This window comes from Apodemus sylvaticus, chromosome 20, assembly GCF_947179515.1.
Source record: "Apodemus sylvaticus chromosome 20, mApoSyl1.1, whole genome shotgun sequence".
In the NCBI taxonomy this organism is placed as follows: Eukaryota; Metazoa; Chordata; class Mammalia; order Rodentia; family Muridae; genus Apodemus; species Apodemus sylvaticus.
In genome coordinates this window covers 42,608,896-42,680,984 of record NC_067491.1, presented here as the reverse complement: position 1 = coordinate 42,680,984, position 72,089 = coordinate 42,608,896, and the positions used below count along the sequence as shown (strand labels likewise).

Genomic DNA, 72,089 nt, shown 5'->3' with positions numbered 1-72,089 from the left:
TGGATCTGAGCAGAAATACCTCTCGCCACATAATAATCAAAACCCCAAATGCACTAAACAAAGAAAGAATATTAAAGGCAGTAAGAGAAAAAGGCCAAGTACCATATAAAGGAAGACCTATCAGAATCACACCAGATTTCTCACCAGAGACTATGAAAGCTAGAAGATCCTGGGCAGATCTCATGCAGACTCTAACAGAACACAAATGTCAGCCAAGACTACTATACCCAGCAAAACTCTCAATCACAATAGATGGAGAAACCAAGACATTCCATGACAAAACCAAATTTACACAATATCTTTCCACAAACCCAGCTCTGCAAAGAATAATAGGAGGAAAACTCCAATACTAGGAGGGAAACTACACCCTGGAAAAAGCAAGATAACAACCTTCCTTCATCAAACCCAAAAGAAGATTACCACTCAAATATAAAAATAACATCAAAAATGACAGAAAGTAATAATCACTATTCCTTAATATCTCTTAACATCAATGGACTCAATTCCCCAATAAAAAGACATAGACTAACAGACTGGATAAGGAAACAGGACCCTACATTTTGCTGCATACAGGAAACACACCTAAATGTCAACGACAAAAACTACCTTAGAGTAAAAGGCTGGAAGACAATTTTACAAGCAAATGGTCTCAAGAAACAAGCTGGATTAGCCATTCTAATATCAGATAAAATTGACTTTCAACCTAAAGTTATCAAAAGAGACACTGAGGGACACTTCTTGCTGGTCAAAGGAAAAATCCACCAAGAAGAACTTTCAATTCTGAACATCTATGAACCAAATGCAAGGGCACCCTCATTCGTAAAAGAAACTTTACTAAAGCTCAAGTCACACATTTCAGCTAACACAATAATTGTGGGGGACTTCAACACTCCACTCTCCTCAATGGACCGATCAGGAAAATAGAAACTAAACAGGGACACAGTAAAACTAATTGAAGCTTTGGAACAATTGGATTTGACTGATATTTATAGAACATTTCACCCTAAAGCAAAAGAATATACCTTTTTCTCAGCACCTCATGGTACCTTCTCCAAAATCAACCATATGATTGGTCACAAGACAGACCTCAGCAAATACAAGAAGATCGAACTAATCCCATGCCTCCTATCAGATCACTATGGTGTAAGAGTGGTTTTCAATAGCAACAAAAACAACAGAAAGCCCACATACACATGGAGGCTGAACAATACTCTACTCAATGACATCTTGGCCAAAGAAGAAATAAGGAAAGAAATCAGAGACTTTTTAGAATTTAATGAAAATGAAGGCACAATATACCCAAATCTTTGGGACACAATGAAAGCAGTGCTAAGAGGAAAACTCATAGCCCTGAGTGCCTCCAAAAAGAAAATGGAGAGAGCATACACTAGCAGCTTAACGAAACACCTGAAAGCCCTGGAACAAAAAGAAGCCAATTCACCCAGGAGGAGAAGAAGACAGGAAATCATCAAACTCAGGGCTGAAATCAATAAAGTGGAAACAAAGAGAACCATACAAAGAATCAACAAGTCCAGGAGCTGGTTCTTTGAGAAAATCAACAAGATAGATAAACCCTTAGCCAGACTGACCAAAGGGAACAGAGAAAGTATCCAAATTAACAAAATTAGAAATGAAAAGGGAGATATTACAACAGAAACTGAGGAAATCCAAAAAATCATCAGATCCTACTACAAAAGCCTATACTCAACACAACTGGAGAATCTGGAGGAAATGGACAATTTCCTAGACAGATACCAAGTACCAAAATTAAATCAGGACCAAATAGATCATCTAAACAGTCCCATAACCCCTAAAGAAATAGAAGGGGTCATAGAAAGTCTTCCAACCAAAAAAAAAGCACAGGACCAGATGGTTTCAGTGCAGAATTCTATCAGACATTCAAAGAAGACCTAACACCAATACTCTTCTAACTATTCCACAAAATAGAAACAGAAGGAACACTACCCAATTCCTTCTACGAAGCCACAATTATGCTGATATCAAAACCACACAAAGATCCAACAAAGAAAGAAAACTTCAGACCAATTTCCCTTCTGAACATCGATGCAAAAATACTCAATAAAATTCTTGCCAACCGAATCCAAAAACACATCAAAAACGATCATCCACCATGATCAAATAGGCTTTATCCCAGGGATGCAGGGTTGGTTCAATATACGGAAATCCATCAATGCAATCTACTACATAAACAAACTCAAAGAAAAAAACCACATGGTCATCTCATTGGATGCTGAAAAAGCATTTGACAAAATTCAGCATCCTTTCATGCTTAAAGTCTTGGAGAGATCAGGAATTCAAGGCCCATACCTAAACATAGTAAAAGCAATATACAGCAAACCGGTAGCCAGCATCAAACTAAATGGAGAGAAACTTGAAGCAATCCCACTAAAATCAGGGACTAGACAGGGCTGCCCCTTTCTCCTTATCTTTTCAATATTGTACTTGAGGTACTAGCTCGAGCAATTCGACAACATAAGGAGGTCAAAGGGATACAAATTGGAAAGGAAGAAGTCAAACTATCATTATTTGCAGATGACATGATAGTCTACCTAAGTGACCCAAAAAACTCCACTAGAGAACTCCTATAGCTGATAAACAACTTCAGCAAAGTGGCAGGTTATAAAATCAACTCAAGCAAATCAGTGGCCTTCCTATACTCAAAGGATAAGCAGGCTGAGAAAGAAATTAGGGAAATGACCCCCTTCACAATAGCCACAAACAGTATAAAGCATCTTGGGGTGACTCTTACCAAACATGTGAAAGATCTGTATGACAAGAACTTCAAGTCTATGAAGAAGGAAATGGAAGAAGACCTCAAAAAAATCGAAAAACCTCCCATGCTCATGGATCGGCACGATTAATATAGTTAAAATGGCCATTTTGAGAAAAGCAATATACAGATTCAATGCAATACCCATCAAAATCCCAACTCAATTCTTCACAGAGTTAGAAAGAGCAATTATCAAATTCATCTGGAATAACAAAAAACCCAGGATAGCTAAAACTATTCTCAGCAACAAAAGAAATTCTGGGGGAATCAGTATCCCTAACCTCAAGCAATACTATAGAGCAATAGTGTTAAAAACTGCATGGTATTGGTACAGTGACAGGCAGGAGGATCAATGGAACAGGATTGAAGATCCAGAAATGAACCCACACACCTATGGCCACTTGATCCTCGACAAAGAGGCTGAAAACATCCAATGGAAAAAAGATAGCCTTTTCAACAAATGGTGCTGGTTCAACTGGAGGTCAGCATGCAGAAGAATGGGAATTGATCCATTGTTGTCTCCTTGTACTAAGCTCAAATCCAAATGGATCAAGGACCTCCACATAAAGCCAGACACTCTGAAACTAATAGAAAAGAAACTGGGGAAGAGCCTTGAGGACATCGGTACTGGGGAAAGAACACCAATAGCTTATGCTCTAAGATCAAGAATTGACAAATGGGACCTCATAAAATTATAAAGTTTCTGTAAGGCAAAGGACACCATCAAAAGGGCAAATCGGCAACCAACAAATTGGAAAAAGATCTTCACCAATCCTACATCAGATAGAGGGCTAATATCCAATATATATAAAGAACTCGAGAAGTTAGACTCTAGAAAACTAAATAACCCTATTAAAAAATGGAGTAACGAGTTAAACAAAGAATTTTCACCTGAAGAACTTCGGATGGCAGAGAAGCATCTTAAAAAATGCTCAACTTCATTAGTCATTAGGGAAATGCAAATCAAAACAACCCTGAGATTTCACCTTACATCAGTCAGAATGGCTAAGATTAAAAATTCAGGAGACAGCAGGTGTTGGAGAGGGTGTGGAGAAAGAGGAGTACTCCTCCACTGCTGGTGGGGTTGCAGATTGGTACAACCACTCTGGAAATCAGTCTGGCGGTTCCTATGAAAACTAGGCACTTCACTTCCAGAAGATCCTGCTATACCACTCCTGGGCATATACCCAAAAGATTCCCCAGCATGTAATAAAGATACATGTTCCACTATGTTCATAGCAGCCCTATTTATAATTGCCAGAAGCTGGAAAGAACCCAGATATCCCTCAACAGAAGAGTGGATACAAAAAATGTGGTATATATACACAATGGAGTACTATGCAGCCATTAGAAACAATGAATTCATGAAATTCTTAGGCAAATGGATGGAGCTGGAGAACATCATACTAAGTGAGGTAACCCAGACTCAAAAGATGAATCATGGTATGCACTCACTAATAAGTGGGTGTTAACCTAGAAAACTGGAATACCCAAAACATAATCCACACATCAAATGAGGTACAAGAAGAATGGAGGAGTGGCCCCTTGTTCTGGAAAGACTCAGTGAAGCAGTGTAGGGCAAAACTAGAACAGGGAAGTGGGAAGGGTTGGGTGGGAAAACAGGGGGAGGAAAGGGGGCTGATGGGACTTTTGGGGAGTGGGGGTCCAGAAAAGGGGAAATCATTTGAAATGTAAATAAAAATATATCAATTAAAAATATGTATTTAAAAAAACTATTAATACATATATAAAATGTCAAATATGCACACCTCCTTTTATTATTTCTTTTTTTTCTTTTTTATTTTATTCGATAAATTTTTTATTTACATTGCAAATGATTTCCCCTTTTCTAGACTAAGCTGTACTTTTTGCCTTTTAAAAGTTCTGTAATGAAAAAGACTCTTGCAGTTGGAGGATCTGCTGGCTCACAGCTAAGTGGTACGGGGTTTTCCTTTCATCCTGGTCATAAACAATGGCGCCTCAGTGGATGAGCGACAATGTTACAGAATATAATTCTTCTTAGAAAATGCTTTCAGCCCTAGTCGATAATGGCACATCCAAGGGAACAGTAGAAAGAACCTTTAAAAACCAGTCCTTTCCACATTTCTTTAAGTGGGTTTTTGAAAAGGGCATAGAAGGATCAAAATGGACCCATCAGTGCCCATCTGGTGGCCAACAACCAACCCAGCAGTAAGGAGCTTAGGGGGCAGGAGGCCATAAATTAAAATCCAAGTATTTAGCCAAAAATACTTCCCTATCCTTTCAGCAACCCTTAGGCAACCTAAGTGAGGCCACAGCAAGTTTTTCAGCCTTGTTTGTCACTGCCATAGAGAACTCATGTCCTAACCTTAAAGTCTTCTTTCTTATAGTCCTAGGAACGTAGATTTCAACCTTCCTAATGCTGTGACCCTTTAATACAGGTCCTGATGTTGTGGTGACCCCTCCCAGCCATAAAATTATTTTCATCACTGCTTCCTAACAGTGGTTGTGCTGCTGTTATGAATCCTAATGTAAATATCTGATATGCAGCATATTTTTATTGTTATAAATGGGCCCAAAGGGTCACAACCCATAGTTTGAGAACCATTGTCCTAGGGAGCTGACAGAGCAGAGAACATGTGTGAGGCTCATAAGGAGAATGGATGTCCAGAGCAAACTGAATTTGACCACAGTGCTTGGGAGGGAGAGGCCTTTGTTTGAACACCAGTGTGCCCATTTAAAATACTCCCGCTATCTGATTTCACTCACAGTTGTCCAAAAGTCAACATTTAAGAACGTGAAATGTTGTCTGTACCACGTATTCATTGACTTTAGACTGTAATTAATATGCAGGGAAAGGGGTGAGTTTCTTTTGAATCCTTTCAGTGATCAAGGTACCAATACTCTTCCACAATCGAATATCTGGGTTAGTCTTACAATCTGAAAACTCACATGGTGACTCCATCTTTCTCCCTGTCACCTACCTGTATCATATCCAAGCTTCCCTTAGCTCCCAATGCCTTTCCCTACAGTTAGTGCTGGGACAGAACATGGTTCTCTTATCTGTCACCATTGGAGACTCTCTTCACTGAAATTGGGAATGTGCCACCACAGCCTGTTCCCTGATCTTTAGGTATACATGGTCCTGTGAATTTTACCTCAGCAACTGCTAAGATAAAATTGTCTAGTCCATCTTCTTCTCATACTGCATACTTCAGGAAAATGAAGGGAGATATTTAAGCATGTGGTTGTATGTGATTAGATTAATTCCCATGAAATCTCTCAATGATATACATTTGAAATTTGGAAGATTTTAGTAGACAAGATGGCTATCCCTTTGAAGATACTTGCCCCCACCAAAATGATGGAAAAAGAAAAGAAAACTAATTATTAACACTGGGCCTTCATAACGGTATGTGGTTCTCTTATTCTTAAGCCTTACATTTCTATGCATAAAATCCAGATAGAGATGAGAGAAGAGAATGAGAATGAGTAAATAGATATGACAATACTGATTGATTGATTGATTGATTGATTGATTGATTGATACTATCAAGACAGTTTTAAGTTGACCAACCAAAGAAAGTCTAGGACCGGTAAAAGTCACATGGTAAAAGTACTTTTAATTTAATGGAGTCAGTGGGGATTAGGATGAGCAAGGCATGCAGATTAGGGAAAAGGTAGAAACTGTACTGAAGAAATGTCCTTTCCTTTCACTTTTGAGGTGTGGCAGAGACAACATGAGTGCCTGTGATTTTTCTAAGCCCATGGATTTTGTGTATGGCTGTACACATTGTGGACGTCACAAAGTCACCCTGTTAAGGGAAATAGTAGAGTTTAATTTAACTGGAATACAGAACTGCTGTTGTCTGTCTGGAAAGAAAAATATCTTCTTTGCCTGAAGGAATGTGTCTGCCTGAAGAGAGGACATATTTCCAATTAGCACAACGGCTCCCAAATTCTCCATTAACGCATCCGCAAAGAAGTAGAAAATCTAAGACTTCTTCTTCGTCAATGGAACATTGGAAACACAGCAAAATGGCCGCCTCTCTTCCCTGCCCTTTAAAAATCTGAAACTCAGCTGCCAGGCTGAGTGACTAGGAAGCCTAGGCAACTTGAAACCTTTCCATCCAGGGTAGTCTGTCTGCCAGTCCCAGCTGGAGGCCTGGCCAACAGCCAGCAGGCAAAGATGGCACTCAGCTGCGGAGCTCCAACCTTCTTGACTCTCCACCACAGGCCTTGGAGGATACAGAGACATAATACCTAAGTACTTTCAAGCACTGTGGCTGCCTCCTGCCAGCTTGCTTAGGCATGGCTGATTGAGGGGGCACTAGCTATCAGCTATCAGGAACACTCTCCACCCAGGCGTTTCTCAGTTCCCTTCCAGGTTCTACACAGGCTTCCAGTCACCTCACTTGGGCTGTGCCAGGCTTTGACCACCAGCTTGCATCCCTAAGCATCCTTGTGCATGCGCTGTCATTATTCCGACTTCTTGGAGCCAGCTGCCCTTACTCCCTGATGCACTCCCAGCTCACATTTCTTAACTTGGCTCATCTTTCCTGACTGCCTCATTCCTCCCCATTCCTGCTGTCTCTTGGCTCTGGATATTTGCCTATGCAGATGCTTCTGCCTGGATGTTTCCTCCCTTTCCACCTTAACTTCCACAATTACCTTCTTCCCTTCTAATCCAGCATCCTAATTTCAATGCTACCAAGTAATTCTGAGGTCACTTAAGTCTTTTATTCTTAACAGCTTATAACACTGGAAAGAGCTACGTTATCATCCCCCAGTGGCTTCTGAGAGAGAATCTAGATACATCTCCCCACAATAGCAGAAATGGAGGAAGCCATTCCAGAATCTTCTCCCTTAATATAATCACATAGTGGTCTTAGATTCCCATTCCCACAGAGGAAGACCAAGTTGGCCCTATTCCAGAAGAGCAAGGTCCAACAGGATTGACTTTGGAATTCTTTATCCTAGAACCTGAGATTTTCCAAAAAATGGAAAATAGGCCACAAGTCCCTTCTTCGGTCTGCAGGAGACGCTGCTGAGTGGGCTACAGTAGTCAACTCTTTGGCTTTTTTGGCTGCAGTGGGCTTCAGCAATGACTAAGCTTTGAGTAAAACTTCAGTGGTTTAGCAGGAATTGCTTAAGAGCTGTGTGGCAAGGAACCCATTCCTTCTTCAGTAACGGTTGACTTCTTCTGCATAGAATCCCATCATGAAACAATCAGAACAATGATCGTACAAAAAAGAAAAAGAAAAAGGAATAACCTCTGCGAAAATACTAAATTTGATTTAGAAAGAAAAAAGAAGTGGTACACAAGATGAAAATAAATATTGGTCGTAAATATAATCTTTCAGGTATTATGTAAAGGATTGGGCTTAATCTTTCAAATAACACCGACTGGGCAAAAATGATAGAGCATGAATGTCAAAGAGACGCTCGGGAATAACTGGGAAATTGATAAGACAGTCTGGGGTTTCTGAAACACTTCTAAACAATCCTAGACTCATTCTCCAACACAGTACAGTCTGCTGGCATTGTGTGGGGAGATAAATCTTTGCTTCAGACTCAGCTTTGACATTTGTAAGCAAAAGTAAACAGATTCTTTCCCCAATGTCAAAAGCACCGGCATGTCAACAAGTATTTTAGCAAAGAAAAAAATTAGTTCTCTGAACTGAGTCATGTCCCTCTGTCTCATGCTTCTCTACCTGCCTGTCTCTTCCTCTACCCTGGCATCTCCACTTTTTCACCAACTTTCAGTTCTTTTCTTCTTACATGTCGCCTTTCAACCAAATAACCTATTTGTTAAACTTGTTGGACCTTGATAGAAATTCAAATGACAATTTGGGGCTTGAGAGAGAGTTGTAATCCAAGGCCGACTCTATCCATCCATGTTTCCAGACTGACTGTCTACTGGGACAGAAAGACAAAAAAGGTAGGTTTCTGAAGATGAACAGAGAGGAAGGATGTTCTGGAAACCAAGATCAAAAATGGAAAAGAACAAAATCAAGCTTTTCTTTCAGCCCTAGATTCATGGGGAGAAGGAGTAAGATATATACCTGTGCAACCAGAATTCAAATTGCAAGTGGCCTCAGATGACAGGCAAAGGGTCTAGCCTCTACTCCCCTCCCACAGCAAGCCAAGGCTTTCTCTGATGGCAATTTTCAGATTTGTCTTCCTCTCATTAGCGCCAACTTTCCTCTAGTCACCAAAGAAAATGCTGTATTCTTTATTGTCTTGTAGGTCATGAAAGTGAGTAAGAAAATCAATCATTAAATCGCATAACAAATAACAAATGTTTGTGACTCTAGATGGAAATAACATTCAGTTCTGGTTATCTAAAAATATAGTTCAAAGATTATCTTTTAGATAAAAAAAAAAAATGACCTAAATATAACTCCACTATAGATTTCTCGAAATAAGTCATTTGAGACAGAAAGTCTTTATCTTGGATATCTTCAAGAATCTCAGATAAATACTTATGTTAAGTAAAGCCTGTCTGAAAGTCATTGATTTGTCATTTCTTAATTTTCTGTTAAAAACCCTTTAAACTCATAGGAACACCCAAAAATCCAGCCTTGGTGGAATTCTGTCCAGCAGGATATGCAGAAAGGAAGCTGTGGTGGTTTAAATAAGAACGGCCTCCATAGGCTTGTAGATTTGAATGTTTGATCACCTGGGAGTAGCACTATTGGGGGTGTGTCCTTGTTAGAGTAGGTGTGGCCCTGTTAGAGGAAGTGTGTCGCTGGAGGTGGGCTTTGAAGTTTCAAATGCTCAGGCCAAGCCCAGTGTCTCTCTCTTTCTGCTACCTGAGGATCCTGAGGTAGAATTCTCAGCTCCCTCTCCAACACATCTGCCTGCATGCTGCCACACTTCCCACTACGGTGACAATGGATTAAAGTTCTAAACTGGAAGCCAGTCCCAATGAAATGCTTTCTTTTGTAAGAGTTGTGGTTGTGGTGCCTCTTCACAGCAGTGGAACATTGGCTAAGACAGAAGCCCTCATTCTGTGAAGTCATGGTTTTCCCTTCTTTCTTAGGAAAGAAAGTTGAGAATCAAAGACAATGGGATAAGTTTCAAAAACAGTTAATCAAGTGGTATGGGGGAGGGGTGAAAAGATGGACTGGCAGGTAAGAGTATTTGCTGTTCTTCAAGAGGTCCTCAGTTTGATTCCCAGCAGCCACAATAAGTGGTTCAGAGCTACCTGTGACTTCAGATCCAGGAGATCTGATACCCTTTTCTGGCCGCCCGAGATACAGAGATTCATGTGGCACAGATATAGAGAAAGGCACCGACACCTATACACATAAATTTAAAAAATAATTTAAGACTTTTAAAAATAGCAATTTGAGAACTAAAAAGTTGTGTGAGACAGAAAAAAGAGTGTTTTTTTAAAGTTGAAACCACAATAAAAGAGTTAATGTGGCACCGAAGGTGGTAAAGAACAGCCATTGGCTAAGCTGACAGGAAGTTAAATGGGGATGTGGAGGAGCAAAAGCAGAGCTTCAACTGGGATGTCAGCTCAGAAAGCAAGAGAGATGAGCATGCTCAATGTATGAAATGTTAACATATATGAAGAGTCTGCAAATGAATGGGTGGTTGGTCAGCTGGGAAGCAGAGACCATAGGAAAGAGGGCGTAGCTATGGGTCTACCAGGAAGATGAAAACCTCAAAATGCAACTTCAGCCTAATGGAAGTCCCTCTCCTCCAAAGGTCTGGCCTCTTGGGTACCTTATGATAATGTGTCCAAGTGAAAACCATGACATCATGGGAAGCACAAAACAAAGCCACATGGAAATGCTTCAGCCATTGCTAGGTAGCTATGGTCAAGTTACCGTCTTTTTCCTTGAATTTTTTTTTTTAAAGTTAAACTTGTAGTATCATTATAGATGAGGCTCCCTCATCACAGGACTGCTCTGACAACAGTTTCAGATGTACTGTTCTGAATGGAACACACAGCAAAGTCTTAGTAAATTCAGTCATGTGTCACCATTCCTGCTGCTGTTTAATTCAGAGGAACTGACTACCAACATAGTCCTGGGGATGAAGTGAAATTGGGGATGAAGTGAAGTGCACACATACACACACACACATACACACACATACACACACATACACACACACACACACACACACACACACACAACTCAGAAAAGCTGAAGAACAAGCCGTTTTAAAATCAAAAGAACTACACATTTGACCCAAAGGGCACCAGCCCATCCATGGGCATGAGTTGTCAGATAGTAAATGTTGCTACCTAGGTCTTATGCATCCTGGTCAGAAGTCTCTAACTAATGTGTGTTCTTGGTCAGCTGATGAACCTAACTGACTCTGCCATGGTAACTCTTTGACCCCGAATCGTAACTTCAACTTGTTTGTAACAGCAGCCTCCGTTTATTTTAGATGATGAAATCCAATGGGGAGGTGCTACAGAAATGGCTCAGTCCATAAACTTGCTTGTTGTCCGAGCATGAGGAACTGTTTGCTCTCCATCATCCACATGAAGAGGTAGGTGTCTGTAATCTCAGCACTGGGGAAACAGAAGCAGGCAGATTCCTGAAGGTAAGGCAGCCTAGCCAAATCCATACATTTCAGGGTCAATGAGAAACCTTGTCTTAAAAGATAAGAACAGGGCTGGAGAGACGGCTTAGAGGTTGAGAGCACATACTGGTCTTCTAGAGGTCTTGAGTTCAATTCCCAGGAACCACATGGTGACTCACAACCATCTATAATGAGGTCTGGTGCCCTCTTCTGGTGAGCAAACAGATATGCAGGCAGAACACTATACATTATATATATATACATATATATACGTACATATATACACACATATATATACATACATATATACACATATATGCATATATATGTATACACACACATATATATACATACACACACACACATATATATGAACATATATATATATGAACGAAAGATAAGAGCAATGGAGAAAGATAACTGACAACATCTTCTGGCTTCCACACTCATATAGGTATATGAGTTCCTATATGTACACATGTGCATACACACATATACCACATACATACACACAAAACTCCAGTAAGGTGATTTTGCTCCAGGTGTGTTTATACCCACCATAAAGATAATAAAATAAATTTATCTTAAACAGTCAATATTTCTGTATTAAGTTTAGAAAAAAAGCAATATTTATGTGTCTAGCAAAGATAGGGAAGTATTTAAGATTTAAGAGCGTGTGGCCTCTCAGTGAATATGACAGATTAGCTTTTAGATTCCCATTTAAAGGTTTAATTGAGTAATGGATTTTTAGACCATCACCTGTAAGTAGAAAGATACAAAGAATCTAATCAAGCTTAAAGGTATTGGAATGGTTCAGAGAACATGTGATTTGTTATTTATTAGATTTACTGGCATTGTTAAAGTTTGGCTGGTACTTTGGGCATGTGAAAAACTTAAAAAGAAAACTGAATGTATTAAATTTATACATGGAATTTAAATACTTAAGGAGATTTTATTAACTGAGCTGTAAAGGGACCTGCCCGAGAGTTAAATGTATTCAAGGTAAATGATTCAAACATTATTCAAAGACTCCCTTGAAAGCAATTGTTAAAATTTACTAGATTCATAAATCAAATAATAAAATGTGTAAGGTGAACTTACAGGTTTGTAAAATGCTGGCTTTTTAAAATGTATTTTTAATAGAATGAATATTAAATTAAAACTTTAAATAACAGCATGGACTTTTCCTGGGCATGAAGAACAGCTCTCCGATTTAAAAAAAAAAATCACAATTGACATAGAGATTGCATAATTGCAGAAGTGCCTAAAAATGAAATCCATACAAGTGAGATGAGAAACAAGCTTGAAAATTACTTTCCTAAGCCAGACCCCCCTCATTACTTAAATATGTAAGCAAAAAGGCTTATTGTGTTCTAGTCAAAATTACACACTAAAATGACATGCTAGCAGAATGAATTGAATTACAAAGAAAACAACACATTAGACTCCAGGTAGGACAATGTGATTCACAAGGGAATAAAGTTAGTCTTCTTGTTCTAAAGGCAATGGGTGCTGAGAAGCTATGGGACTTAAGGGGAAATGTTTCTATCTTAAGCATTTCATACTCCATAGTTGCTTATTTATCTATGAAGGCACAATAAGGACTCTCTTGTCCTCCTCCTAGCATGCTTGAAGATCTGACTTCCATTTTCCTAGCACCACAAAACAGAAGAGTGTCTTCAGGATCACAATGAACCTAAAAATTAATGTGAAGATGCATAGCCTTGAGTGAGCATAAGATGGACACAGGAAGGGGTTTTCATAAAAAACAAAGGAAAGAAAGAAAATAAATGAAATGAAATTAAATGAAATTAAATGAAACAACAACGAATAAGAAACCCTAGTCACATCAAAGAGCATTTTCCAAGTGAAATAATTAAGTTTGATCTCTTTCCTCCCACCTCTCCAGTCAATGTAGCAGTTCTTGGATCAGGCAGCCTAGGAAAGAGGGGTTAGTACCCACATGAGCAAACTCTTAAGTAGCTTTCTAGTTGCCAAAGAGGAACCCAGAAGGAGAAAGGGAATAGAGTGTGTTCTCCTCAGACACTTCCCCTAAGAAAGAACAGCAGAACAAGGCTGAACCTGAAGAAAGCCTGAGCTGTTCTTTCTTGAATTAGGTTGGACTAAGGACAAATGGGTTCTACCTACCAACTAATGGAATACTCTATTGAACTCAAAATGATCATTAACACGAAAAATATCTGGTTCCAGAACCTATTTACCTAGGCCTAGGGTAGGGCTGTGAGGGGCTGTTTTGCAGGAGATTAAACAGTGGATGTAAGAATAAGTTCCATATTGATCCAAATGGGGTGTCTTCAATCTATGTATTCATCAAGGATCTTACCAAATAACAAGGAAAACAGAACAGTCCACTAGCATGTGTTTATTCACTCAACAAATATTTATTGACTTCCAACTGAGTAGTAATTTTAAAAGGCAAGACTTTTATGTTTTGGAACTTATAATCTATGGGGGGGGGTGATTCAAATAAGTAAACCATGACATGCTTCAATGATAGAGGATGTGTGTGGAGATAGCAGAAGATGCACTGTACAGCTCAGACACCAGCATTTGGAAAGGACTCCTTTGGAAAGTCTATGTCCATACAAAAACAAGTCAGAGTAAAATGGAAATTTTAAAGTACCCAGGTAGTGATGGGAAGCAGAGGGTGTGGATTAAACCAGGCTAGCATAATGTATGAGGACCCAAAATAGAGAAAAGCAGAGAGGGCTAGGTAACAAAGAAACCCATGAGTCATGCTGAAAACTCTGAACTTTAACCTCAAACCAACAGAAAAAACCTGAATAGTCGTCAGCTGCAGAATACAATCTAATTTCTTTTTGCAAAATGATTTTTGAAATAAAGCCAGGGTTGTGGGGAACTATACACCCAGGGGAAACAGAAGAATGTTGTGCTAGAAGACAGCTATAAACATTCAGGAGTTGATGACCATGCCTGACTTACATGTCTGATGGTTGACATAGAAAATTTATCAGATTTGAGAGGTATATAGGAAATAAATTGACAGGTCTTGAGAATTGATTCTGTAATTTATTTCTTACTGTATAACTAATCACCACCACCTTTACCCAAGCACACTGATCTCTCCGTTTCTCTGAAACAGGAACCTAGGCATGATGTAGCTGTGTCCACTGACTCATGAATATACGTGAGACTACAGTCAAAGAATTGGCCACAGTCTCCATTAAAGCCCCAGCTGGAGGAAGACCTGTTTTATATTTCACAAGATTCTTGACAAGATGCAGTTCCTTGCTATCTGGGCTTCTCCAACACTGCAGCATTACAACAAAACCAACTAAAGACAACTTTTTTTTTTTTATATCAACTAAACACAACTTGTCACTCAAGTGGTGAGTCAATGCCATCGATTGGTTCTTAGAAAAATTGTTTATCAGACTGTGCTGAAATGGAAGGGACTCTGGAGGGGCGTGGAAAGCAGAAGTGGGGTCTATTGGCAGCCATCTTGGAGTCTGTCTATCTGTCTATGTTGGGATGAGTAAGATGGGATGGCGACGCACTGGGAATGTGGGAGTAATGATTAACTACTACCAAAGATAATGAGATGAGCTTTGGATCTATTGTGTTCAGGAATGCTGAAGCACATTCATGTAGAATTCAAGACCGCATGTAAACACATGCTGGTATACAAGGTGGTGATGTGTAAATGGGCCATTAAAGCTTTGGCTATAGACACTGTGAGCAGGGAGGGTAGGTAAGTAAAGCCTGAAGGCATATGGGATGGAGCCACATTTATGGCAAAACTTCAAGGAAAGACCTAGTGAATGTGAATCTCCAGAGATGAACTCTGCTCATCTGTATTTTTTTGAAGCAACACTGGTGATTATGATACGCAGGAAAGCTTGAAACCTGCTGAATTGCATGAACACAAAAAAGATTAAATACTCTACACCTAAGCTGCCAGGATGGTTATACCCAGAAGGTAGGCCTATGAATGATTTTTATTTTCTCCTTTGATTTTGTTTATATTTTCAACCTTAGCCATATCTTATTCACTGGGAAGGAAATCAACTTTCTATTTAAAAATAATAATAATGTTTCTAGCACAAATATGGTTAACATAAAGAGTACAATAAAATTAATTTATTGACAGAGTAAAAAGCATATAAAACTTAAAATACATCCATTTTTGTCTCTATTGAGATTTCCATATCCTTGGTAACATACAAAACTAATAGCACCATCCTGAACTGAGGGACTGTCTTATACTGTGAGTTGAAATGTAAATTCGAATACTTTTCTGGAAAGCAACTTGACAAAGGGTGTCATTATCCACAAAACTATTTATACTCTTGGATTGAATTCTACTTCCAGGAACTTAGCCAAAGCAAATAATCAAAGATATTAATATAACAATTCTCCAGGAGGGATACATAGAGTATTAATGGCAGTAAAAAAAAATTAAAAAGAGATGTTAGATAATTAGAGATGATTAAACAAATGGTTCATAGACACATCACCATAATACTGATCCACCTCAGAATATACACAAATACGCCATAGTTCCTGTGTTATTTACTCTAATGATGTATCCATCCATGTGATAATAGTTTATACTATATTATATGCCATCACTTATCCCAGCAACAGAAACTCTAACCGATACAGTGAAGTCTAGGCTCCCCAATTTCTTCCTCTCGTTATCTCTCCTTGATTCTGAGGTGAATGGAGAAGAAAGTTAAGGAAGAAGAGGACCAGGAATTACATACAGCCCTCAGCCACTCAGTGCTCTTCCTGCCTCCCCATCTCTAACTGTGCCTCTTACCAGTTGTCACCATCTCAGAAAGGCTCCCTGAAGCAGCCCATGCTGAAAGTCACAGCTCTTTCCTAGGCTCAGAGGTCTTGGTATCTGATGGGGACACTGCATGTGGGATCCTGGTGTCCAATATGGTGGCTTCCTCCAGCAGGCTCTGGCTGGCCTGCAGACGTCCTCCCTCCAAGTGATTTCCCTCACAGTTCCTTGTACTTCTTTCCAGGAAACCAATCCACTCCAATGCTGATGGATGGCTTGTTCTACCTCCCCTGTCACTCATCTGACATCAGTAGAGGTTGGTCTTCTCAGAGTACAAACCTCTAAAATCAAAACCTGTTTCTCTCCAAGGCACTGGGAATTATACTTCTGCTTCACTTCTTTTTATGATTGTTTTTCTTTTGTTCCTTTTGTAATTAACAAGTGCAAATTATGTCTACTTATGGTATACAGTTTGATGCTATAAAATACATATCCATTCTAGATGGATTAATCTAGAATGGATAATGGTTAAATCAAGCTAGTTAACAAGTACTAACTTACAAGCTTTCTAGCTTCATTTTTTTTCCCCTGGGTTTTTGAGACAGGCTTCAATGCACAGCCCAGGATGATGTAGAACTTGAAGTCCTCCTGACTCACATTCCAAGCAATGTGACTGAAAGCATCTACCACAAAACACATTTTCTTACCTTGTCATATTTAATCCAGATTTCGAACAGTTTTCCATCTATGTGACAAATAGCATTCACATGTGTGTACATAAGCCTTAAGTAATAAAATGATCAGAAACAGCTTTTTTGAGATGTATAACAACCCTAACCTCTACAAAACTCCATTAATAATAAATAACTATGAGAAAAAAGTGTATCCTCTATTAACAAATAGTATTTTTTTTTTTTTGCCTTACAATTATATACTTTACAAACATCGCCAGGACCATTAACACAAATGAGAGGTTGGTCCATGTTTTTTCATTGTAGAGTAGATGAATAAAAATAAAAATATTATGGGGCATGTGGTGGTGTGTCCCTTCCCCCCCCCACAGCATTTAGCTGTGACCCTCCTGGCTGGCAACCCCCACTCTTCCCCAGGCGTTATCTCCGGCCTATTCAAGCTGCGGCATTCCTGGCCTTCAACCTCTACCCTTCCCCTGGCGTTATCTCCCCGGCCCTAGTACCTTTGAGAACAATACAGCGGATTTCACCTTAACTACCAAGGCCTCAGCGCAGCTCCACCGGGAGACCAGCAGAAAATTGCATGACTGAAAACAGACAACCCGCCGAGAAGAAGATCCTACGAACTCTCGGCCATTTGGGGGACAGGGTGGTTTTTCCAAAGATTATAAATATTGGCTAATTGATAGTAAAGTCGGTCTCTATGGGCAACTGTCCTCTTGACTCATTTCTCTTTCGCCCCCTTCCCGTTAACCTCAGAATTCTCTTCCAGGTATTCCGGTTCGTATGTGGCCGCTGGCGGCAGCAGTGGTGTGAATAAAAAATGGCCCCATAGGTTCATAGGCTGTGGAATTATTATGGGATGGGGTCTTGTTGGAGTAGGCGTGGCCTTGTTAGAGTGGGTGTGGCCTTGTTGGAGGAAGTGTGTCTCAGTTTTTTCCTGCTGCCTGTGGATCCAAATATAGAACTCCCAGCTCCTTCTCCAGCACCACCTGCATGCTGTCATGACTTTAGACATGGATATAATGGACTAAGCCTCTGAACTGTAAGCCAGCCCCAATCAAATAAAAGTTATTTCCTTTATAAAAGTTGCTACGCTTGTGGGGTCTCTTCACAGTGATTGAAACCCTAATGAAGATATGACATAATACAATCTGAGTTAGTTGTGATAAAAAACGATATGATGGGATATAATTCTCCTAGAAAAGAATGAGAGACCCAAAACAGTAATAAAAAAGCTTCGCCAGACATGTAGCACTAAAATAAGTAAAAGTGGTAATAGTTTAAGAACATATCCCTGGCTTTAAATTAGTTGCTTTGTTAAAACAAACTAGTGTGTGCCCTAGCTTTCTAGAGTTGTAGTGCTGTATTTTATTAATTGGGAGTGCTGATTGCATGATTTTAGGAGCTTCTTGCGCTTTAGAGCTTTGTGGGAAGAAGGAATTCACTGACTTGGGAGAGAAAATACTGGAGGTGTCTAAAGGTGTGGTAAGGGCAGAGCTATAAAATGGTTGGCTCAGGAATTATTAAGTAATCACCCCTTGACCAATCATCAGAAGCTAGGGTTTGTGTGTGTTTTCTAAAACCACCAATGTCTAAGGACTCACAGCATTACAAAGAGGAAAGGCAAGGAAACAACTAAACCACAAAGGCCATGTACGTGCTCAACTGTGCAGAACTGCAGATGGTAACCTATATGATGGTAACATCTCCTTCCTGAAAATTGTTCAGCATGTCATAAATGGGTGGCCACTTTTCCAGTTATGAAAGACTGGAATCCTCTTGAGAAAGCAAAATAGCAAGGGCTTTAAGAATCCCTTGAGATTCTGGAGAGTCTGCACAGCCAAAGTATGGGGACATTCTGAGTACAGATTCTAAGGGCTTTGGCCTGTTCTGCTGAATTCAGCCATGTTTATAAGAGATACTGACAGCTTCTTTAATTTGTCAAGTTCTCCAACCACATCATCAAAATCTGGAGTTTCACGTGAATCTCTCATCTGAATATCTGAGCAAGGTAAACAGAACTTTAGTTACTATCTGTCTTAGTGCCTTAGACCCCCTTCATTCCTTCAAAACCAGTACCACCTGGGTGACTCTTAAACATTACCACAGCACAAGGTTGGCTGTTTCTGGAACACAGCCTCTGTGCTCTCAGAAAAACACTTCCCAGAAGATTTCACCTCAGTAATACTGGTTTCTTCTTAATTGTCACTAATTTCTTAGCTCCAGATAACCAGAATCAATTGTCCCAGTAACACAAAGGTTTGCTTTAGTGGTTCTGGTATCTTGTAAATCACAGCTGATTCTTCAGCCCCTGCTAACCAAAACCACGGAATCTTCACAATCAAAACATAGCCCTGATAAGAGTCTTTAATCATCCCTCTGAAATTTCACAAACCAGGCCTCTATCTTCTGCACTGTTCTTAATATTATCTTCCAAGCTCCTATCCAACATCCAACAGAGTTGTTAACAGCCAAATGACTCTTCTAGCAAAAAGTTCCAAAGTCCTTCCACAGACCTCCCCAAAACATGATCAGGTTGTCACAGAAATATCCTACTATGCTGGTACCAACTTGTCTTAGTCAGGGTTTCTATTCCTAGACAAACATTATGACCAAGAAGCAATTTGGGGAGGAAACGGGTTTATTCAGCTTACAGGTCCAAATTGCTGTTTATCATAAAAGGAGGTCAGGACTGGAACTCAAGCAGGTCAGGAAGAAGGAGCTGATGCAGAGACCATGGAGGGATGTTTCTTACTGGCTTGCCTCCCCTGGCTTGCTCAGCCTGCTCTCTTATAAAACCCAAGAACACCAGCCCAGAGATGGTACCACCCACAAGGGGCTCTTCCCCCTTGATCACTAATTGAGAAAATGCCCCACAGTTGGATCTCATGGAGGCATTTCCCCAACTGAAGCTCCTTTTCCTGTGATAACACCAGCCTGTGTCAAGTTGACACACAAAACCAACCAGTACAGTATCCATGTCAAGGTTGGGAATTTAGCTCAATGGTAGAGTGTTTGTCTGGCAAGCATGAAACCGTGGGTTCTACCCTCAGCTCTGAGGGGTTGATTAAATCTAAATGCTCCTGCCCCAGCTCGTATGCCATTGCTGCTTCCATAAAACAACTTTGTAGAACTAAGATGCTCTGTGAGAAGTACCAACAGAAGGGCAACTTTGGCCCTCTACAGACATCTATGCTTATTGACGTTCACCTATGTGCATAAGAGTCACCAGAAATCATCATGATATGGAAAAGTGGGCTTTACATTGATGTACCTCAGCTTGCTCCACAGAAACTTGTGGAGTTTCTAAGCATACAAACAGATGGGCCAAGCACACTTGAATTTCATATGAGTGACAACATTTTAGGAGGAGCATGAACTGAGGAATGCATGTGACATACTTTGCTAAAAACAAAACAAAAAAATAATAATTGTCTAAAAGTCAAGTCCAGAAACTGACACTGCCTTTGGAAATCAAGATTTATACTGTCATTTTGGTATTGCTGTTTTCCCTTTTTTTGTCTGGAGTCTTGTAATTCAAGCAGCTTCTAAGAACTGAATTTCACCAAGTATTTTATCTAAAACAGCCCCCATTACCCGTCACCCCAATCTGTGAGTGATCTCATGTTATGTGGTCATGAAACTCACAGAAGACTCCAAGGAAGGGGAAAAGGAATAGATAGTGATTATTACAATTATTTTCTCTTTCAAATCATCCCATTCCCCCCCCCCACATCTATCTATCTCCAGAATAAAATATTAGCCCCTTTACAATGATTCTTTGCATTAAGTGTATTTAAAGATTCATGATATTACTACTTCCTAAAGTATCTGATAGACAATCCTGGAAATACCAAAAATGTCCTTGCCAGGATTCATGAGGGGCAATGCAGACAAACACAGCCGCCACTGTCACCCCTGTTTATATATCACAGAATGAGTGCAACCTTGCTATAGGACTGTTGCCAGGGAAGAGAAAGCTGTACATCACCCCTCAGCATCCAGAATTTATCTTTCAACCTACCCTTGCAATGTCAGGTCTGGGAGGTCCTTGTATTAAACACAAATCATAAAATATTTGAAGAATGGCCATGAAAAACCATAATTCTTCCCTTAACCCAATGCCTCTGTTGTCATTTTTATTTGAGGATTTTTTTACTAGTTTTTGTTGGTGGCAGAATACACGGGAGGGTAAGAGGGTTACCTTTAGTGAAGAAAATATAATTTAAAAAGGGAAAGACAAAAGAATCTTACCTTCACAAGTACTTTTAAAACAATCTATTACCTCGCATTTGTTAAGTAACCACAAAGCAAGTTGCTAGGATTCCATCATAGAAGACAGTGGGATGTGTGTGTATGTGTGTGTGTGTGTGTGTGTGTGTGTGTGTTTATGAACATACTGTGTACCTGTTTGCCCAGTGTGCAGAGCCCAAAAGGCCAGGAAAGAACCTCAAGTGGTATTCCTTAGGAACCATCTACTTCTTTAAGGCTGGGTCTCTTATGAACCTGGAACTTAGCTATTGGGCCAGCTGGGTGACAATGAGCTCCAGAGACTAGCCTGCCCTCCCTCCTTAGCTCTGTATTACAAGCTTTCACCATCACACATATTTTGGTTTTGGACTCAAATCCAGATCCTCACTTTACCAACTGAGCCATCTTCCCACCCTCATAGAGAAGCAGGCATTTCTTCCCGCCTTCCTGTAGCTGTGGTGACACATTCCCTGTTTCAGGCTAATCGAACAGTTATTAGGAGAAACATTTCCTTTCTGGGAAAAAAAACTCACCCAACAATTGCAGGAGGAAAGTCAGATCCAGGAAATCACCTTTTGCCAACCCTTAAGTGAAATAATGGCTGAGGACAGCAATCGACAAAGAATCGTGAGCTCCGGAACCAACGGTGAGGCTGACTACTTTTGTACATGTGTTGGAAATTTTTCATTAAAATGTTGAAAAAAAAAACCAGGTATTCAGAATGTTCTTGAACCCTTCACTTCTACCATCATTAGAAATCCTTCAAAGATCTATTCATTATTAGTCCCTTGAACAGCCTGAGTGCAATCACCATCCAAAGCATCGCTGTCTGTCTTTGATGACTGAGGTCATCATTTCTGGCTTATTATAATAAACTTCAAACATGAGGTTTCCATAGTTACTGATTTCAACCATGTAGAGGAGATTGAACCGACTCTACACTTATAGCCCAGAATATTCCCTCATTGATCACAAATGGTCTTCAGGATCTTTAATGTGCTAAGTGTCGCCACCATCTGTTTTCTTGATATTTGATCATTTTCTGACAACATTCTACAAAATATTCAGAATCATAATGAGTGGGGTGAGAAGTAGGACTTCGGAGGAATCCTGGCTAATTGGATTTGGATTGAGGAGGCTGACCTTTCCAGCAAACAAAAGAACATATGGCAGACAGTGTGCGCAGACTCCTGTATGAGGTGTTCACTACGTTTTGTTCCAGATCCCAAACCTTTGACTGAAATAGGATTTGCTGTATACCCAGGCAGGAAGAACCTAGGACTTCATGAAGAAGAAGTAAAATAAGAACAACTTGATCTTACACACACATACACACACACAGAGAGAGAGAGAGAGAGAGAGAGAGAGAGAGAGAGAGAGAGAGAACGACAGACAGACAACACACACACATACAGAGACAGACATATACACACACAGAGACAGACAGACAGATACACATACACAGACAGATAAACACACACACACACACACACACACACACAGGCAAGTGGGTAGCTTCCAAAATAAATAGCCTGTTCTGTCTTGTGTAATAATTACAGGGGAGCTGGATGGACCATTTCTTTGCATGTCCACCATTCTGGTCTTCAGTAGGGTGACTCTATGCTCATAGTGTCCTTCAGCACTAATTTTTACATGTTCCTCATCAAGCATTTTTGGAGAAGGTGTGATGAATATGTGTGCATGTATTCATGTGTATGCATACACATGTGTACATAGAGGCCAGAAGTTGGCATAATATCTTCCTCTATTATTCTCTACCTTCATATTTTCTATGCTTTCTTTGTCTTTCTTTCCCATCTTTCTTCATCTCTTTCTTTTCTTTCTTCCTCTCTTTTCTTTCTTCCTCTTTCTTTCTCTCTCCCCTTCCTTCCTTCCTTCTTTCCTTCCTTCTTTCTTTCCTTCCTTTCTTTCTTTCTTCCTTCCTTCCATTCTTTCTCTCTTCAAGAAATTTTTTTTCACAGAACATGGAGCTCACCAATTTGGCAAACCATCTGGTGGCAAGCTCCAGGGATCCCGGCTCTGCGACCCTCAGCCCTGGGGGTCACAAGTGTCCACCGTGGCTCTCAGATTCTCACACAGGTGCTGAGGATCCACACTCAGATCCTCATGCTTGCACAGTAAGCACTTTCCTAATGGAGCCAACTCCCTTCCACCATCGATCTTATTGCTGGAGAGTCTTTTCTTCCTTCCAATAGCCTCTGGAATGGACTGTCAAGCTGTATGTGTATTAACCATGGTGGCGCAGGACCTGTACTTTCTCTGAGTGCCTGTGGATCCATTCTTCATTTCCTGTCTGCCTGTTACAAAGGGAAGAGAAGAAGAAGGAATTTTTGTTGTTGTTGTTGTTGTTGTTTGGCTTTGGGTATTTTTTTCTGGTATTTTTTTTTGTTTTGTTTGTTTGGTTGGTTGGTTGGTTGGTTTGGTTTGGTTTGGTTTGGTTCGATTGGAGTCACTTGATAAAAACTGACCTCTGACCTTAATCTAATCTAGTGTCATTGGCCCTGAAAGATGCAAACTCCATCCCTAAACAATACCCTATGTCCAACAGACCCCATAACAGCCTTCCTGAAGTTGATTTTCTCTTCCAGCTTTGCTTATGAACCAAAGCAGATGAGGGAGAATCCTGAGAAAACAAAGGAAATATTTCAAAACTCAAACTCATAGAGTTTTCTAGAGAAGAATCTATGTCCCTGTGATTCTGGACCATTTTTTTTTTATAAGAATGAACTAAGGGTCCTTTATCTTTCTCTATTAGCCCTTCCCTCTCTCCTGTCTGACCAAATACACACATAAAATCCTGGAAGATAGAGATCACTAAACACCTGCTATTACAGAAGCATAACAGACCTAAGTCCCAAGTTAAAGGGCTGAAGAAATGTCTCCATCTGAGGAGAACATGACCTGGGCTGGATATCCAGCTCAGTGGTAGAATGCCTAGCACTCATGAGGCCCTGAGCTAGACTTCAAGCCCTGCCAAGAAAGGAAACAGAAGAGACAGACCATGGTAAGTTCTAAATCATGTAAGAGCCTAAAGTGCTAATAGAAAAGACTTGAGAGGGAGGAAAGTAATACTGACAAAACAATGAGGTTCCATGTCTTGCCCCTCCATTGGAGTGTAGGAACCCTGCTGCACAGGTAAAACTCCAAGATGCTAGACTGCATTTACCTGCACCACTGTTGAGTGCTGGGCTCAAGGAAAGCACCAATACACAGATGGGGGGTGTGAGAAAACAGAGCCTAAGATGTGGGAGGTCAAAATTAAGGTTCTCTGACTCCTGGGTACCCAGTCACTGCAGGAAACCAAGCAGAGAAGTTGGAAACAGAGGTTTGGGGGTCCACAGGCTTGCAATGAACCCAGGCTGGGGCTGGGGTTCTCAGACTCCTAGACATCTAGATACTACTGTTGGAAGTCAATGAGGAACAGGAAATGAAGAAGGCCTATAGGAAGGAGGCCCATGGCCCCAGGGAGAGGGAACTCTGGCCTAATTCTTGGGCTATTGTCTGTGAGTGTAGAGGGGCCTTCTGGGGAGCTGTAAGCAGCGGCTTTGTAGACTACAGCTTTCTCCATGCTCCCCATGGTGGTTCTTGATAAAAGAGACAGTCCTTGGTTCCAGACTGTTTATTGATCTTTCATCCTGGAAAAATGTGTGCATACCACCTCCTCGGGTTGGACCCAAGATTAAACACCTTTTACAAGAAGGAAGGTCTGGGAAGGGAAGCTCATTGGCTAAACCCTCAGGGCCTCTGGGTATCTCATTAGCATGGAGAATTCTGTTCTGATCAATGTGACCACAGGTCACGTTCCTATGTAGGGAGGTGGTCTCGTGACAGGAGCCTGGTCAGAAGCAGGTGAAGTTCCTACTGTCCCCTCTGGGTTCCAGAGCTTCCAACATGCTCAACCTTACCAAATTTCCTGGCACAATCTATTTCCCCACAAAATAAGGAGGTCAGACTCCATAAGAAAATCAAAGAGCCAGGGAATGATGGAATGTTTTCAGAACTGGAGGCTTTGGGTCAGTGGGGCAAGTAGACCTAGCCTGGACCCACACATCCAGAGAAAGCCATTTCCTGCAAGGATGCATGGCTTAGACTATAGGATATTGTGTGCTCTATCTTCTTCCCAATAATGAAAAGGAAGGTTAAAACTAGAAAACTGTACAAAGGGATTAAAGGGCAGAGACAAGATAAAATAACTTGTGTTTGTAATAGGAAACAGATCTAGAGAGGAGGCTGTGGCACAAAACAGATAAATATGTGCTATTACTGGTGTGACATGAGCAGGATTTCATGTTTGAAACATTAGTGGGGTAGGTGGGATTAAGATCGCTGTATCTGTGGGAGCTCCCCAACTCGGCCCCTAAGCTGTGGGAGCTTGCAGAGCTGTGTGAGAGAGGTGATGGGTAGGGAAGCACACACAAAAGCTGGCTCATAAAGATCAAGTTTTGATCTTCCTGCCTTTCCTGACTCCTTAGAGGGAAGAATTCTAAAGTTATCCAATAATATGATCAGATTAAATGTAGATCTAGCATTTCTTTGACAAAGAGTCATGGTCATCTACAGTTCAACTCATCAGCAGAGCAGGAGTCAAAAGGAAATGACTCATGGAACAGTGAAAGGAAAAGAACCAAAGAGTTCATTTTGAACTTGGACTACCAGTGGCCTAGCCCATAATCAATACTATCAACTGATCTAAACACACATTCTGCCTTGACTATCAACTGATCTAAACACACATCTGTCCAGGTATGCAATGAACAAGTATGCCCAATGTTTACTTAATATCAAGATACCTATCAAGTGGCAGGAACAGAAGCAGCCAGGCATGATGTCTGATCATGAGTAACTCTGCCTAGCAGAACTAAGTGAGACAGACAAACTAAAACAAAACAAAGCCATCACCGTGCAGTGTAAGCTCAATGTCTATAGATGCCCAGATATTGTGAGAACATTTTCACTTTACTGGTAAACAGAGAGGAAGTCATTCCAGGCAGAGGGAACAGCACATTACTGAGGTGATTAGGTCCAAATGCTTCCTGTGGTTGGAATCTAAGAGACACGGGAGAAATAAGGGGATCAGACAAGCCAGGTGCTCTAGTTTCATTTATTTTGCCATGATAAAATAGTGTGACAAAAGGCAACTTAAGATGACAGGGTGATTCTCTTAGCAAATAATTTGATGTTGCAGTCTATAGCGAGGAAGTTAAGGCAGCAGGAACTTAGCATAGCTGTATTGACATCATAGCCACTGTCAAGAGCACAGAGAAACAAATGCACACATGCTTATGTGCCTGACTGTTCAAACTCAGTTCAATGTCTCCACTCACAAAGTTCAGGATACCTTTTAGTCAGTGATATCACCCACAGTGGGTTGGATCTTCCCATACAAATTAATTTAAGATAATCCTTGACAGGCATGTCCATAGACCAACCAGATGTACATAATTCTTCATTGAGCCTCTCGTCTATGGGTGACTCTAGATTGGATCAAGTAGACAAACTAACCATCATAGCAAGGTTTCCAAACCTCAGCTCCATCGAAATTTTGGACTATACAGTTCTTTGTTGTGGAGCTGTCCTATGTGTTATTGGGGTTGGTAGGGTAGAAGCATCACCATCCTCTATCAATTAAGTGCAGGTAACATCATCCAGTTCTACACATTCACTCACATTCCATAGAGATAATAAAAAGAAAAAAAAATATCTGTAGGGTTTTTCAAATGGCCCCTAAGAGGTAAAACTGATCATGGAGAAGTGGGAAGAGGTCACTAGGTAAATGGCTCTGTACCTAGCTTAGGTCTTAACATCCAAACAAAGAAAACCACGGAAGGCTATCTTTTAGACATGCCATTTTGTTTTTAATGGAAGGTTTTGGAGATGTACAAACTGAGTCAATGGGTTCAGCTAAAAAGAGGCTACTGCAGTGATCTGGGCGCTGAAGTGGCATAGCCTGGACTAGAATAGAATCAAGACTAGAGCAGTCAGGAGGGGAGAGATGGCCAAGCCATACCATGGGCTCTTCTCTGCCCTCTTCCTCAGAATAACAACCAGAGAGCAAACACACTAAAGCCTAAAATGATTATAACTGTCAAGTAGATTTACAGCGTGGTGATAGAAAAGTAAATATTTCATGAAGCTTTCCCAAGGAAACAGTACTGCTTTTTCAAAAAAAAATCATTTCGCATTAAAATTAATACATTCATTTATTTAACAACAACACTATTAACTTCCAGGGATACAAACAAAACAGGAGAAACTGTGTGTAAACATATGTAGAATTACATGCACAAAAAGGAACCAGGGAGCCTGCTGGGTTACTGGCCTGTGAAATTGAAAGATCTCTCTCTCTCTCTCTCTCTCTCTCTCTCTCTCTCTCTCTCTCTCTCTCTCTCTCTCTCTCTCTTTCTCTCTCTCTCCTTTCCCCTCCTCCCCCTCCTCTTCTTTCTCTCCCTCTCCATCTCCCCCTCTCCCTGTTAGTTCAGAACCTTATCCACACCAAGAAGTAAACAAAATAACATACACCAAGAAGTAACGCTACCTATTAGGAGGTAATCTTCCCTCTTGTACACATCTAAGCATATTCTCTTCCAAACAATGTAGCTCCTTTGTCTAAGGGTCTCAGTGTCAAGACTTTCCAAAAGCCAATTAATCCTGTCTCCTCTGAGGATGGCATTGAGAAAGAAAATTAAACTGCTGTTACTGAGCAGACTGTCAAACTATGACACTCACTGTGTTATCCCCCCATCCTGTGAGTGTGACACTCGGGCATGTCACTCTGTGTTCCCTTTACCCTGTGTAACATTCAGGCGTGTCACTTTATGTATCTCCATCCTGTGAGTGTGACACTCAGGTATGTCACTCTGTGTCCCTCCATCCTGTGAGTGTGACACTCAGGTGTGTCACTCTGTGTCCCTCCATCCTGTGAGTGTGACACTCAGGTGTGTCACTGTGTTGCCCCCATCCTGTGAGTGTGACACTCAGGTGTGTCACTCTGTGTTCCTTTTACCCTGTGTAATATTCAGGCGTGCCACTGCGTGCTCCCTCCATCCTGTGAGTGTGACACCCAGGTGTGTCACTCTGTGTCCCTCTATTCTGTGAGTGTGACACTCAGGTGTGTCACTGAGTGGTACCTCTAGCCCCACTGAGGTCTGTGGGAGCAGCAATGCCAGCACCGTCTTCCCCACACTGGCCATTCCGACTGCACCTAGTAGTCCTTCTGACACTTTTTCCAGAACTTTCATTATACAGTGCCTATGTTTCATGTTCACCTCCCTCTGTCTCTCATCTCTGCATGAACAAAACACAAAACCATATATTCACAGAGACTAATGACAAATTGAAATTCGAAGGTACCCACAAACAGTAGGTAACAGGACTGAATAGCACTCTTAGGAGAAGCATTAAACTGGCTAAATTAACATTTTTCTCCTTCAAAGTCTTCTTAAAAAAAAATTCTCCTACCTTTTCTATTTCATTTTCAACACTCAAGAAACTAACTTATTAACCAGTCTCCCTGGAGACTGCTGGTCTTTCCAAGGGGACTGTCACAGGAAATGCCGATTCTGCCCCAATGTACTATTACTGGAACACCTCAGGAGATGTAGCATTTATAAACTTCCTGTCACCCAGTGTGCTGCTCAGAAGCCATTCATTTTAACTTAATTTGCAGGACTGAAAGTCTCAAGCTCACTTACTATATGAAAAGTGACTTTTGCAGCTATCTTCCATTATCATTCCGCCCCCTGCCAGCGGTACAGAGCTGGAGTGTTGCAGAGGGAGAAATCTTTGCTTGTAGTTAAGCAATGCTCCTAATATACTTCCTTACCTTCCTGGCCTTGGTCAAAATTTCATAATTATATCAACACAGTGAGCCCCTTCTATATCATTCTGATGTACTGTGTATATAATCAATGAGTCACAGAGTTATTTGAAATTATGAATTAAAAATTCAGTTTCCTCCTACCTGGCCTCCATGTGTTTCTTCCAATATGTATCTGTGTTTGTTTATGTGCAGAAACTGGAGTGTGTAAGGTCTCCTCTCATAAACTTTCTAACTGCTTGCATAAGAGCCTAAGTACCACTCTCAGTATGGAAACGGATACGCTAATCAATCTAATCAACCCACCCAGACATCCATCCCTAAGGGAGATGCCAGCTTATAACCGCATAGCTCCAGATCTGCAATGGCGGCTTCCAGTCTAGATTTCTGCCTTGCATCTGGAACCAGAGATGGATGAGGGTGTGTGCTAGGTCCTTATTTCACTAAGATGTCATGGCAGGGAAGCTAGAACCCTTTGGAGTGGTAATGTGTTGGGACCATACCTTTGGTGAGTCCCTTTGGACTCTCTTTAAAACAATGAGCCAATTGGTTAGCCACGTAAGCAAAAACATATCCTTCCACTGCTTCTGTTACCCTCCCTATGACATCATGAAACATTCTGGAAGATGGTGCAGCCTCCCCTCTCTCTTGACCGTCTACTGGGCTTTAGATCTTTCCCTTCATTGACCTCTCACCTTTTTTCTTTGTTTTTATCCTTCCTCAATTCTTTCCTCCAATTACGCAGCTTAATGCTGTATTTCCGCCATTACCTGTCTAATCTCTTAAGAATGCTTCTATGTTCTTGGCAGTTTTCAATTTCACACCATCTCTTTCTCCTTTTATGCGACAATAGTTTCCAATAGCTTCTTGACTGTCTCAGTATACTAGAGTTGTTGTTTGTAAATTATCTTCAGTCCCCCCAAATCTGTTTCTTCGGGGGTCAGTTTTTTATTATTGTTGTTTTGGTTGGTTGGTTTGTTTGTTGGGAATTTAGGAGGATGTGGGGGGATTATCTTTTATGCTGGCTATCTCCTCACATATAAACTGAGCAGAATAAGAATTCTTCAATGCACAGCCTTCTCTTTGGGATGTCAGGATAAAGAGTTAACAGGCAGCTTCATTATACACCAGCTAAATGGCAGAATACAAAGTGGTTTACTCCAGGTCCCAGGGCAATAATGCCCATGCTAACAAATTTTTGTTTTCCTGTTTGCTGTTGTTCTTGCCTGGAGCAAAATCCAGAGTGGCTGGATTTTCTAAAAGAGAAAGTAAATTACAGATCCTTACATAAACAGGACTTCAGATACAGCCTTCTGCTCCAGCGAGCTCTTGCATAGCATGGTGACTAGGGGTGACAAGACAGTACATTTCAAACAAGCTAGGAGGATTTTTAAAGTTTTCATCACAAAGAAGTTAGCTGATGCCGGGCAGTGGTGGCACATGCCTTTAATCCCAGCACTGGGAGGCAGAGGCAGGTGGATTTCTGAGTTCAAGGCCAGCCTGGTCTACAGAGTGAGGTTCAGGATAGCCAGGGCTACACAGAGAAACCCTGTCTCAAAAAACCAAAATAAATAAATAAATAAATAAATAAATAAATAAATAAATAGAAAGTTAGCTGATAAGATAAATATACTTATCATGGTTTAAGCATTATGTGATGCATTGAACAGTAACTGGCATCTCATGCATATTTACAATTATTTTTCCTATACCGGTTAAAAATAAAAATTATTAAGAAGGCTAGGCTGATTCCATGACAGGCTTCAATTTGGCATTTATGGAGACTAGGCCTAAATCTCTGTTTCTAAAACCTTGGCAATTCCAGGCAAGTCTGGGCCTCAGAAGCTGCCCTGCTGCCTGGCCTGAGGCAAGGACAATGGGTCAGCAGCAGTTTCCAGACTTCCCACCAAGTTTCCATCCCCCATACCCTAGTAACAGAATGTTCATAGAGATCAAGCCAACAGATTAACATAGAAGTCACCTACCCCTACCCCGGAATTCCCTCATGTGCCTTAAACTAGGCCTGTAAGCTCACTTGGTTTTCTCTCTATCCTGGTAATGGGGAAACCCCAGCATGCTGGACTTCAGCAGAATAAAACATTCTTTGTGTTTACATACTATTGGAGTCTGCGGTGTCACTCGTTGTCATACCATGGACCCTTACATTAGGGTCCAATGATATCTGTGTATATTTAGACATTTATCAATATTCTTCAGTTTGTATTTTCTTTGTTATCTGCTGCCTGAGTGTGGAGTCAAGTAACTTTTCTGAGTATTCTCAGGTAGCTGACTACTTTGTCACTTGTAAATTCTGCAAAGATTGCAGTGCTTTTCCTCCAATCTGTTCATTAATCTTGAAACACCTATCATTTCTCCTCATATAAACTGAAGCCATCTGCATTGCCCTCCTGTAATATCCAGGCTCCATTATTACACTAAGAAAGTCATTAGCATACATATATGTAATGCCTTCCAAGAAATTTTGCATGACATTGAAAATTGCATGGGGTAACAATGTCTCCCCACCATACATGACAATGCTTCTTATTACATCCATATGTTGATAAGATTTGAATGAATATTCTGGTCAAAACTTTTCCCTTTAATACTGTACTGTTACATAATGTTCATATGAAGAGATTTCCTCTATCATTGTGTTTGGTGTTTCATAACATACAGATCCAGTCTAAAATCATAATTTTGCACGCAAATTCTGGGGGATTCAGGGTTTATAGTGAGGCTTTTATTTCTCTAAAGATAACAAGACATCATCTGATGTTTTGTTCGGGATGTGTCTGAAAGCACTTGGCTCTGTTTATTTTCCCCAGGGAATGAAGTGCTGTTAGATGCAGACTCAGTTTATGTTGGAAACTTTTTGCTTTAAGTCCTTTGTTATTATTTGGATGCCACCGTCCATGCCAACCCTCGCTTCTCTATCCCTGACATCCCAAGATTCTACTCTCTGGCTTTCTGGCTAAAACTCTAGCTGACTCCTTTGCTATTCCCATTCTGTTCTTGCCAAACACTTCTGCACGTCGAGATGTCCTGAATGCTCCCTTAGTGATAACTGATGCTATTCTTCCTGTTCTGGGCCTGTGCCCCCATTTCTGAGAGCTGAGAGCATTCCTTTGTTTCCTCCAGGAAGCCTTTTTTTATTTTTAAACATCTTCTGTGAATATCTTCACAGCAGTGGTTCCTTTCTCTTGAGATACAGCAGAGTGTACCAGAGTCCCTGCCTGCTTGATTTGTTTATTTGAACACCCTTAGCAAAAGGGTGCAGTATCAGGTTACTCTTTTACCAGTGTTGCACTTAATCTTTTTTCTTCTTCTACCCTGCAAACACTTCCTTACCTTATATTCCATGACACCTGGGTTTCGAAACCAAAATAAAAACAAACTAATAAACGAAAGCTCGAACATGGAGTCAGGGGAGTAACTATTCATTACACATACATACACATCTGTATCATCAGTGACTATACATTTTTCCAAGATGACCACGACAATGCCTTCTTCTTCCAGTTTTTCTGCACCGTGCCCTATTTCCCATCCCAAAAGAAAAGAAAAGAAAAGAAAATGGAATCTAACACCCCTCCCTTGAAAGTGGGCTGTAGAGGTCAAGTAACAGAAACGTTGTTCTAGCTGGCATTACCAGGGCAGCCCAGGTTTCAAGCCAGCCAAGCTCAGGGGCCAAAATCACTTCTGTAGAACCATCTGTAGGATTCCAGCCATTTGGAGGCTACATTCATGGTCCTGGGGGGACTGACTGTACAGGTTACTGACTCATTGAATTTATCAGTACATTTCACTCAGCATTGTTTTTAGTCACTGAGTTTTGGCAGAGCAATAGACAGATGAGAGAGCTCATTTGTATGACTCAACCATTTATGCTCTATGGTTTTTGATCTTGCTGGTTGGAGTTCTATTGGAAACAAAGAAGAAGAAGAAGAAGAAGGTTATTTCTAGGTGTGTCTCATTGGTGCTTAGGAAAGAATATAAGGAATTCTAATCGCTCCTGATTTTAACCTTGTATTTTATGAGTAGGGTATTTGACCTGCATGTATATCTATGCGCTGTGTACATGCAGGTCTGCAGAGGTCATAAGAAAGTGTTAAGTTCTCTAGAGTTGGAATTCTAGATGGTTGTTAACTACCAAGAATGGGTGCTGGGAATAGACCCTGTCCTCTGCAAGAACGGCACTTGCTCTTAAATGCTGAGTCATCTCTCCAGACTCCAACAGCTGATCTTAGAGTCATCTTACTTTCTTCCCAATTCTCGCTGCTACTGACTTTGTGACCAGAAGCAAAGGTTCTACTGCCTACTGTTACAGTCAGCCCTTTGTGCTGACAGAGATTGAGAGGGTGGCGAAGCCATGTGAGCCTCAGAAAGGAATGCAAACATCTGGCATGGAGAAGTATTGGCAGGATGCTTTCTCACTGGTCTGAAACTCTCTTCTGTCTTTTCTTCTCTGATCACATACATCTGCTTTGAGCCAGCCGTTTTGATCATTTTAAAACTGACCTCATTGTATTCAGAGTAACCCCTCCCGCAACTGATTAACTGAGGCTTCAAGAAGGGATGGAGGGTGCTGAGTCAACTGGCAGTCAACATGTAGAAGGATGCAGGTTGATCCATTCTTATCTCCCTGTACAAAGCTCAAGTCCAAGTGGATCAAGGACCTCCACATAAAACCAGATACACTGAATCTAATAGAAGAGAAAGTGGGGAAGAGCCCGGAGCACTTGGGCACAGGGAAATTTTTCCTGACTAGAACACCAATAGCTTATGCTCTAAGATCAAGAATTGAGAAATGGGACCTCATAAAATTGCAAAGCTTCTGTAAGGCAAAGGACACTGACAATAGGACAAAATGGCCACCAACAGATTGGGAAAAGATCTTTACCAACCCTACATCTGATAGAGGACTAATATCCAATATATACAAAGAACTCAAGAAGTTAGACTCCAGAGAACCAAATAACCCTAATAAAAAAATGGGGTACAGAGCTAAACAAAGAATTTTCAACTGAGGAATACTGGATGGCTAAGAAACACCTAAAGAAATGTTCAACATCCTTAATCATCAGGGAAATGCAAATCAAAACAACCCTGAGATTCTACCTCACACTAGTCAGAATGGCCAAGATCAAAAACTCAGGGGAAAGCAAATGCTAGAGAGGATGTGGAGAAAGAGGAACACTCTTCCATTGCTGGTGGCTTTGCAAGCTGGTAAAACCATTCTGAAAATCAGTTTGGTGGTTCCTCAGAAAACTGGACATAGCACTACCTGAGGACCCAGCTATACCACTCTTGGACATATACCCAGAAGATGCTCCAACATGTAATAAGGACACATGTTCCACTATGTTCATAGCAGCCTTATTTATAATAGCCAGAAGCGGGAAAGAACCCAGATGTTCCTCAGCAGAGGAATGGATACAGAAAATGTGGTACATTTACACAATGAAATACTACTCAGCTATTAAAAACAATGACTTCATGAAATTCTTAGGCAAATGGATGGATGGAGCTAGAAAATATCATCCTGAGTGAGGTAACTCAATCACAAAAGAACACACATGGTATGTACTCGCTGACAAGTGGATATTAGTCCAAAAGCTCAGAATACCCAAGATACAACTCACAGACTACATGAAGCTCAAGAAGAAGACCAAAGTGTGGATAATTTGATCCTTATTGGAAAGTGGATCAAAATACCCATGGCTCACAGCCAACCAATAGACTGAGCATAGGGTCACCAATGGGGCAGCTAGAGAAGGGACCCAAGGAGCTGAAGAGGTTTAGAACCCTGCAGGAGGAAAAAAAATAATATGTACCAATCAGTATCCCCAGAACTCCCAGGGACTAAACCACCAACCAAAGAGTACACATGGAGGGACCCATGGCTCCACCTACATATGTAGCAGAAGATGACCATTTCAGACATCAATGAAAGGAGAGGCCATTCGTCCTGTGAAGGCTTGATGCCCCAGAATAGGGGAATGCAAATCAGGAAATTGGGGGAAGGTGAACAAGGGGAGGGGGATAAGGGGGTTTTCAGAGGGGTAATATGGAAAGAGGATACCATTTGAAATGTAAATAAAGCAAATATCTGATAAAAAATAAAACACAAGAAGGAATGGAGAGTGTCTTGAAATCAGTGGTTCTCAACCTTCCTAATGCTGTGAGTCTTTAATAAAGTTCATGTTGTTTAATATACTCCCTGTTGTGGTAAGCCCCACTATAACATTATTTTTGTTGTTACTCTATAAGTATAAATTTGCTACTGTTATGAATTATAATGTAGATACCTGAGTTTTCCAATGGTCTTAGGTAATCACTTTGAAAAAGTTGTTCAAGCCCTAAAGGGGTCATGACCCACAGATGGAGCACTTCTTTAAAGCAAGTGGACCCCTATAGAGTAAGGAAATTATGCCCATCATTTATAATTTTTAGGGTACTTGACTGAATAGGGTGTTTCCCTCTTAAGGACCTAAATTTTGCTGTATTGGTTCAGCAGCAGAGCAAACATGGCTTAAAAGTCTATCTCTTGACATAGCACCTACCCAAACACAACATGCTGGCAAAGAACCCTGGGATACCACCAATCACCTCTGATCGCCACTGTGCCTCTGTCACTCAGACATACATTATGCTCTCTTTGAAGTTTTCCTCCTTTCAATGCAAACCGTATCTCAGAAGTGACTTGTGCCAAAAGTTTATGACTCACTGCGTACGCCAAATTTCCTGTTCTGTTTTTCCTAATTGTCTTCTCCCTGCTCAGTCTTGCATGTTGGAATTTGGTGAACACGAACATATTGATGGCCTTTGTGGCTCTGCCGCCTTTGATCAGCTTCCCAGGAAGGCTTGCTCTCCGTGGGCTGAAAGTCTTAATCTTCTTAGTTTGACCTCATGTTTTAGCCTCCGCATCCCCTGGCTCCTTTCATCTGCCCTTCTCTGGCTCTCCTAAGCATCCCTTTTCATTGTTAAGACAGTATTTCAAGAGCAGGTGTCCCAGCCTTATCCTCCACTGGGCTGTGCAATCAAGCATGCTTAAATGGTTTGGGAGAATAGGAGCAGACAGGAAGGGAGAAATATCTCCAAGTCAGTGTCAGAGCACAGTATGGAAAGACGTTGTTGCCCAAATGATGCACAATCAAGCATGCTTAGATGGTTTTGGGGAATGGGGGCAGACAGGAAGAGAGAAATGTTTCAAAGTCAGTGACAGAGCCCGGTACGGAAATACTTTGTTGCCCAAATGATATGTGGGGAAATGACTCCCTGGGCTCCTTTAGTGTCTCTTCAAACTTTGCGTGGCGTGATTTCCAAAGCATGTAGGAGCTACAGAAAAACAAAGAGCTTATTTTTTATAAAAATGATCCTAGAAGCAAGGAAGAAACAAAACAATAAAGTTAAAAAGAAGTGGGTTGTTTTGTTGTTGTTGTTTTGGATTTTTTTTTTTTTGTACACTGAGAAAAAATTAAAATAGATGGCAGTCTCATGTAGATATTTTAGTTAGAAGCTGGTGTTTTTATAGGAATGGGGACAAATAAACAAGTGGAACAGAAGGTGTTATACACAGGAAACATATAAACACAGACTTGCTGTATGACGACGCTTAGAGGAGAGCCAAAGTTCCTTCCCAACAGGGTTTCCAAACAGAAGAGTAAGGACTGGATTGGGGTATGAGATGGCATCCTGAAGCTTTGAATATTATCCAGTCTGTCAAGGCCAAGGTCTAGGCTAGTGTCTAGGAATCTTGGGTTTTATTTTATTTATTATTTATTTTTTATTATTTACTTTTTATTATTATTTTTATTTTATTATTTATTTATTATTATTTATTATTTACTTTTTTGTTGTTTTTAGGATATTTAGATGTAGAGACCGATGGTGATGCATTAATCCAGTTGAGTGGTTTCTAAAACTGTAATTGTCTGGGTTTTTGTTCTTTTGGGAATAGAAACTGCCCCTGAAATAGAATAATACACACCAGTTAACATAGAAAATCTCCAATGGTGGCTTTTCTGGTTGAAGTGGAGTGAGTCTCTTGAGTGTTAGCTACCTTTGTAAGTATGCTAGTGTCAGAGGCATGTGTCTGGGGAAACATTTAAGACCGTCTTAGATGCCAGTAAAACTCCATATTAAACACTTGAAGATCTGACGTTCGAGATCTCAATCTAATACTTTTTTTAAAGGGTGCGTGGATCTCCAGAGGACTCAGTGAGACCATCAAGGTTTATGAATGCCATCAATTTTGTTTTGTGGCATATGATGACATTAACTAAGATGGTGGTACTACAAAGCTTCTCTCTTCTGCGTTCATTTATAGTTTTACTTTGTACAGGTATACCTAAATAGTCTGCTACTTGGGGGTTATCAATGGCCCACTTTGAAAGCTGACCCCACACCACTGTAGCTTTGCCTCACCTGTCCACTCATGTTTCTGACTTTCATACAAGTGGCTGAAATCATTCATTCATTGTTAATTACTGCCAAGTACCCACAGTGAATTTTTATACATCCTAGGCACTACTGATCCAGCAGCTAGAGACACAATGAGCTGACTCCATCTCTCTCCTTACAGGACTAAAATCCCACCCCCACCCCACCCCACCCCACCCCCTGGGGCCATGGTGGGTAGGGAATACACTGAACACTTTTCTCTCTTTTCCATGTTAAGGTTTTACAAGTCTCTTCCTCCCTCCCATACTTTTGTTATTACAAACAGCCCAGAGCTGTTGTGTGCTGATGTGTTGTGGTCTGCTGTGCACATGTGTTGGATGGAGTTTCTTCAGGGCAGCAGATGCCAACACTGAGAGAAAGTGAGAACCACCCAGAGAGGTGAACTCTGACGGATGTCAGTGATACCAGATTTAAGAGCTTGGATCCCTTAAGACAGAGTCTCTAAAAGAGCCCCATGCCACAGTTACATCGGGAGCTCGCCTACTCTTGAACTTCACCAGAGACTAACGACTTCTTGGGACTTCAGAAAGATAATTACTAATCATTCCTCTCCCAAGAAAATGAAAGACTGCCTAGTGAAGCAAAAAGAAAATGAGCTTAGAAGTCCCGAAACGACATTCTGCTTCCTGATACAGCACAAATAAATAAATTAACTCTCTTTCCCGGGGTCCATTCTGTTAAGAGTGGGAAGTGAGATACTTTCGATTGTTGGATTCTAAGTTAATAGCATGACTGAAGAACACACTGTCAGAGACATCACCCAGCCACTGTGTTTCCTACATACTATGCTCTACGCTAAAACATAGGCACACTGTGTCTTATATGGCTAAAGTCCTTCCCTGCTGGGAAATCCAGCGAGTCAGCCTATATCCATCTAATTCCATCTTCTGTTGTTTGCTTAGCTAATTTGCTAGATAGCTGCCCTTTCTAAGCCCAAACTGCCGCCTCTGTAAAAACCATTCTAGCAGGCATAATTAGCACACTGCATTGTTCCACATGTTGACTGAAGTAATTCAACCATAATATTTAGCACACAGCTCAGAACCTAGGGCTCAAAAAGCCTTCACGCCTTTTACTGCAGTTCTAAAAATTATGAGGCTTGATAATAATAAATAAAACATAAAAGTCTACATTCCAATGCTTTTCTCTTGTAATCCTTTAAAGAAAAAAATCCCCCCTCTCGTGAAGGATGTCATCACCTGCCCAGTTGTCTCAGCCAAAAGCATATACATGAAGATATGTCCTCCCTGTCATTGAACAAAGCTCATCAGGTAATGTGTTACCATGAGGTAAGTTCCCATCTTCTCTCACCTGTTGTGTCCATGGCCTGCCTACTGCTGTCTGTACCTGCTGCTGTTCCCTTGTCCCCCTAACACACAAACTTCACTCTCCATTGGTGGCTTTCAAAGACAAAACTTTGGGTTTGATAAACTCTCTTGCCCAAAGCTCCTGATGGTTCTGCACAATCTTAGACACAAACAGTAATCTCTCGTCTGCATACCAAGTGAGCTGTAGTCTAGCCTGTGTGGCCTGGTTTCTCTCCAGTCTCTAGTCTCACCCCCTCATGGTTTAGCAGATTTACAAATTTTATATATATATACATATATACATATATATATGTACACACACACACACACACACACACACGTACATAGGCAAATAAATAAAGGAGAAAGGGAAAAAAGCTTATCTTAGCTATTCCTCTGCATACATTACCTCCTTAATCTCCATTGCCTAGGTTTCTTAAACCCTTTCAAAAGATGAATATCTTTCAGATGTGCTCCACTTATCAAGAGCCATTCTCAGCCCTGATTCCATATTGACCAAGTCCTGGAAGGAAGCAAATTCCCAATGCTTAAAGCATCTATTGAGTGTCAGGCTCAGGACCCAACCTACAATGTTCCCAAAGACTTGACAGCATCCATAGAAAGCAGCACAGGCAATGAAGACCTGGACTGGGGCCTGGTAAGATGTCAGCCAGTGCATGAGAGGTGATCCTGCTCCTTTTTAGCTTTGGAATATTTCCAGCAAAGTAGCAGTCAGCTGTTTCACATTCAACACCATCTGTGGTTGGAAGGCATGCCTCTGGAGTTGACTTCCATGTGCTGCTTCCTTAATCCCATTCAGAAAGATGAAGTAGGATTGGAAGCAACTTTACTTTCTTCATTTGCCTTTCTTATCCAAATACAAGTGTTTCTCTTCCTTAGATTGTCCCTTTGGTTTCTGGCCAAGGCATCTGGTTCACTCTCTCTCTCTTTTTTTTTAATTTTTTATTTTCTATATTCTTTGTTTACATTCCAAAAGATTTTCCCTTTCCCGGTTCCCCCCTCCCCAAAAGTCCCATAAGCCCTCTTCCCTTTGCCCGTTCTCCTATCAACCCCCTCCTACTTCTCTGTCCTGGTACTCCCCTACAATGCTGGATCAAGCCTTTCCAGGACCAGGAACCTCTCCTCCCTTCTTCTTGGGAGTCATTTGTTATGTGAATTGTGTCTTGGGTACTCAGAGCTTCTGAGCTAATTTTCACTTATCAGTGACTGCATTCCATGTGTGTTCTTTTGTGATTGGGTTACCTCACTTAGGATGATATTTTCCAGATCCAGCCATTTGCCTAATAAATTCATGAATTTGTTGTTTTTAATTGCTGAGTAGTAAGTATTCCATTGTGGAAATATACCACATTTTCTGTATCCATTCCTCCATTGAGGGACATCTGGGTTCTTTCCAGCTTCTGGCTATTATAAATAGGGCTGCTAAGAACATAGTTGAGCATATGTCCTTATTGCATGCCAGTGAATCCTTGGGTATATGCCTAGGAGTGGTATTGCAGGGTCCTCCGGAAGTGTTATGTCAAGTTTTCTGAGGAACCTCCAGACTGATTTCCAGAGTGGTTGTACCAACTGGCAGTCCCACCAGCAGTGGAGGAGTGTTCCTCTTTCTCCACATCCTTGCCAGCACCTGTTTTCTCCTGAGTTTTTGACCTTAGCCATTCTGACTGGTGTGAGGTGAAATCTCAGGGTTGTTTTGATTTGCATTTCCCTAATGACTAATGATGCTGAACATTTTTTAAGGTGTTTCTCAGTCATTCGAAGTTCTTCAGACTTACAAAAACTTTGTAATTTTATGAGGACCCATTTGTCAATTCTTGATCTTAGAGCATAAGCTATTGGTGTTCTGTTCAGGAACTTTTCTCCTGTGCCCATGTCCTCAAGGGTCTTTCCCAGTTTCTTTTCTATTAGTTTCAGTGTGTCAGGTTTTATGTGGAGGTCCTTAATCCACTTGGAGTTGAGCTTAGTAAAAGGAGATAAGAATGGATCAATTCGCATTCTTCTGCATTCTGACCTCCAGTTGAGCCAGCACCATTTGTTGAAAATGCTGTCTTTTTTCCACTGGATGGTTTCAGCTCCTTTGTCAAAGATCAAGTGACCATAGGTGTGTGGGTTCATTTCTGGGTCTTCAATCCTATTCCATTGATCTACCTGCCTGTCACTATACCAATACCATGCAGTTTTTAACACTATTGCTCTGTAGTACTGCTTGAGGTCCGGGATACTGATTCCCCCGGAGATTCTTTTACTGTTGAGAATAGTTTTAACTATTCTGGGTTTTTTGTTTGTGGCTATTGTGAAAGGTGTCATTCCCTAATTTCTTTCTCAGCCTGCTTATCCTTTGGATACAGGAAGGCTACTGATTTGCTTGAATTGACAAAACAGCAACCAACAAATAGGGAAAAGATCTTCACCAACCCTACATCCAACAGAGAGCTAATATCCAACATATACAAAGAACTCAAGAAGTTAGGCTCCAGAGAGCCAACTAACCCTATTAAAAATGGGGTACAGAGCTAAACAAAGAATTTTTACCTGAAGAACTTTGAATGGCTGAGAAGCATCTGGTTCTCTAATATACTCTTCAAATGGGTTATATGGGGTCTCCCATGGCAAGAGAGCTAGCGAGTTCATGAGCTCTGAGTCTGGAAGTAGGCTTCGTTGCTGGCACCAACCCTGGATATCTAGTCTATCTTTCTTCTTATGAATGGAATAATACACATCAAGATGTATTTTTCCATGAGACTAACACACAGCCTAGACTCAGATGCTATTTGAGTTGAACTTCTGTCAGTGTTCCTGTTTCATGTGCCACCCTGACAACTAATCCTGTTCCTTTCTGACCACATGGACCCATTAGCATCACACTACGATTTGAATATATGCTCTTGCCCGACCTCCCATTAATACATTAAAATCTCAATTAAATGCATAGAAAGTGTTCATGTGTGATCACAGAAAGATGAAATCCTACTTCAATCCCACTTGTCTTTCTGAATGAAATCTTGTGGGAGAAGCCCTTGTGAATGAGATCATAACATCATAGAAGGTTAGCAAGAACCAGACAAAATACTTTTTTCATTCTTCCTTCTACCCTACATCCATTTCCTAAAGAGGATGCATAGAGTGTCATTTGAGTCTACACCATCATTGCAGTGTCTAACATTCCAAGTACCCAAAGCTTATTTTATTAATATTCACTAAGGAAATAATTGATATTAAATACATTTCAGTTCAATAAAAGAAAACCACGTCTACATGGGCTATCTAGATGACTTGGGCTGTCATACAAGCATGATTGTTATTTTATTACTTGGGGGTTTAAATGAATATTGAGGGATTCCTTCAGTTTGTGTCTAGAGACAACAGCCAAGGCTGGGAAACAGCAGGTATTACAGTTAATAAAGAAACCACTGGGTGCAATGAGACGTCTGAGCTTTGTCTCCCAGATAACTGTATTGTTTCCGGAGCTTCCACACTAACCAGCTAACAGTCACTGATGCAAAAAGAAACTGTGCCTCTGTAGATGTCAAATAGGACTTCAAGTTTACTGGCCACCTCTCCAAGTTAAAAGTCCTTCTCCAGTTTCCCATGAAGCCTGCATACTCCAGAATTACAGAAATGTGTGTCCCTGTCCAGCACTTGCATATTGGTTTTAAATGTTTTGAGTTGTGCCATGGGATAGACTGTCTACATATTCTACACTTAGAATGTCATGGGAAGTTTAAGCAATCATTGCAAAGGGAGTCCATGACCCAAAATATACCAACCATGGGATTGCAGAGCCATCAGAGAGCCACTTAATATGCTGAATAAAATATTCCATACAAAATACGAAGATACAAGGGTCAAATTTTGATGAAAACACCATGAAAGCAGGGATTACACATGAGGGCGCTAGTCCCACCGGCTCCTGAGAACTTCGCAGACAGTTGGGTATGTGGGTCACTTTTTAAGACTTCATTTCAAAAGAATGCAAAAAGCAATAGGCACCATCCCTTCTCTCTAGATAGAACAGATGCATTTTCACAATATGCTCTACTTGCTGATTTGTTTCTGCCCTCTTACTTACCTAATATAAATTTACATAAGTGCTTCCTAGGTAAATTTGAAAGATCCTATTGGGGGGGTCTTTATACACGGATATTCACCCTACCTAGAACTCTTCTTAAAGATAGACTTTACAGTACCAGAGCGGCTAGGCTGTACTTGAGAATAGGATTATAAATTGGGGTACTGTGAGAGATTATATATGCCTGGCCCAGGGAGTGGCACTATTAGAAGATGTGGCCCTGTTGGAGTAGGTGTGTCCTTGATGAAGTAGGTGTGTTACTGCGGGTGTGGGCTTTAAGACTCTCATCCTAGTTGCCTGGAAGCCAGTATTCTGCTAGCAGCCTTCAAATGAGGATGTAGAACTCTTAGCTCCTCCTGCATCATGCCTGCCTGGATGCTGCCATGCTCCCACCTTGATGATAAGGGACTACACCTCTGAATCTGTAAGCCAGCCCCAATTAAATGTTGTCCTTATAAGACTTGCCTTGGTCATGGTGTCTGATCACAGCAGGAAAACCCTAAGACAGGTTCTTATTTCTATACATTGACTCTACCACATCATCTAAAGGGGGTAGGGGATGAAAACCTCAGTGCTGACACTGTTGTTCCCTCCACCAGTAAGGAGAACTCTATGAAACCCAGCTTTCCTTCCCGCTTGCCATTGCTTTTCTAGATGTATATCTATACCATGAAATGTACCACTGGCCACAACAGATTGCAACAGCCTTACCATCCCTTCTTATTGTTGTTATTACTGTGAGGCTGAGCTTTAGTGGTGTAATTGTCTCTCTTGTGCCTTTGTGTCCAATCCCTCCGAGAATGTTTGTTAACTAGAGAGAGCTGACCTTAGAAATGATCTGACTGAAGGTCAATGCACGCCAATCATTGTTTAACCACAATCTCCCCAACATCGCTATCACCCACTGACTCCTGTTCCAGGATTAGGACAGTGACACGACCACCACCACCACCACTCATAGTATTTCTATTTTGTTGTTTTCAATACATTAACAAGGATATTCTTATTGCAATGTAAAATAGATAGTGTCACCTAGAACCCTCCAGCAGCTCTTATCCCATGAGGAAGTCCTACAACGTTCTCCAAGGCTCTGTGTGACCCCTTCCCTTCCCCCATGTTCCTTCAATGATATACCTACTCTTCCCTCATTTCTGAGATGCACTAACTTCCCCTGGAACACTTTCCTCCCTGGGTCTTTGCATATTCTGCTCTCTGTTCTGGAGTGGTCTCTGCTAGCTTACCTTCTAGCTCACCCAGTCACTATCTTAGTACAGTATCCTCTTCTCTATGGTACCACCCTTTGCCATCCCATCTTAAAAGTCCTGCTCTACTTTTCTTTATAGTGTTCTTTCCAGTTACTCTAGTACAACAGGTATAATGTGTATATGGTATGTAGCATCCTTTACTGCCTTATCTTTTTGCTTATGTCTTCCACGTAGCATGCAGGCTCCATGAAGCCATGACATGTACTGGACACTCAGAGATTGATTGGATTGTTGTGTGCTCCTTAGACCAAGGACTCTCATCTCTGCCTCTAACTGAATAAGTGATTTCATATGCTGTCCTCAGCTGCTTTGTCTATGAAATAATGTTGAACTGGAAACTTCCTTAATGAGAGACCAATAGCAGAACAAGAGAAGAAGACATGAGATTTTTTTCTGCCCACTGTCTTGTGTGATCTTTAAGCAAAAGTGGGAAACTAGGATCACAGTCTCAAAGTATCATATATATGTATATGTCATATCATTTTATACCCCTTACATAAACATACACATATCCACACATACACACGTACACATACACATATACATATACATACACATATATATGTAATGGCTATTCCTGGTTGTCAGTTTGACTATATCCTGAATGAATTACAATCCAAAATTGTAGGGCACACCTGTGATCCAGATCTTGAGGCTGAGAGACACAGTTTCTGACCTGGATCTTGGCATGGAGATCTTGATGCATAGTGGCCATCAAAAATTCAGACCCAGGCAATGTAGTATATGCCTTTAATCCCAGGAGACTAAGGCAACGAGATCTCTGAGTTCAAAGTTAGCCTGGGACAAAGCAAGTCCCAGATCTAGGCATGGTGGTATACACCTTAAATCTGCGCCACACCTTCTGCTGGTGACCTACATAAGGACATTAGAAGAAGGAAGATTCACTCTTTGGCTGTTCTCACTTACTTGCCAGTACATTTGTTAGAACCTACCTCTACAGAAGACCTGCTGAAACAACTGGTCTCATGGGACTGAGCAACGACTTACTAGATTCTTGGACTTCCCATCCACAGATGCCCACTGTCATCTCAAAAAATTCCCTCAATATAGAGAGACCTTCCATAAGTAGTTCTGTGACTCTAGGGAACCCTGAGTAATATATATATATTATATCATTATATATTAAGTTCTTGGGAAGAACTTAATCCTTTGCTTTTGCTTCTATTGTGGCTCAAGTTTAAAGAGGCACATGCCTATGCCTGTGCACATAGACAAACACCTACATAGGTGCTCATACATGAACACACACACACACACATAGAAGCACATAGCAGAGTAAGCAAGTGTTTCAACTCTTCATGGAAACTCCTAGCCTAACCCAAGACTTTGAAGCCTTTTTTTTTCCAGGTTCTGCAGACTTTTCATCAATCTCAGAAGTCTTCAAGGTACTGCACCACATTCAGAAGCCATCTGCTCATATCCTCTCCCCGACTCCAGGGATCCATGCTCTCCTTCCAACTCCTGCTTAGTCTTGGGGGCCCTGAGAGATTTTCTGTATCCTGTTTCCCATACTGTGCCTTTTGCTGATTCTCCACAGTGGCCAGTGGCAAGGCTCCCCCAATTATACACATGTCCTGCTGGGAACACCAATTGCTGTCCCTTTATATGTGCAAGGTCTCATCTAGACGATGGGTGAACTCTAACAATGAATAAAGCATTCTCCCTGCCCTCTGGGCGCTTACGGACTACTAATGCCTGTCAAAGTAATTAACTTCTGAGGGAAAAAGAGAGCATTTCAGTTGCCCCTTTTTGTTCACATTTAGGTTAGACAAAGCCACCCCAATTGCTTGTTGGTCTTTGTAAATGACTACCAAGGAGAAACCACTGCCAAATCAATACATTTTAATTGGAAGTGTTTATGAAACCCAGGAGAGTTCCCTAAATGTATTAATTGCTTCCTGAGGAAATATAAAATTCACAGTTACTAAAGCCACGGAAATTAGTACAAAGACAGCTCCAAAGGATGGCTTCGTCGTAAACTGTTGCTAAACACATGAAAATAAACCAATTGACCTTTCAAAAGTTGTTTTTTTTTCTTACAAAAGAAAAAAATAATAAAACCTTGAATGAACCCCATCTAGTTGTTTGCCTTGAGACTAACTCACTTAAGAAAGTGTTGCAATTTATTTGAAAAAGCTTAAGTCAACGGTATCATTAGTTTTAGAAAAGTTCTTTTAACAAAGAAGCTGGCTTAAAGGTTAGTTGGGAATTATCCTCCCCTTCCTCCCACACCTACTATATATTATCACACACACACACACACACACACACACACACACACACACACACACACACAACTCTATTAATTTTGAATTTCAACCTTAAAAAGTAGTCTGAAATGAAAATAGCAATTATCTGTGTGGTGATTTTTTTCATATAACGTTTCCAGTGAATTGTATCAGATAATGAGTTGAAGGGCAGCTCCCCCATAAACATCACATATGCACAGCTGGAAACCCCAAAATTTTCCCCTGAAAAGAGCATCCTTGTCGCATGGCCATTTATCCAGGAGGCATTTCTGGGTAGCTGCCATGCAGCTATTATTGTGTTGGGCACAAGGAAAATAAAGACAGAAAGTCCCAGTTCCCAGCCTCGGGAAACACACGCTCAAGAGCACATGGGAAGGCTTACTTTACATACGGCAGGCGCACCAGTCAGCAGAGACTCAAGAGCAAGGCGCATGCAGTCTGACACCAAGGAGAAAACACTTCAGCTGAGTGTTGAAGGATGAGTAAGGCTTTGTCAGGAGGTGCGGGTAAGCACAGCAGTTCCAAGAGGACTATCCTGGAGCAGGGACAGAAAGAATTGGAAGGGAAAAACAAGTGTCGGGGTCAGAAGAGAACAATGAGCTGAGTGAGAACTGACCCTACCGTCTTGGGAATCAGCAGAACACAGAGCTAGTTAACTGAAGAGAGGCGGGAAAAGAGGTGTTGGGGGATGAATGTCTGAGCATGGCTGAGGTGCCAGGCACAGCAACATGAACTTCACCGGAATTATTTTATTTTGATCCTTTCAATATCCCTGGGGGGAGCACTATCATCCCAAATTTGATGGATGAGAAGGAGAGTCTCCAAGAGGTTAAGTCAAACTAGATGTCACAACCTCACAGAGGAGTAGTGGTCTTAGAGCCAAGATTTTGTTTTTGGTCTGGAGCCTACAGGCTTACCCACAACTCACATTGTGAAGGCTCCTGCACTGTGTGCTTCTAGGGCTGAATAGTGATCTTCAGGCAAGGAGAAGCCACCGTTACATACGACACGTGGCAATGGCTTCATCATATGTACAAGCTAAAAGATAGCTCTAGTAATTTCGAAGGTGGCTTCTTGATTTTGCCCTGCTGGGTGTGTCAGGTAAGGAAGAAAGGAGAGAAGATCATGACAAAGACAATGTCCCAGTCGCAGAAGAAAATGTGTTTCTTAGGAAAGAGAAAGGGGCGTGGCTTGAGCAGTAGCAGCAGAGACACACCCAGTGGGTAAGGGATGAAGTGAAAAAAAAAAGGGGGGGGGCCAGGAAACACTGATACATGCGCATTGGCTGCCCAAAAGAGCTAAAGAGCTCTTTTCATTAGGAAGAATCAAATCATTAGGAAGACAATGTTTTCCCACTCCTTAAACATAAAGACATCAATTAATATGAGACTCCTGAGACTCCAGGTCTCTCTTTGGCAGGCTATGCACCATGACCTTTAGACTATAGCATTATGGGAAAAGGAAAAGACATTCTCCTTCTCTGCCTTAGGGACAAATTACCCTTAAGAAGCACATTCTCAGCTTTGCATTCTATCAACAAGGAGCCTAACTTACAAGTCTAGAAAATTACCTCAGGCCTCAACCTGTTCAGGACCAAACATATTGAGGAAGAAGGCAGTTGTTGGTGCTACTGATTTAGGCTTGGCATGTAGTGTAGATTGCCCGTGGGGCCAGTTGGCTTATAACTGCTAGCCCTAGCCAGGCCCATCTAACAATCATTTTCCTTGAAATGATCCTTGTTTTGGTGGGACTGTCTTGAAACAGACTCAGACCTCTACCTAAGGTCCAAACCAAAAGAGGGGGACTGGCATCGGAGACATGCTGGATACAGTGAAATAGACCACACTCTAAACTGCCAAGCAACTGAACTCATATAGCAGAGTTCTGTGCAGGTTCAGGTTTAAATTGTTAGTGCCTATCTAATAGGTGGGCAATTAATGAATAGAAAGAAAGAAGCATATTGGTTTTAAATGCAACAAAAAAATAAGAGAGAGAAATATCCTAATAAGAACCAAGGATAGTAGTGTCATAAAGAGAAGACACAGGGAGAGGTGACGTTTTCACCCAGTTCTACTGAGCTGCTGGAATTGCCTTCCTTTTGCAAATGCATCTAATGACATGGGTTCTGTGTTTCAGAAAGTTGACAACAAGAGTTTGGAGAAGCTAAACTCTCTCTCTTTAAAGCCTTGTCCCAGTATTTGGACTCTGGTCTGTATTCATTCTAAGGACAGAATTCTTGGAAACCAGCTTCTTATGCGTGGATAGAGACAATAATCAAAAGTTGGGACCTACTTTCAAACTAAAAGTGTAGAATGTCCCTTTAATTTCTTAATTTCCTTAGAAGAGGGTCATGGAGACTGGGGCTCTACTAAGTCAACTTTTAAGGCATAGGTCAACTCCCCAGTTCTGCCTGGATTTTAACTGGGTTCCAGGTCCTATAAAATCCATTGAGTCCACCTAGAATCTGGATCATCACACCCTAAGATGGACCCAAATATGCAGCTGAGGAAGATGAATTGTTGATTTTATTTTTTGTGCTATTACATCACTAAAGCAAGAAAATAGAGGATGGGACTTGAGTTCTTCTAGATTTGAGTTTAGATTTTATTTAGATTTTATTTTCTCTCTAGAATAGCAGTTCTCAACCTATGACCCCTTCAGATGTAGAATGAATCTTTCACATAGGTCACCTAATACCATCCAAAAACATAAATCTTTACATTATAACTCATAACAGAGGCAAAATTACAGTTACAAACTAGCAACACAAGTAATTTCATTGTTAAGGGTCACCACAACATGAAGAACTGTATTAAAGTGTCCCAGTATTAGGAAGTTTGAGGAACACTAGTCTAGAACATCTGCTGTGGATTTAAAGACAGGTCAGATACATCTTCCTAGTGTTGGGATTTGGATTTTGAAGCATTATGGCCAAAACATCATTTAACTACATGGAAAGTGGGACATGTGTAATGTGCTGTCGATGCAATGAAAACAGACCAAGGGTAGGTGGCTGGTCTTTGGAACCAAGAGATCTTAGACATCATCCTACTAGTCTAATCCATTCCAGAACCTTCCCTTTGAAATCTTCCCTGTTTACCCGTGGCTCTGAAATGATCTCCAAGGAAGCAATGGAAGCAAGCAGAAAGTGTGTTCATCCAATAGCTGTTCCCATTTCCCAATGCAGGACAATGTTGAACTAATCACCTAGCTAATAAGTACATTAAAATATGGAACCCAACAAGAAATGAATGTGTCCCCTGAGGTCTTTTCCTTCGAGCCAAGGGCCATGAGTCAGGCTGACATCCCATGATTGCTCTACTTCTCAACCCTTTGAGCCTGACTTCTACCCTAGAAAACACTAGAATCTCATACAGGTAGGGCTCAACCTCAATGTATTTCAAAAATCATTCAGGTGACTCTAATATGTAGGCAGAACTAAAAACCAATGAGATAAATGACCTCTAGAGGTACCTTCTAACCCTTTAAAAATATGCTTCAATCTTACCAAGTTACAGGAAATGAATTGGAAGTCCTTGGGCCATCTTTTCCAGAAGCCCCAAGACTCAGATACCTCATGTGCAATCAGCCTTCTAATGGGGAAAAAATACATGCTCTTCATGTGTTGGTCCCAAAGCTTGCCTCTTAGGTCTCCCCCACTGGGACACAGCCACACAATCAATGGTGGAACTGTTCTTTACTAGTAACTTGAGAGGGAAATAATCAGGGCCAATCCTGCTACACCATAGCCTAATCACAGTGACTGATATTTCTGGGGCCATGTTAATCAAGCCTTTGTGTAGACAGACCCTTAAGGCCAAGCCGATTCCAGAATGATTCTGCCTCCACGGCTGGAAGCTTTTATAAACGGAAATTCTCCATTCAGCCTTCTCTCCTTGCCTAAGTGCAAAATCTCCCCTAATGGTAGCATCTGTTGCCTGCACCAAACAGAGTTGATTACAGATGCTCTGAAAGGAATTTAAGTCCTTTCTCGTGCTCACCGGGGACTGTGACAGGAAGCAATGACTCTTATGATTAAGGACAAATCTCTGGCCAAACAGTAAGTGCCATAATAAAGTAAAAGATGCATCATTGTATAAAATATTAATATTTGTTGAATTTTTATCTCTTTCTTTGATACTAAATACAGCCAATAACTATACATGGGCTGTCTCTTACAGCTACAGAGCAGGTGTGCAGGTAACTGGTTACCAAGCAACGTGTTGGCTGGGGATTAGAGCACACACTTGCATGAGCCTAACTCTGAATAATACAAACCTTGTTAAGTGATACATTTTTCATTATCCCAGTATCACACCAAGCTCTTCCCCCAACCCTCGCCGCTTCAATCTTGGGAGCACATTCCTATTAAGAAGCTTGAAGAGATCCTGCCATCAGATATTTCTCTTTTTTATTAAAAACAATGAAAAGAACAGATTCATTATATCTTATCCATCAAAGTTGTTATCTACCCAAACATCTGTTCGGCTCTTGTTGTCGTGTTTAGAAAGAATAATTATCCAACAGACCTTATACGAAATGGATTCCAACGTTCGAGTGAACTTTACTAATGACTCTCCTTTATAACTCCTCAAGGAAAAAGTTACCTGTGCCCATAATCCTGTTTATTCTTTCAAAATGAAAAGGTCTTTGGTGGTTATTTTGGAATTTTTTTTAAAGTAGCTCTCAAATGCCTTCTGATCTTTAATAAATATGATTAAAATAAATTTTAAAATGCTTAGAGCTCCTCAGTCCCAAAGTATAGAAAACACCTCTTTGGTTTACATTTTTTTTTAATTTAAATATTACCCAACATTAAGAACTACAGTCATAATTAAGAAACTCAAGTTCAAGTTCTCTGATACTTAGGATCACCTCAGGTGTCCTCTTCTTTTACAATTATAATTACATATGTATATTTACAATTGTGCAATTTATAATTAAATTACAATTATAATTAAATGTGTCTATGGGGGTAGTAGAAGGGGAAGGGAAAGATGGAAGGAAGAAAGAATGGAGGAGTTGGTTCAAAGGAGACCTATTTCTTTTTTATACTTACAAACTCTATACAGGAAGATCTGTTTATATCACCTTTCTGTGTATCCTACAAAAGGACTTTCAAAAAACTAATTAATTAATTAATTAATTAACATTCCGATTGATCAATCACAGCTTCCTCCGCTCCCCTCCTTTCCCCTCCCCTCCCCTTCCTTCCAGTCCCCTTGTCTCCTCTCTTCTCCTCTCTGCCCAGTCCCCTACTCCCACAACTTCCCATCCTTCAGTCCTCCCTTTCTCCTTAGAAAAGTGGAGGACTTTTCCCCACCCCTATTGATATCTATCCCCCTTAGCATTTCAAGTTGCCATAGGACTAGTGCATCTTCCCCAGTCAAGGCTAAACAAGGCAGCCCAGGTAGGGGAAAGGAGTTCAAAAGCAGGCAACAGAGTCAGAGACAGCTCCGGATCCAGATCCTGTTGTTAGGAGTTCCCCCCACGACTCCCATGAAAATGGACATGCACATCTATTACATATGTGGGGAGGGCCTAGGTTCATCCCATGCACTCTTTCCATTTAGCGGTTCAGTCTCTGTGGGCTCCTGCAGGCCCAGGCTAGTTGATTCTTTAGGTTTTCATGTGGTTTAGGGCTTGGTATTTTTTTCTTTAAAAAAAAAAAAACCTGCCTTGCAATGAAGTAATTTTCTCTCCTTTAAAGAAATGACTTACAGGTAGAAATGGTAATAAATTGACAGACAGGACAGGATGTGTTAGAGTCATTTAAAGCTTTAGATCTATCACATTCATCTCAGCACAAAAATCAGCAAGTTCATTCTTTTCTAAACCTGAGAACTCAAAGAAGTAGTAAAGAGAGAAATATACACACCCCTCTCTCCACGCAGCAAGAGGACACAGCACACAGCCTTGGGGATTCACACAGGGCTGCAGACAATTGTCTTCCTCAGAGAACAGAGTAGTGGGAACCTGCCTCTGACCAGGTGGCTTATTGAAGCTCAAACAGGCAAATTTTATAAAAACTCCAGAGGCCATGTATAACAACGTATGTTATTCATGATCTAGCATCTCATAGTTCATCTCTAAGAGCCCTGAATGCAACAGCACACTATAAAACCATTAAGCTAGCAATCATGCACTTCCGAGGGACAGAACTGTGAAAATTATTCCTTCTAATGGTTCCTCTTCTTAAGAAGGAAACACAATGGTCTCCATTCTAGGACATCGAAATGTCCTGAAGGGAAATGTACTTACGTTACTCTTATTTAAATAAAGCTGGCAAATTTGATACACTTCTACCTAAACTAAGTATCTGGACTCTACCTCTCCAAAATTAAAATGGCTCCGTTTGTTTCTCAAAGTATAGCCATAAAATATGCCCGGTTCTATTTTTTCTATTGTAATTCTGGCCCTGGCCCCTACCCCCCTCCACCAGAGTCTACCTACCTGTTTCTCAGTAAGAATAAAGCTATACTGTCTTCATGTAAAAAGGCATTCTGGAAGTTGGTAAGTCGGCTAAATTGTTGTAAGAAAAGAAATTCTAAGCTACCTGGTGTGGCCACTTTTTATTTTGTTCAAAGTCTATTTCTCTCAAAGGAGGAAAATATTCTTGTCAACCGCTCTTTCCTGCCTCAGGCATCTCAAGTACCAAATCTAGGCACAGAGTGTTCTTATAACTTTAAGCTACTTTATATCAAAATGATAATTTCCTCAACAGCATCATTTCCACCAAAATCCCACTTGAAAGATACTCATTACAAGGAACCAAAGCACAGAAGTTTTATTGTCTCAAAATTCAGATGTGTTCTGTACAGGCAAGTTCTTACTGCAGGTATGTTCATGCCCTTCACAAAAAAACACATCAATGTAATTATTTAATAAATACCCAGTCACAATAAAACATAAGGCAGGTAGAAGTTTTAGCCTGAATTTTCCCCCAAACCATGGGCTCTTTATCTACAAATGACTTCCATTTCAGTTGTGGTTTTTTTTTTTTTTGCAAAGATTTTATTCTGATATTTTTCTTCATAAAGTTGCCTCCATTCTCAGAATCAGATAGTAAATGGAGAAAAGAGTATCTATAAACCTGTTTATTTCTGCAATCTTTCCTATAGGAAACACATTTTGGCTACATAGCTGAACTGAACCATTAAACTCACAAACTAGCAAAATATTGCCTACCCTGCTTTCCTTCTTCTAATGGGCTCAACACAAACACAGATGTAGACACAGATTTAGATACAGATACAGCTTTCGATATCAATGCATTGTGGTTTTGCTTAACTGTAAATGGCATCTGAACTGAGATTAAAGAAAATAAGTCAAACTTTACATCAATTTCAAAAAAAAACCCAAAAGCACAGTATGTAGTCACAATGCGTCAACACGTTTGTTTTAGACTATTGTCTGTAAGCTCATCGTTCCGGTCTACTGATGCCCCTGCAGCTCTACTGATGCCCCTGTAGCTCTACTGATGCCCCTATAGCTCTACTGATGCCCCTGTAGCTCTACTGATGCCCCTATAGCTCTACTGATGCCCCTGTAGCTCTACAGATGCCCCTGCAGCTCTACTGATGCTCCTGCAGCTCTACTGATGCCCCTGTAGCTCTACTGATATGCCCCTGCAGCTCTGCTGATGCCCCTGCAGCTCTACTGATGCCCCTGCTGCTCTACTGATGCCCCTGCAGCTCTACTGATGCCCCTGCAGCTCTACTGATGCCCCTGTAGCTCTACAGATGCCCCTGCAGCTCTACTGATGCTCCTGCAGCTCTACTGATGCCCCTGTAGCTCTACTGATATGCCCCTGCAGCTCTGCTGATGCCCCTGCAGCTCTACTGATGCCCCTACAGCTCTACTGATGCCCCTGCAGCTCTACTGATGCCCCTGCAGCTCTGCTGATGCCCCTGCAGCTCTACTGATGCCCCTGCAGTTGTACTGATGCCCCTGCAGCTCTACTGATGCCCCTGCAGCTCTGCTGATGCCCCTGTAGCTCTGCTGATGCCCCTGCAGCTCTGCTGATGCCCCTGCAGCTCTACTGATGCCCCTGCAGCTCTGCTGATGCCCCTATAGCTCTACTGATGCCCCTGCAGTTCTACTGATGCCCCTGCAGCTCTGCTGATACCCCTGTAGCTCTACTGATATGCCCCTGCAGCTCTGCTGATGCCCCTGCAGCTCTGCTGATGCCCCCGCAGATTCCTGAGAGCTTTGCTTACTTCATTCAGCAACAACAATGCAGAGTTTTGCCTTCAATTCTGAATTTTTGCAAAGCCACAGAACCTCCTCCTGTACAGACGGTGAGCTACACTTTCACCTCCCAAAACTAAACCCAGCCTCAACATTACTCTGAGTGAGTAGACACCTTAATAATTACCTTTACAGTTTACTGAATTTCTTTATGCTTCCTGAATCTTTTCAGGGGGCAGCCCAAGGATTATTATTGAGAGAACATTCATCAGAAGGTCTACTGCGCCCACGTTCCAAACAGCAGCCTCATGATTCATTGCATTCTGTCAATTCACCTATGTACTTCAACATGTTAGCAAAGTCTTAATAAATTAGACCTCCTGCTAGAGATAGGAATGCCCCTTACCTCTCTTTACCCAAGCAGGCTAGCAAGACTTGGGTACCAGCTTCCTTCCTGACTACTGAGGAAGGAACAGTGGCCAACTCAGATCAAGGGTATCATCCTGAATTGTATCTTTACATTGCCACATTACCTTACCATCACTCTTAGAATGTCCTTTCTGTTTCCAGCCTCAAGTTCAGCTCCATCTGTGGGTACTGATGAATGTGTACGATATTCTCAATGTTTGTCAAGTATATTCTTGTACCAAGTACATTTCCTCCTCTCCTCTCCTCTCCTCTCCTCTCCTCTCCTCCCCCCTCTTCTCCCTTCTCCATCTTATTCTCTATTGTACATGAGACAACAGAAAACTCAAAACTGCCAAGTAGCACATTTCCAGGAGAGAATGTTCTTGTGAAATTCTGGGATTTGATTTTAGGTTCAATTTCCAAGCCCCTGCTCTGTTCTACTGAATTCCTGGAGGCTGGCGAGCTGTAGATCCCCCCCCCCCATGAGCCAAGGAAATTGAATTTGGCATTGAATAGCGTCATCCAACTCTTACCTCTGAAAATAGTCTTGGCAGCTCCTCAAGTAACTGATTTGTATTTTGTTGCCTAACATTTATTTCTGTTTGATAACATTTCCAATATTTAAGCACACTGAAGATTGTGCTGATCTGCTGACATTTAAATTAGTTTTTGCATGCCTTTTCTTGTGACAATTTTAGGTCATTGAATTTCAGAACAGAGTCATTGACAAGCGCTTTCTCCATGTGCAAAATGAGTGTCACATCACACACAGCAAAAGGCCAAGGATAAAAGCTCTGAAGTTATAGATGTCTCAGAGAGGAATACAGCTGACTCCTGAATTGGCATTATTTAAGGAGTTTGTGAAAATGCAGAATTTTTGAGCCCCATCCCAGAAACACTAATCTTAGATGTGGGACTACATCTTCTACTTTGATTTCATCTCTCTTGTGTGGATGTGTCTATGTGCGGCATACTTGTGTGTGTGTGCATATGTGAGGGTCCATGTTCTCATGAGTGCATGTGTTGAAGCCAGAAGTCATTGTCAAGTGTCTTCCCCTAACATTCTTCATCAGAATGTTCGACAGTCTTCACTGAGCCTGGAGCTTGCCTTTTAAGCTAGACTGGCTCTTCTTTTTACCTAGTGTGATGGCGTAAGATCATGCAGAGGTTCCTCCATCTTGTATTCTTGCTGAAGCCATTTCAGGTTTATCTAGAATTTGATCTCCTTGATGCAGAATCCCACAGAAAATTGCCAGACTCTATTCTAGAAATCCAAGGTCAACATGGTCCAGCTAACTTAGCTTATATTAAACTGCTTGCATCCTAAACCCCACTAAAACCACAGAGTAAGATGCCAGGGCATGGTTTCTGCCTGGAAAGACCCCATGCTCTGGACACTCAGGGCTACACTTAAGACACAAATACTTGAGTATAGTACTCCCATCTTACTAGAATAAAATCTCCAATTGGCTAACCCAGCCAACTGTGTCTAAGTGGTCCTCTCTGGTGGGCTCTTGAGACACTAGCCGTGGGATTATCCCACTACCGCACCTGACTTTGATGTGAGTTCTGGAGATCTGAACTCAAGTCTTTATGCTTGCACTTTTATCCACTGAGCCATCTATCCCTCCAGCCCATCCTTTACATTTTAAAGAAGTTGTATCCTAAGGACCCAAACTATGGATGGACATGTTCTTGCCCGAAGAATCCCAAAGCTACTAAAGTCGCAGATTTGTAAGTAGATACAATGCAATTCACTAGACCTTCTCTGGGTCAATACACTAAATTCTCTATGGAGGAAAGTGGCTCTGAGTGACACGATGTGACATAATGTATGACCAGCAAATACACTACCAGTATCTTTGTACCAGAGCAGCAATGGGCAACAGGCACAAGCAGGCGTGTTCTCTGGCCTAAGACAGCTGGCCAACTGCCCTCATTCCCCCCTGCTGTGCTTTTAATCCTCTTCTCTCAGATGAGTTGTCCATGCTATCTTTTTGTATCTTTCTATACACAAAGTTTTATATACCAGCATAAGAGAATTTTGGTTTTATGCAAAAAGCCCGAAATGCCTCAGACCCAGACAGGTTCTAACCTGAACCAGCCTGAAATCACCAAAACCATGAGTCAAGGAACTCTTTCCACCTCTGAATTCCTTTGCTCATACATTTGCTCATGATAAATGTAACGCACGTTGGCTTTCGGAATAATGACCTTCATTTGGTCCCATCCTCACACAACTGACATCATCTCTTGGGATTATCTAGAAAATCTTCACTCAAATCCACAATTCCCATGTGGGTAAAGTGAGAGGTTCTTAATTTTTAATAAGAACATCATCCAATAAGTACATTACAATTACTTAAGTAATTTTCTATATATGTATGTACACATACACACTCACACACACACACAAACACACACTGAGCACCCCTAGTTCTCTTGTGGCTACAGCTTATATTTTTCCTATGTTACTTTTAATCTTCCTGTGTCTTAGATTCTAATGTGTGTTTTAAAGACAGCATAGAGTTGAGTCTTAGTAAGTTATTAGCTAGGCATATTTATTTTTTATTTTTACTCCATTCTTGTTTAATGGAATTATTGTGACTAGACGTGTCTGTTTTCCTATTTAGTGTGCTGGTTATAGTTGTTCTTTGATTTAATATTTTAAAGTTTTGATATAGCTATCACTATAGTTAAATTTTTCTGGTTTTCAACATCTCTCATCAATTCTTATACCTAGTTCTTCACTTAATTGTTCTGTATTACATATTTTTATTATATAATTACAGCTCCTTGGTTAGATTTTTCTAGTATATTTTTACTTATTTTATCTGTGGTTGTTCTGAGATTTATAAGTATATATATATATATATATATATATATATATATATATATGTCTGATATATATGATTTAATAGAAACTTCTTTGGGTTAATACTGACTTAAATAATTCTTTTTTTCTCTGTCTTTACTACTGTCAGATAGATAGGTAAATGTGTAGATGGTAGGTAGATAGTAGAACACAGATGGATAGGTAGATTAGAAAGATGATAGATAAATGACAGGTAGGTGGATAGATAAATGGATGATAGATGATTAGATAAATAGATGATAGATACATGATAGAACATAGATGGATTAATAGATAAATAAAAATAATAGAGGATGATAGACAGATTATAAACACGCATCATGCTCTTTTAGCTTTTATAGAACTAAAACTAAGTCATAAGATCTCAGGACTTTGAATAAAATAGACAAAGTATAGAGGTTAGAGACTGTCTTCTAATCCTCCAATGCAAATAACATCCACTAACTGGATGAAGATGGAGGCTGAGAACAAGATATCACACACCTTACCAACTGAAAACAGAGGAGTGTTGTAATAAGGTTTTCGAGTGTCACATGAATTGTGGAGGGGAAGATACTGTGATAAATAAATATGGTATTTTGGAAGCATAACATAGCAAAAGCATAAATCTCGTCTTTGTGAAAAAACAGATTAGGGATGGGGCAACAGGAGATGCTGGGATGAACTCAAGTCCCCACAATCATGAACATTCAAGAATCTAACCAAGGCTGGGCAGTGGTGGCGCACACCTGTAATCCCAGCACTCTGGGAGGCAGAGGCAGGTGGATTTCTGAGTTTGAGGCCAGCCTGGTCTACAGAGTGAGTTCCAGGACAGCCAGGACTATACAGAGATACCCTGTCTCAAAAAAACCAAATCCCAAAAAACAAAAAACAAACAAACAAAAAAATAAAATAAAATAAAATAAAATAAAATAAATAAATGTTAAAAACCAAAAAAAAATAAAAATAAAAAAAATAAAAGAATCTAACTAAGGCAGTGGAGGCCTCACCGTCATCTCTGCGTGAGTTCCAAGGCCACTTCCAGTATCTGATCGGCAAATGAGAGGAGACTGCATGCCTCAACTTGGATTCCACTATGAGCAGCACTACTCTTAGAGTGGCCCTGTTCATAGTGGCCCCTCTTAGAGTGAGGGATGGAGCAAGGGACCTTATTCAGTACAGTGTTAGTGAAATAGCTGCTTTTCTTTCTTTCTCTCTCTCTTTCTTTCTTTCTTTGTAGTTTTTGTGATTTTTTTTAATTAAAACACAAGACATCTATTCATTTTCTTCGCTTCGTAGCCTGGCGTTGGGATTAGTGACTCTGATGGCCAGCTGTGCTGCTCTTTCTACGATGCTTTTCGGTCCTTAGAGGACACACTCATTGTGAGCCATCTCAGCACAGTAAGATTTGTTACACATCAGCAGCCCTTCTAGCTCCATTGTGGACCAGAAACTTCCGGAAGCCACTGGGCAGCGTGTGCTTGGGTTTCCAGTTGCTCCCGTAACCAATGTTGGGCATCAGGACCTGGCCCTTGAATCGTCTCCGCACCCTGTTGTTGATGCCTCTGGGTTTCCGCCAGTTTCGCTCAGTTTTCACATATCAGTCTGACTGGTGCCTGATGAACTTCTTGGTCCTCTTTTTGACGATCTTGGGCTTCACCAGAGGCTGGAGGGCAGCCATGATGTCGAAAAATACAAGGCTACCACCTCGTAGGCAGCGCTGACGAAGAAGTAGCTGCTATTCAATCCGAGGTGTGTTTTGTTAGATAAGCTCAGACCACAGGGACAGTACTCCGTTTCTGCCACCATTTTAAACAATCAATAGAATTCCAATGATCAGGGATTAGAGGAAACAATGCAGATCTATATGCTACGTACTGATTTTTGTCTGTGTTTGATTTTGACTGCCGTTGTAGAAATGATCTCATTCTTCCTAGCCCACGTAATTTGGTAAGAATGAAATGAAGGACAGACATGGGAACTAGGTTTACTTAATCAACACTAAGCACTTTGCTTGATATAGAGATAGGCAAGGACCTGAGGCCCAGACAATCCAGATCCGGCTGCGCACAATACCAGAGACAAAAGTGCACCTTTTCCTAAATAAATTTGAGTTGGATTTTTCTTTAACTCACAGCTGAGAACTTTTATTAATGTAGGTAGAAAATATGAACTATTTTCAGAGATCAGAGAAATATTGTGGAATTAGAGAACACAGGAGAGATGGAAAAGTGATAAAGCTGAAACCCGGATCAGAGAACTCTTTAAAATTGAGGCTAAGAACTTTGGATTTCATGAAAGCCTGTACGCCTAAAGCAGAGTGAGGGGGGAGGTAGCTTGCCTAAGGACGCAAGGAGTTGGTGATGAAATCAGGATTCAACACTGGGCTTCTGACCCCGTAGCTACACTGTAGCTACTAACGTGGCAGCTAGTGGCAGGCCACATGTGGCCATTTAAGCTTAATTTAAATTAAATTAAATAAAAAACTCAGTTCCTCAATAAAATAGACAAATTCTATTTTTTTTTTTTTTTTTGGTGGTTATATATAGCTACTAGCTACAGTGCTGAATACTGAAGCTAATAGCAATGTCTGTTGCCAAAAACATTTCATTGGACAGCCCTTTCTTAGGACTTCTCTTTCTTTTTTCTTTCTTTCTTTCTTTCTTTCTTTCTTTCTTTCTTTCTTTCTTTCTTTCTTTCTTTCTTTCTTTCTTTCCTTCCTTCCTTCCTTCCTTCCTTCTTTCTTTCTTTCTTTCCTTCCTTCCTTCCTTTCTCCCTCCCTCCTTTCTCTCTTTCTTTCTTTCTTTCTTTCTTTCTTTCTTTCTTTCTTTCTTTCTTTTGTTCTTTCTTTCTTTCTTTCTTTCTTTCTTTCTTTCTGGGAGCAAAAAAAACCTATATGCTATCTAGGTGAGTCACTAAACTGGAGTTAGGCTGGAATCTCCACTTTCAAACCTAATCTCAAATCTGCATATTTGCAGAACTAACCTTTCCAATCTCCTACTTGTATACTGGTAGAAACCATATGTATAAGTCTTCAAAGTGACTTATAAGTGAGTGAGTAAGTGTGTATGTGGTGGGGGGGGAGACAGTTGATGGACATTGTAGAAGAAAACAGCAAAAAAAATTTTTAAGAGATTTAGAAACGCCTCATTTTCTGGCAATTAAAGAATGACTTCATGGCTTCAAGGCATGAACAATTCAATGACAGCAAAGCGTTTCTTTTCTCCTTACCCATCCATTGGTAAGCATAACCTATACTTGGCTCTGTGCCTGCTGTCTTCAACTCAGTCTGAAGATGGATCATTTTTTTCCAAAAATTTCCTCCTACGAAATTTCCAAACTGTCCTCTCTTTCATTTAGTCTCACGAGGCAATGAGAGTGCACTTGCCTGATTTCTGTTATTGTAATAGATGCCATGACCAAAAGCGATTTATTCCAACATACTAACTTCCACCATTGAGGAAAGCCAGGGCAGTAGATCAAGCCAGGAGCCTAGAAGAAGGAATTGAAGCAGAAATGGAGAGGAAGGCCACTTACTGGCTCATTCCCTCCCTCACATTCCAGTTACCTTTCTTATAAAGATCCTGATGTCTAAGGAGAGCACCGCCCACAGTGGACTAGGTCCTGCTGTATCAATTAGCAATCAAGACAATGCCCACAGACATTCTCACAGATCAATCTGATGGAGGCAATTCTTCCCAGAATATATGTCTTCCAAGGTATATTAAGTTGACAATGCATACTAGTCATCACAGAGTTCACTTATGTAAATGGAGTAGTGCATAAAATAAACACACACACACACACACACCATCATCTGGAATCTCATACCAAGTAAGATAACACAATACGAAGTGTACCTTACTGGTCGAACACTTGCTTAGCTTGTCCAATGCCCTGAGTTCAATCCCCAGCACCATACTTATCAATACCAAAAATACAGACCTGCTGAAAGAAAACTGGCTCCTTCTTCCATGCAATCTAACCACTTTGACTTAGAATTATAGAACCATCGTGTACTCTTGACCTCTGGACTTCACTCAGCTTGACAGCAATACCTCCATTTTTTCCTCCTCCGGCCCATGTGGCATACTTTGACAGAAAACCTGTAGCCCTATAGATAAAATCCACATTCAAATTGTTATCCAAGACTCCAGACATCATAATTATGCCTTTTCTGCCTGCAATGCTAGTAGAAAGGGCAAGATTTCCATAGTGTTTGCCTATATTACCAAGGATTTTTTTTTTTGTAAAATAATTCAAAGTTTTTATTCAGCTCCAAGTCTTAGCAAGGTCAGATTCTGAGATAATTGGCTGTAAGGTTATGGAGACGATAACATGTTCAGTTTTATACCCTGAACCCTGCCCCATCACCTGGGTAATCAAGGCAGATAATCATGCATGTTATCCTGCCCCAGGTAAATACTTGCCCCTGGTAGGTTCCATGACTTTCTTTTATGTTCTTTTCTCCAAAAGCAGCTTTTAGGAGATTGGAAATCAAGTTTGCCTCATTTCTGTTAATTACTGCATAGTTGGTTTAACTACTGTCTTAGTCACAAACTGTAGTGGAAGGTGTGTTTCTGGCAAAGGGAACTCTGTAAGAATGCCATTGTGCTTGCAACTGTCTCCCCTTTCCGCCTCTCTGTAAACAGCTCTGGGGCCCAGAAAGGCCCTCTGACCCATTAACCAGCTACTCCAGAAACCTTGTCCGGCACCAGCTAATGATTCTTATCTCCAGAGCCCAAACCCAGCAGGCAGTTCCGCATAAACAAGATGCACGTGTCATAAAGTAAATGATGAGTGGCTCACCCTAGGAAAAGGGTCCTTCAGCTAAACAGAATCATGTGGTGACCCGCAACTCTAGCCAGCGGACAGAGAATTCCACCTGCTGGTACCTGCTGCCCCAGGAAAAGCCAGGGATCCCATTGTCTGAAAAATATAGAATATTCAACCTCTCCTTTGCCATTTTCAGATCCTCTGCTAAGTCCCCATTCTTCTGCATGCCAACCTGCTACCGTCTCTAGCAGCCATTCCTGTCCTCACATGATACAGTTTCTCTCTCTTTGTATTCAAAACTTAATCTGCCCTCCTATCCAGGTCCTGACTGACAGGTTCACTCACTGAGCCAGGATCCTGATGGCTGTTCATCACTCCCCGCTATCTCCATTTCTAAATGTCTGTCTTTTTTTTTTTTTTTGAAAGAGTGCCCTGATATCATTACCAAAAAAAAGGAAGTAATGTAGAAATTCCAGATGACCTAGAATGATATGTTTGACAGGGGAGGAGAAAGAATGTCAGTCTGTTCATGTCTCAAATAATAGCCAGGATGCTTCTAAAATGTGTAAGGGATGTCCAGACAATGGAACACTGACTTCCCCCCACCTATACATCAAGGCCAAATCCATCTGTTCCCCAGGATTGAGATTCTGTGAGGCACAGGACAAAGTATGAACTGATCAAGCCATGGATAGTACCTGTGGACATGTTGTATATGCCTTATAAAGTTCAAGTAAATGCTTGCTAGACTTCCATAGAGATTGTCACACAGCGCACACATACACACACACAAAAGACAGTCCACAAATATGTGTTGACTAATTCAGTGAATCCTTTTGGATAGTATGGAGCTTGGTAAACAAACTACAGAAAAGGAAACTCAAAGGACCAGAGAGGTGGTTCAGTCAGTAAAGCACTTGCTGCCCAAACATGAGGAGCACAGTCCAATCAATCCCTAGCCTCAACCACTTAAGAAGCCAGATGCAGTGATGCATGCCTATAATCCCAGTGCTGGGGGTAAGGTGGTAGAGATAAACAGATCGCTGGGGCTTGCTGGTCCGGAAGTCTAGCCAAATCAATAAACTCCAAGTTCAGTGAGAATGCCTGTCTTAAAAACTAAGCAATGGAGGAAGATTCATGAAGTTCATTTCTGGCTTCTACTTGCATATACCCACACATGTAAATGTGCACATACAAACACGTGCACACACATCGAGACCTTTCATGACAAGCTGAACAGAACTCCACAGGCTCAGAGGCTAGATTTAATAGACTCGTAAATAGAAATCCAGAAGGTTACACTTCCTGAAATGCCAGATCTTTTCCAAGAATGATGATGACGGATGATGATGATACAGAAAAGAGGAAGACCTGAAGATGCTATGAAGAAAAGGTTAGACTTGCCACCATGGGCAGCTGGGAATGCTCAAGAGTCCTTGAGCAAAGAAAGAAACAAATTTGGAAAGCATGGTCTATTAGAAAGGCTGCTCTACCGAGGTGAAATAGTTGCATGGACAATAAGCCAAGTGTAAAATTCGGTGACAGTGAATATGACTGTGCCAAATGGCTGAGCTAGAAGCAAGAATCATAGGAACAAAGCACCAAGAGAGAAAGCCTAATGTTGGCTGGTGCCAAGGGCTAAGATATAATCCTGGGTAAGCATCAAAGAGACAGAGACACCCAAGCATTCTGCCCAGGGTGGCACACAGACATTAGACTCAGACTTCATTCAACCCAGCCTCAAGATCTGTATGTGTTTAAATTAACTTAGATGTTTAAATTAACATCTAAGAATGGTAGGCTCTAAGGATGTGCTAGGATTAAGTGGCAGAGGTCCAGGCCAAGATGTGTGTTTAAGAGGTCACACCACATGTCAGATCTGGTTTATTTGGGGTGGGCGGAGCAAAAGGCTGTCTTGGAGTGGGGGCATGAGAGAGAGAGATGGAGACAGACAGAATGAGAGGCAGAGAGGATGAGAGGGAGGATGTGGATGCCACAATGCTGAGAGGGGCCTTTTAAAGGGTGCATGTGTATCTTATTAAAATATACAACTCATAGTGAGTGCAGTGCACCAGGCCACAGCGGGCAATAGCATAAACTTCCAGCTTGAGCTGCTGAAAGGCGGGCTGGCAGAGTGATTTATATAACACACTGACCACACTTTTTTTCTAGTCTCTCCATAGGAATTTATCTGTTTAGTGATACTTTGATCTCCTCTACTGACAGACCCATCATGACCATTTTCCAAGATACCTAGGAATGTTAGAACTAAGTCTGTGGCTGACTCTCTATAATTAGGTAATGAAATATCCTTAAATCCAAAAGAAATGTCAACAGTCGCTGTTATTGGGATGCACACAGCCTCTTTTGATTCCTTCATTACCAATTCACCACTCCTCCCACCTTTTCTCTATTCCTTCACAATTACCTCTACTCCTGACAGAGATGCGCTGCCTGCTGCCCTGACCATCTGGCTCAGTGTTTTTGAGAGTCAGAGACTATCAATTCTGAAATGTTGGGGGGGGGGGGGGTGGTGATACTTTCAAAAATTAGCATAAAGAACTGTGCAACAAAGCTGAGAAGAAGTTGGGGAAACACTGTGTGGTAGGTGTTGGAAAGAATTCTATTTTGGTATTGAAGTTTGGAAAATCTGAAGATACTGATTTTTCTGCCATATGAGCACACATATTTGACCATTTGTTGCTTTTCTTGTTGGTGCAACTAAATAGTTGACAAGACACTTAAGGAGGGAAGTGTTTACTTGGTTTATGATTTGAAGGTACAGCCTGTTGCTGTTGGGAAGGATTAGCAGTGAGGACATAAGGTAGCAACTGGTCACACCATGTCTGAGGTCCCAACCACAGAGAGATAAACACCTTCACCCTCTCATGGATGGGATCCCAGGTCACAGTATGATGGCGCCCACATTTAGGGTAGGTGTTTTAGTTACTATTCTATTGCTGTGATAAAAGACCATGAGCAAGGTAACTAACTTATTAACAGAATGTATTGAATTCTGCTATTCACGGTCCAGAAGATGTGAGTCTATGATGGTGGAGCGAAGGCATGGCGGCAGGAACAGCTGAGAGCTTGTATCTCCAGCCACAAGCAGGATGCAGAGAACACGCTGGGAATGCCACAAATCTCTTGAAACCTCAAAGCCTGCTCCCCACCCCAGTGACATACTTCTTCTAGTAAGGCCACCCAATGGAGACCAGGTATTCAAATACCAGAGGCTTAGGACAAGCATCTCATTCAAACCACCACAGTGGGTCTTTTCTCCTTAGGCAAGCCTCTATAGAGGTGTCCTCACAGGGGTGTGTCTCCTAAAGAATTTCAGTTTCAATTAATTATCACATGTTGTACTTGAATTGATCCATCTATCAGTGGTAGGGGTCAATACCCAAGCAGGACAAACTCACAAAAAGAAGTATTCCTGAGTCTCGAAACAGAGTTGGACTAATGAAAAAACAAAACAATAATATAATAGTACCTGGGAAATAACTCTCTTGCACGCCATTTCATTAGTGGTTATAAGTTCAACACAAGAAAAGTTGTTGCTCAGCGAAGGTTTTTCTAAGTTTCTTTTCAGCGCTCTGCAAAATAAAATTTGAGGCAAGTTTTCCCTGAAGTTCTATGTGAGCATTCTCACGCTTCCATCTTGCCTTTGAAGCATGAAAAGACATTCTCAAGTAGACTACTGTCCAGCTTCTATTCTTCCTAGTGCACTGTTTATCATTCAAGGGTGTTTTTTTCCCAATATATGTATCCCATTGGGAATGATGATCTTAAAAATGTGAGTTCATGCATACTATCTTATTTAAGATTCTTGCACCCCACCCACTCCCATCTCCCAAAGCTAAAACACTGCCAACTAGATCCTTAAGAATCACGCAATTCATACAAGGTTGGATGCTGCTAATTCTTCATGAAAATCAAAATACATTAAGGGACCAGGGAGATGCCACTGCACACACACCCCACCCCGACTTTTCATCAAAAAATAGACATGTTTATGTAAACAGAACTATTTTCCATATTCATAGTGACTTTTTAAGTATTTGAGCCTAAAGATTTTGATCTCCAGATTTATACCTATTTAAATTGTCCACAATTATTACATGTCAGCCATCAAATAAAGCTGTGCTTACGATTGCTTATCACTGTGTGCATTTCTAAGATGACCACTCATGATTTTTTGCTTTAATTACACGAAGGGGTCTTAGTTTCTTGATATTTATACTCATTCTTTGTTTATATAGACAAGGTATGATTGTCTGACTTTTAAGAAATGAAATACAGATGAATGATTGATAGAATCCAAAGTGAGGGAGAATCCTGTTTCCTTGTTCATAGAGACTGACTAGTAATCTTTTATTATTTTTCCTGTTGGCATATGACAAATGTTTCTTCAGTGACAAGCTGAGAACAGGTTAAAGGTCATGTTGCATTTGGGAACTGGAGAGATAAATTTTAATTCTAAATGCAGTTACAAATTTTAAATTCATATTTGTACTTTCTGTTAAAAGACACGATTGTAAGATTGTTCCTTAGATTTTTGTGTTTACTCTCGCAAAGCTTTGTTTGTTCTTGTTTTTAAGTTTGCACTTGAATCTTACAAAAATAAATACACCCATGTTATCAAAAAAAAAAAAAGAAAGGCTGTTGCTATTAAAGTGATAATGTCTAATCAATAATAGTAAATACATTATTTATTTACTATTATTAAATAATAGTAAATATTATTTAATTAAATACGATGAAGGATAAGATACAAGTAAATTTTTAAAAGCTAATTGATGCATCGTTCCTTACCATGCTGGCTTTGGAAACAAAAGAAAATGGGTTCAAAGAACTCCAGAGGAATGAAATCTGGATTTCAATTCTTGTGCAAATTCTGACTGATCAATACTAACTGCCTAGATCCCATCGTTGGATTCATGGATGTACTGGGTACCCAAGGATGTAAGTTACTGGAGACAGTTAGCATCGGGAAGAAGGCCATGATAGTGGAGTGTATGCAATTAGCTTGACACTCGCCTTCATAATCAGCACTAACGGGTTCTTTGCTTTGTTTTATATTATTTAAGTTGAATGTAAGTGTATCCAGTTAGTTATAATTGTCAACATATTTTAATTGCTCTTAATTATTTTCAAGGATTTATTTTTGTTTTGCTTGCATATATATGTAAGTGCCCTCTATGCATGTCTGGTGTTGTAAAGGTCAGAAAAGGGCACTGGATCCCCTGGAACTGGGATTACAGAGGGTTTTCCACTGCTATGTGGGTGCCTAGAACCAAATCCAAGTCCTCTGCAAGAGCAGCAAGCGCTCTTAGCTGCTGAGCCATCTCTCGAGCCCCGAAACTGCTTTTCAATCATCCACTTCCTCTTTCTCTTCTTAGACAACTGCGCATGTGTGTTTATGCTGAATTTTTTTTTAATTTATTGATATATTTATTTACATTTCAAATGATTTCCCCTTTTCTGGACCCCTACTCCCCGAAAGTCCCATCAGTCCCCTTCCCTCCCCCTGTTTTCCCACCCACCCCTTCCCACTTCCCTGTTCTGGTTTTGCCAAATACTGTTTCACTGAGTCTTTCCCGAACAAGGGGCCACTCCTCCTTTCTTCTTGTACCTCATTTGATGTGTGGATTATGTTTTGGGTATTCCAGTTTTCTAGGTTAATATCCACTTATTAGTGAGTGCATACCATGATTCACCTTTTGAGTCTGGGTTACTTCACTTAGTATGATGTTCTCCAGCTCCATCCATTTGCCTAAGAATTTCATGAATTCATTGTTTCTAATGGCTGAATAGTACTCCATTGTGTATATATACCACATTTTTTGCATCCACTCTTCTGTTGAGGGATACCTGGGTTCTTTCCAACTTCTGGCAATTATAAATAGGGCTGCTATGAACATAGTAGAGCATGTATCCTTATTACAGGCTGGGGAATCCCTTGGGTATATGCCCAGAAGTGGTATAGCAGGATCCTCTGGAAGTGAGGTGCCCAGTTTTCGGAGGAACCGCCAGACTGATTTCCAGAGTGGTTGTACCAATTTGCAACCCCACCAGCAGTGGAGGAGTGTTCCTCTTTCTCCACACCCTCTCCAACACCTGCTGTCTCCTGAATTTTTAATCTTAGCCATTCTGACTGGTGTAAGGTGAAACCTCAGGGTTGTTTTGATTTGCATTTCCCTAATGACTAATGAAGCTGAGCATTTTTTAAGGTGTTTCTCTGCCATCCGAAGTTCTTCAGGTTAGAATTCTTTGTTTAACTCTGTACTCCATTTTTTAATAGGGTTGTTTGGTTTTCTGGAGTCTAACTTCTTGAGTTCTTTATATATATTGGATATTAGCCCTCTATCTGATGTAGGATTGGTGAAGATCCTTTCCCAAATTGTTGGTTGCCGATTTGTCCTTTTGATGGTGTCCTTTGCTGTACAGAAACTTTGTAATTTTATGAGGTCCCATTTGTCAATTCTTGATCTTAGAGCATATGCTATTGGTGTTCTGTTCAGAAACATTCTCCCTGTACCGATGTCCTCAAGGGTCTTCCCCAGTTTCTTTTCTATTAGCTTCAGAGTGTCTGGCTTTATGTGGAGGTCCTTGATCCATTTGGATTTGAGCTTAGTACAAGGAGACAAGGATGGATCAATTTGCATTCTTCTGCATGCTGACCTCCAGTTGAACCAGCACCATTTGTTGAAAAGGCTATCTTTTCCCATTGGATGTTTTCAGCCCCTTTGTCGAGGATCAAGTGGCCATAGGTGTGTGGGTTCATTTCTGGATCTTCAATCCTGTTCCATTGAACTGCCTGCCTGTAACTGTACCAATACCATGCAGTTTTTAACACTATTGCTCTGTAGTATTGCTTGAGGTCAGTGATACTGATTCCCCCAGAATTTCTTTTGTTGCTGAGAATAGTTTTAGCTATCCTGGATTTTTAACCTTCTCCCCAGCCTCCTTTCTCTGGCATAACCATTCTTTACAGCAAGTCCTTCCCTTAATGTATTCATTTACTTACTCAGTGTGTCTATGATTGGATGCATGAGTAGTGGGTCATTTACATGAGAAACTTGTCAATGGGTACACCCTCCTCGTCCAGCACCTGTTAACTACTACCAGAACCTCAGAGTAGGATGGAGCTCGTGAGGTTCTCACCTGCATGAATCATTTCTCTCTCTCTCTCTCTCTCTCTCTCTCTCTATATATATATATATATATATATATATATATGGATTTGGTTTTTGAGACAGGGTTTCTCTGTGTAGCCCTGGCTGTCCTGGAACTCACTCTGTAGACTAGACTGGCCTCAAACTTAGAAATCCGCCTGCCTCTGCCTCCCAGAGTGCTGGGTTTACAGGCATGCGCCACCACCACCCGGCTGAATCATTTCTCAATACCAGTGAATCTGACTTAAAGGCATTTCCTAGTATGACATATATTATAAAAGGAACCCATGTATTGGATAAGAAAAAAGAGTGAAAGATGTTAAAGTCTCTAAGACTACTATAAAATAATTCATTAACCTTGAACAAGACAACTGTCTTCACTAGATGAACAAGTCATTGTCTTCTGGCCTCCACCCATGCACTGTGATATATGTACACCTACAGTCATACATAATACTCATAGGTTATATACACAAGAGACATACACACACAAAAAGAGATTTAAGAATCATTGGTATGTTGGTAATTGATATAAGGAGACTGCCATAGAGTACTCACGCAAGGAAGTACAAAATGAGAAAGATGTCTTTCTTTCATCTCTTTCAAATTGAAGGGATGCCTGCATTTAATGGGTAGGCAGTAGAGGGTCTCCTAGAGAAAACCAAGAAGGGGCCTTTGAGAGGTGTCATGACAACCACAGGAAGAAGTACCAAAGATGCCAAGATGGAGATCCTGAAGAGATGGTGGTAATCAGCAGAAATCCTCAGAAGAGTAAACTAAGAACAGGCTATGCAGGGCTATGCACTGATTGAAAGGCCTGGAGACATGCTATTAGTGAGATTTAGTGCCCCAGAGTAGAGTGGATAAGTATTAAAGTGAAGAAAATAACTATTTGACTCTAATTAGAGAATCTCAAGGATTGTGTGGTTAGAGACCAAACAAGGAAAAGCTACTAGGAAACATGACAGATTCTAAGGACATGGTCTTTTCCATCGCCTGCAACTAGATAAATGCAGCCTATTTTTTTATTTGCTAGCACAAGTCTCTCAAAGGTTGATTTCAATAGGCTCACTGCTCTGAGAACTGACAGATGACTCTAAGAAGAAAATAACCGGGCATCCCAGGAGGTGGAGAGGAGGCCGCTAAGCTAGCTCCCCTGTCTAGAGGGTTACATCAGCAGGTTTTACAACAGACATTCGGCCTCTTTGTTGATCCATTTCCTTAGCTGTGGAATGGAGAAATAATTCCCCTTTAATTGGATCCTGAAGTGATAAGAGCTTTTCAGACTGCTCAGGACTCTACAGTGCTTCCAGACAATAACCTAGCTCAGAAATTTCCCAGCTATATCTACCTACTCCCTAGAAAGCTACTTTTCCCTTCTCAGAAAACCTGCAACCCAAGTACAGAAGTACAGAAGATGTAAGTCTCTGTCTCTCTGTCTCTCTGTCTCTGTCTCTGTCTCTCTGTCTCTCTCTCTCTCTCTCTCTCTCTCTCTCTGTGTGTGTGTGTGTGTGTATGTGATTGTATTGGGCTTTAGACCCTGAACTATCTCCTGTCTTCAATATGCCAAAGCCAAGTAGAAAACAGCCAAGAATGACCCAGTGAATTCCACCGTTCATATCATGGTAGCTTCTATCCGTTCATTTGTTCAACCGAAGAACTTTCTAAAGCTGAATTCCTACCTGCCTAGACCACAGCCTCCAGTTTTATTGGATGTGTGCAAGCTCATTTGCATTCTGTTTCTTTCCTCTTAAATTTCAGCTTCTACCAACTCAGTATCCCCCAGGAGCTGTCGGTAGCGGCCATACATCGTCTTTTGGAAATAAACTCCAACTGTCTAATGGAAATTTCCACTCACATATCCAGGCATCTCTCCCATGCATCACATCTACAGTCAGATTCATCAAGCACTGGCTGCTACCCAGGGGCTCCTGTTTCTACCAGTTGATGTCATTCTCCCCGACACCCTGGCACAGATCCTCAGCATCACCCCTGTGCCCTCTCTCTCCTTGATCTGTTGTCTCTGTTACTCAAGTCTAAAATTTTTCCACTGAAATGCCTGCCTCAGTGTCTTATGGCTTCCAGGTTTTACATACTTCTCATGTGTCTGCCACCAAGATTTGTGTCCTTCCCCTCCCTTGATTCCCCCATATCCCTTCCAGGTCAGTCAAATTCCTCCTCTTTTTCAGATGAGAAGATCATAGTCAGCTATGTAGACCGAAATGGACTGAGGACCAATAGCCTCCAAATTCACAGTTCAAATCTCTACCCCTCCACACTGTGACTATATGTGGAGCTGGACCTGTGATGCAGTGACATCAAGTAAATTAGGTTATCAGGACAGGGCCCTTTCCCAATAGAGCTGGTCTACTCACACAAGGAAAAAAAGCAAAGTCATGGTGGTGGCACATGCC

At 41.0% G+C, this 72,089-nt stretch overlaps 1 pseudogene; it reads right to left on the bottom strand.

Moving 5' to 3' along the window:
* Window positions 1–58,991: 58,991 nt before the first annotated feature.
* Window positions 58,992–59,408, bottom strand: LOC127670931 (60S ribosomal protein L32-like; annotated as a pseudogene).
* Window positions 59,409–72,089: the final 12,681 nt, after the last annotated feature.